Source organism: Prosopis cineraria, unplaced genomic scaffold (genome assembly GCF_029017545.1).
Source record: "Prosopis cineraria cultivar Desert tree isolate PC_DT_omini unplaced genomic scaffold, ASM2901754v1 PC10, whole genome shotgun sequence".
NCBI classification, from domain to species: Eukaryota; Viridiplantae; Streptophyta; class Magnoliopsida; order Fabales; family Fabaceae; genus Prosopis; species Prosopis cineraria.
This window is the reverse complement of record NW_026555341.1, coordinates 31,182,852-31,254,940: the sequence shown is the minus strand read 5'-3', so window position 1 is coordinate 31,254,940 and position 72,089 is coordinate 31,182,852. Positions and strand designations below refer to the sequence as shown.

Here is a 72,089-nt window from a genome sequence, read left to right as displayed (position 1 = left end):
TATCTAAGTTGGGGGATATTTCATGAACCAAACTAACAACTCATATAACTATAGACGAAATTGATAATTTACTTTTAAGGCTATTAAAGTATAAAGAACTTACAGCATTTGCCTCCATGATATGACGAAAATCTTCATAATTCCATATCCTACTCCGCTTTCCAGGTTCGGGAGATTCATCAAGAACAATTAGTTTTGCTAACTGTTCTAGGAGACGATGTATTTTTATTCTTTGACTTGATATGCTCATCAGTGACTTTTCAATAAGACTTTCGATTATCATCTCATAAAAAAATCGAAAAAGATATTGACAAAATAAAATTCCCTTGATATAATCAATCTTTTGTCCTGCAAAACAACATGCAATATCCAAGAAAGCATTCTTTTGCCAATCTGTGAGCCCATCAAAACTTTTCTTAAGCACTGTGAGTACTGAAGGGTCAGGAACTGTTTGAAGTTTGGTCAACACACTTTTCCACTCTGAGACACTTAGATCAACAAGCGATGAACCTACTGATTTAACAGCTAATGGAAGGCCATCAGCATATTTAAGTGCTTCGAGGGTCAGCTCCTCATAACCTGTCATTGGTTTATCACTTTTGAAAACAATTTTGCAAAAAAGTCGAAGAGCTTCATTTTGATTCAATAGTTCCACCTTGTGAATCTCATCTACTCCAAGATGTCTAAGGAGTCCCTCATCTCTGCTTGTTATGATAATTCTACTTCCTCCTCCAAACAACCGTCTAATCCATCCTCCATCAAAATGTTTCGAGTACTCAACAAGCATCCTCTGGAGTCTTGGGCTTTTTAAATATGAAGGTTGAAATTCTTTTGGCAAAGCTATCTGAAGAAAGGCCTCCTTTAATATGGATTGACTTGGAGGATAATCTTGAGTGGTAGTTGGAGTGGAGATGAAATAGGCAGAATCAAGAAGGTAGGAGATTATTTCAAAGACATCTTCCGCAAGAGCTGACTTCCCTACTCCCCCCATCCCACTAATCCCTACAACTCGCACATCATAATTTGAGCCTAAGTCCATGAGCTCAACTAATTTTTCTACACGATGATATCCTATCCCAACTGTAGCTATTTCTCTTGATTTATCTATTTCCCTTGCATATGCTTCAATGTCATGTCCAAATGATATCCTGTAGAAGAGAAGAAGAACAAAAGTAATTTAGCAGTTATTGTTTCATATATGTATGAGTGCGGACAAGATTTCAATTAATTCGTAATTTTGTTACATAAGTTTTCAAATCTTATTTCTCTATCCGCATACACACATAAGAAAGGACTTGATCAATTAGATACAGCCAAGTATATGTAGAGAAAGAACCATGAGGAACTAAAATAATGTTACTTACCGAGCACGCTCACACAAAATTTTGGTAGATTTCTCAACAATATTACGCATAACCCGCGACTGGTCTCTCCTGAATAAGATGAAAGAAAAGAAAATTAGCGCCACCAATGAAGTGAACAGATGTCAATTATTGATGGAGAAGATTGTCAAGAAAATGAAATTGACTGCACACTAATCTACGAATCAATTGCCTAAATTTATATAAAATGAACCATTCCAGAAATTGAGTAATTAACTAAGGAAAGAAGACAAAGATGAAATGATAATTGAATCATAATATATTTCTTTTCTCTACCTCACTTTGTCTCTTTAAAATGCTCTGAAAGGAAGAAATTTTAAAATACGCACAGAACAATTAGAGAAGAAGGTCGTACTTATCTTGAACCACCAAATCTTGTATAGGAAGTGAACATGGCCCCAACTTTTGTTCAAGCAGTTTATGAAAACCACTATGTACTTGAAAGGGATCCACCTCCAAAAAAATTGATAGAAACTGGCCTCTCCATGAGTTCAGTTCCTGCAAGTAGGGTATTTGGGCCTCATAGTTTTTTGAGACGATAAAAACACGAAGCTTGTTTGTTCAAGGGAGCTCGAGCAATAGAATCTCGAGAAGCCATAACCAGACCACATCTATATAGAGCATTGCGAAACTCCTTAACAAATGAGCAATTTTCCTCAGTTATGAAATTTAATACGAACACATCACAGCTCCATGGCCATATCTCCAGTGGTGATGCCAGGACTCTGGGCCATGGGGTGCAACATTTTTTAAATTAATAATTTAAAAATAACGTAATAATTTTAAAAACAATTGTACCCTATATGACTTCATGTTATGGAATCGTTAAACAATCATCTCATTATCGATGCTAAGAAAAATATCTTTTTTAATATAAGTCATTAGATAATTATTCATCAATGGATTTTTTATACTATTTCACAACCTATTTTTCACAAATTTTATGAAGGAAAATTCTCTTTCTACCGTTGTTGTGGCAATTGTTAATCTAATCACTAACTTTAAGAGATATAAAATTTTTTGAAACCCAAATATCTTTAAAGTTGGACTTAGGGGTGCAAAATATTTGATTCCAGAAGTGCAAAGTATTAGAACATATAAACCCTCCTTGTATATTATTTTTTTCCAAGTCCAAGGGGTGCTTTTGCCCCTGATGATTTATATGTGGCGCCGCCCATGACTGATATCTCCTTGGATGATGACCATACACTTCTCTGGACATCCATTGCGAATCTGAAACCATAGTTTTCTTAGTAACATTCAACCATTCTTGCTTCCCAGACCCTTCTGTAATATAAGTATCATTAGTACTCTCAGAAGCTTGTTGGGTAGTTTCAAAAGGTAAACAAAGAGGAAAACTCTCGCTCCTTGAATGAAAACCAAAGTGGCATATGGAAATCCGACCCCTAGCTTTGCCAAAATAGTCTTGCATTGTTAATTTTATAATTGGTCTATTTCCTTTGTTCTATTACTCTTGTTGAAAACATAAATAAGTGGTTTGATCAATTTAAGCATGAACAAAGAGTTCTTATCAGAATGATAATATCTCATGCCCCAAAAAAAAAAAATATAAACAATTAAACAGAATGTAACTCACGTCTCTTTTTCTTCAACCAGAGTTCTCTTTGCCTCCACAGCTATTTTGCCAACAACTCGTCTTTGATCTTCCCTAAGAAAATAAGAGAACAAGGATAAAAATTATGTGGAAGAAATCCGAGTCTATATTATTCCCGCATTGCAACATATCATTAAAATATTTTTAAAATAAAGAGATTTTTTTTTTGAAAAATCATATTCTTTTAAATGTCATGTCCTTATTAATTAAGGAGTTATGCCATTATAAATTAAGAAATATTCATGAAGAGTTATTTAGAGAGTTATAATCACCAATGTCATATCTCTTTAAATTTTCAATGCACATTTGGGAGATTATAAAATTAAAAGTTATTACTTGAGGAAAGGAAATGTATGTTTCAAAAAAACTCTACATTTTTAGAGGATGTTATTTTCATAAAAAGTTATTATAAATAATCATTTATTAATATTAATTATTAGACATGAGCCAACATAGGGGTGTCCATGAATTAACATAAAATTTTTGATGAACTTAATATAAGGGTAATGAATCAAAACATTGGCTATAATTTGTAAGGATAGTTTTATTATTTAAAAGGTACCATTTCGATGCCTGACGTTATATATAAATACCCCTGATTATTACTCATTTTGATCATCCAAAACTTCTAACTATTAAAACTTATTGTTTTTGCTTTTAAGTGTATCAGAAATAAAGTCAAATTATCACTTTTAAAAAATCATTGTTGTCTTGAATTTTGTAAGTATAATATATACTCAAGAATCTTCACTATATCATGAAGGAAATTTATCATTAACCCAATTTACCCGAACATTGGAATGCATTGGGGTAAATTAAGCATAAAGGAAAGTGGGATTCAGCTTCCCTCCACACCTCCCTTGAGGATGTGCATAATTTGAACCGTTGAGTTTTTAATCTGGACAATCAAAATTTAATATTTTTAATTTATTTTTTATTTAACATTTTTTAAAATAAAAAATTACATAAATTGTGAAAGATTTAATAAATTTGTTCACCAATATAAACAGATTTAATATGAATAATCCACATTTAATTTATAAAAATTTTAATATTAAACCGGCATTATCTATAATATATCTGAAAAGTTAATATATAAAAAAGTAATAACCGTGGACTATTTATATCAGATATGAACCGTCTAAATTGATGAAAAAATTTATTAATTTTTTTACAAATAAAAATAAAAAATATTAAATTTGAACGGTCCACACGGTCCAAATTATGCACGTCGGAGGTGCGGAGGAGGCTTCACTCCTCCAGGAAGGTGCTGCCCACGTCTTGGAAACATAATATACAACTTTCCTCTGCATCTCTATTTCTTTGATTGAGATCATAAAGATGAGATGAGATGAGATGTGAAGAATCGGATCCATATCCAACAACATATAAACCAACAAAACATTAATAATTACTTACCAGTTTTGTATGACCAAATCTGGGCGTTCCAGTAGTGTCTGAAATGGAGCTAGCCATGTTTTCACTTCAGACGGATCGATGTTGAAGAAAATTGACAGAAATTTGTGGCCAGGTACCTTCATGCACTCAAACATTACTGCCAGTGTGTCCAAGCAACGTGGTGATCAGTAAACATAACTTTTTGAGAAGACAGCTATATAAATCTGGGATTCTTCAATTTTTTCTAATGGGTTAACCCATCTGCCGCCGATTCTGACGAAATCTTTTGTTACTAAAGCACTCCAAAGCATTCTGTAAACCGAGTTAGTTTCCATATCATTGTATAGCCACACCATATTTCCAGACCCTCTTTGAAGAAGAAGAAACGCTGCTCTGGGGATCCATTCGTAAAGTAAAGGCCACTCTACTCACTGCGATATATCAACAATATCAGCAAAAAGTGGGAGCAAGTGATGATTGGTTAAGTAAAGGCCACTTGGTATTCACTCGGCATAGAAAATTACAAAATTAGACATATCGGGTCAAGTGATTGTCGTTCCCTGCTTCCCTGGGGTACCGTATGGCGCGAATATATGTATATTATTGCTCTTTCCGCTCTACCGAATTTTATGAAATATTTTTAAAGGTAATATGAATTTAAAAAAGATTTTAAAAATTTTAATAAATAATAAAAATATGTTTTACATTTACAAGTACATATTACCTAGCCTAATAAAGTTAAAAGTTCTGTGATGCACTATGAATGAATTTTCTGAGAATCTGTAAATTTCATTGAAGTTTTATTTTTTAAAAGAATAGATAGAAGATTTTATATTTTATAAAAAATAATAAAATATAGAAAATATCTTATGAAATTTTATGGATATCAAGTTTCGAGAATTTATTCACATAATGATACGCTTGGCTCCTAAACAATTAACAAATCTTGAGTTATTTTCTTATTATTTACTTAATGTTAACACTACTCCTTTTGTCTTGTTTTATAAGAAATTTTTACGATAAAAATTACAAATCCAATAAAATCAATTAATCAAGTAAAGTTTAGAATTTTAATTTCTCCGTGAACTTTTAAAAATACTTTTTATTTAATAAGAGAAAGAGACGGAAATATATTTAAGGGGTGAAATAATGATCTTATCAAAAGAGTAAAATATTGAGAGGTAATTTTAAAATACATTTTATTAATAAATCATTTTTAAAATATCTTATATTCTAAAATATTAACTTACTTCAAAAATCATATAAAATAGAATAGAGATAGCATAACTAATTAATAGTTCTCGTTTGTTCATTGGCAAAAATATTGGGTGTGACTTTTTGAAATTATTATAAATATTAAATTATGGTTTCCTTATCATATATTCTGCGAGTAAAATCATGCAGGATTTCTTTTTTCAGGTTCATTGGTTTTTTACTTGCTAGTCATTAATTAATTTCATTATCCTTATTTCATGCCCATGGTTTTATTCCTTGTACGCGTCAACCACGCCATTCCGTCAAGAGACACGGTGTGAGCACTTTGACTATATAAAGCAGCCCACCATTATTTTCTTTTGATCAAGAAAGCTACCCATTATTGCGCTGACTGCTGACTTCAAGTCTACCGTGCAATTGCCTTCTCAATTTCAACAACGCGACACTCGCTAGTCCCTACGTTAAGTTTTTTTTTTTTTTTAATAAATACGGGATAACATTACTCATAAACAGTGCAAATCAAGTTACCTACACGTCATCATTCATTACCTCAATATGATAAGGTGGAAACAGATCATATCAGCAAAAAAGACCAGCGCTAACAAAAGCCGCTAGCAAGTAAATGAGCACAAGAGTTAAGTTTTAAGGAGAATATCAATTACGAATCATAAATAGGACTTAATTATTAATAGATCTTGAAAAAGATTTGAAATTTCAACGGTGAAAAAACCATACCCTTCATTGTTATACAAAACCATTAGTTATTAATTTTTTTACTTCACCTGTTAATTTACTGATATGAATTGTAAATTATTTCTGTTTGTTAAACAAGTAGCAACATCAGTTATTAATTTTCTAACTTTACTAATAATTTACAACTGATATTAATAAATTAATGAATAAACTTACCAATTTAATAATTGATATTACTGTTTGTAATGACTAAGATTGACATGTCAAATAATGACAACTAATGATTCTGTATAACAAGTGAATGTCGCTTTTTTTTTTCATTTTAATTCCCCTAGATTGAATTAAAATTTCAAAATGTTTTTAGGACTCACTAATAATTAAGTCTCATCTATGATTTTAATTGAAATTCTCCCTAATTTCTAAACATAAACTCTAAGGAAAATAGAACTCTCACAAAAAAAAACAAGAACCTAGCATGATCAATGACTTCCTTGTAAGGATGATGATCCAAATCTTGTATGGTTATTAGATGAATTACTTCAACATAGTCCATATAGGCCCTTACTCTAAAAAGGCAAAAAGAAGTATATAGAGTTGTAATCTGAAGAAAATTGAATGCTACGTTTTAATCAAGTGACTTTTCTTGTTCTTACTCATGAGGCTATTTATCTCCCATACATTCAATACACGCTTCATTAATTCTATTAATGCACACAAAAACCAAAGGGACACCGTAAGTGTACGCTTCACATCGGTTGATGACTCCATCATTAATGATGACCCACCTTTTAGATCTCTGTCAACTTAAGGAGCTTCACACTGCCATCATAGGTCGATGACTCCATCATTCATTGATGATGCACCTCCCACGACCTCTCTCTCTCTCTCTCCCCCTCTCTCTCTATTGGCATTCTTAGTTTGGGCATGAATATCCAACAATGGATGTTGTACGAGCCATGTTGTCAAGCTCTTGCTTCTTGGTCAAGGTGTGAATTTGGCAGTCTATGAGGTGGACAAGGAAGATGAAGTAGGTGGGTCTTAGGGAGGGTTGTGATGCTTGGACTTGGGATTTCAACTATGCTAAGGGAGATTTTTTTAGTCAGGGATATTTTAGTCTTTTAACATATGGATATGCATATTACATAATAAATAATACAAGGATTTCATGTACAAACCAAACACACACATGTGTAATCTAATTCTATTTCAATTTTGATTTCGATTTTGATTGTATAAAAAACTCTTTCATCATACTAAACGAGGCCTAAGAGTTCTATTTTTATTGTTACTTTTCTTGTTATGACACATATTTGATTATATTATTATATGACCAAAAGTCATCTCAGTTTTTTGATCATAACTATTATGTAAAGGATAATGTTACGGTCATAATGGGTACCTAACTCTTATTCTCCCAATTTTTGAATTGCATTTTGATTATGTTGATGCTATTCTTAAATCTTGATTTGTTTAGATTATTCCAAAGCCATGTATGAAAGTCGTAAACTACCTCACTACGCAAGTTAGAGTCACATCACATTTCCAGACATAAGAATATGATTACGATGATGATAGGCCTCAGATACATGGATTGAATAGGAGAGAGATATAGATCATTTGTTGCTAATGCATGTCAGCACGATGTGAAGATCTTTGTTAATACTACATCAATGTTATAAACTATACTCATAATCGCCTATGATTTCAGATGATGTAATAAGGGAATAGTTTTAGAATTTATTAGTTTAGTTGGAAGATGTATGCGTGTGTGGGAAACAGGATTGAAGCATCCAAACGGATTGTTTTAGTTGACCGTTGACACGATTGAGTATTGTGGATTAGGAAGCTTCTTGCAAGTTTCTTAGCCTTTGCTGCGTGAACAATATCTACTATTCATGATGTTATTTTGGGTTTTGAAAGCTTCTTACAAGTTTCTTGGCCTTGGATGCGTGAAGAGAGAGACCCCCCCTAAAAAAAAATTTCACACGGTGGTCATAAGGCTATTCTCTTAAGGAATCTAAGTAATATTTAAGGGGTTATCCTTTCCCAAACAGTACTCTTTGTATACACTTTTAACCTTTAGGAATTGAACTCTGAAATGATACTTAAGGAAAGACAGAAAAAATTTTTAATCATATTTTTAAGTCATGTCATTAATTTTTTATTACAATTTTTTTTACCTTTTATTAAATGTTGATGAGAAAAAATACTCCCTCCAATCCCTATTTTAAGCTACTAAATTTGTATGAAAATATAATAAACTTCTAATTTTACCTCTAAATAAAAAAATTTAAATTTGCATTACATTATCTCCTATAGTTAATGTATTTAAATATCAGTAATGTTGGAACAACATAATTAATACCCCATAATGTGCCTCATATTAAGGACAAAAAAATTCTTCTAGAAGGTGCTCTTAGAGACTAGAGGGAGTATGTTATTAATGCATGTATATTTAATATGAGCAAAATTGAAAACTTATTAAATTTTTTGACAAAATTGATCATTTTTAAGATTTTCTTTGATTATAATGAACTACTTCCTCTGTCTTAAATTATAAAACACTTTTTAGAGAGATTTAAAATTCCAAAATATAAGATATTTTGACAAAAAATACATAAGCATGTTTCACTACAACAAAACATGATTTCGCTGCTGTAAATGAAGGTGCTCTCTATAATATTGGTGGAAAGTCACAAAAGCAACTAGTGCTAGAAAGAAATGGGATTTCACTTTAACAAAGGTTCTCTCTAGAATTTTGGGCAAAAACACAAAGACCTTTTGTTGGAGCAAAATCTCTTTTCATTGGGGCAAACATAACAGAAAATAAAAATACTCACAACCTTAGAAAAATACACAAGCAAAGCAAATAGCCATAAAGAAAATAGCCTAAACACCTCCCAATCAACTTAACCATTATATTATACCCTCTTCCACAATTCCTGACATTTAATTGACAATTTTCAATCCAATCATTCATCAACAGAAGGCATTGAGTATGTAAAAGTGCATAGAAATTATCAACAATAGAGCACAAAGAAAGGACGCTTTCCTAAAATGTCGTTGGCATATTCCTTAATTTCTAAAACATGACATTGAGTTTCTGAATTCTTCAAGAACCCTGCTACCTTTAAACACACCATATAGAAGAAGATCAAATCAAAGACAACTAATAAAAAACAAAAGCACAAGTAAAAGGAAAATAAAACTTGGGTTGCCTCTTAAAAGCACTTGGTTTATAGCCCTCAGCCAGACTCTCTCAAATCATAAAGGTGGATCAACCAAGTGGACAGTAGACTTCAATCACTCTATTTCACCTCCCTATAATGCTTGAGTCTATAATGCTTGAGTCTTTGTCCATTAACTTTGAAAGATCTTCCTATTCTTTCATCAATAAACTCAACAGTTCCATATGGTGCTCCAGAAAGCACTTTAAAAGGATCGGACTATCAAGATTTCATCTTTTCAAGGAACAACCTTAAACTTGAATTGAAGAGAAGTAGCAACCGTCTTGACTCAAAGGTCTAATACAAGATATGTTGATCATGCCATCTCTTAGTCCTCTCCTTATAAAGTCTTGCACTTTCAAAAGCATGGAGTCTAAAAACTCTTCCAACTCATTCAATTGCAATATCCTTGAAGTTCTAGCTTTCTTAGGGTCCATATTTAGTTGTTTAAGCTCCCACCAAGATTTATGCTCAATTTAATAGACAAGTGACATGCTTTCTCAAAAACCAAGCAGTATAATGACATCCTAATTGAAGTCTGGAAGGCTGTATGGTAGCCCCACAAAGCATCATTAAGCTTGTTCAATGAAAAACTCCATACTTTGATAAGAGAGCCTTAAATTTGTTGTTGTTGAAGTGAGTATTCTCATCAATAATAATGGCTCTAGGAGTATAAAATCTGGTAAAGATGTTCTTCTTAAAAATCTATTATCATCATTTGATTGACACTTATAACCTTTGCCCATTTGCTCCCACACTCTATAGCAACAAGTATGTATTGATTTCTCCTAGAAGAAGGAAATGGTCCTATAAAATATACCCCAGACATCAAATGTAATGTCTGCCTTGACATTAATAGGACAACACTCTTACACACCATTGTGATAATTAGGAATAGTCAAATTCCAAGAGGAAATTATCATAATCCAAGGGTTTAAAAGATAATTAGTTAAAATAATGGGATCCTAAAAAAACCCTTTTTAAAATAGTGTTCAAGCTTAAACCATGGTTAAAAATTAATAAAGCATAAATATGAAAACATGGAAAATCAAACCACTTCTAAGCAAGCCGAAACAAGCCATTTTTTAAAAAATTTGGCCTGTCCACCGCGGCACAAGCTGCGCCTACCGTGACAAATGGCACAGAGGGACAAGTCCCTCGAAAGCAACTACTATGCGTTGTGGCACGCACCTACTGTCATGACAGCAGATTGTTGTCATGACAGCTTTTCGAACTTCCGGAGCGCGCCGTTTCGCTATCTGACATTTGGTTTGGGTAGTTCAAGTATCCACATGAAGCTCTTCGAGCCCTTTAGCTAATGGCATCGGTCTTACACTCAAACAATCATCTGCTTAAAAGATAGAAACCTAAACCCAAAATGATTCATTTTCACCTTAAAACACATACAAAGGTGTCCAACTCACAATATCAAATGTCATTAGCCCCAGAGACACCTTGACCACCTCAAATGGACCACACACAACATAACAATTTATTCATACCACACAAGTAAACAATAACACTCAAAATAATCACCAAACCCCCATTTGACAATAATACAAAGGGGTAAATTAAATTTTAACACACATGTCAATTAATCATTTTGGCACACAAATTACTTCAAATTCTTCATTTGTAATTGTAACTTAGCCAAGCACACACATTTAATCCACAACATCATTCTTGGACCGAGATATGCACACTTATCACAAATTCATACAAGTGATATCCTAAACTAATATCATGTTCTTAAGTTGGCATTATTTAATGGCAATATGCATTACAAACCTAAAAGAGAAAAGGGAAAGAGCTATACTACAATGCTCTTCATTCTTCAATTGTCTCTTCCCTCCTTTTGCCCCTACAGGAGCCCTTACTTGTAAAATATAACCATGAGGTAAGATAAACATCTCAGTAATCAATATAGTTTATCAATATTTATTACCACAAATAATCATGATAAAGTATCAAAACTAAGGTAATTATCGAGTATATTAGATTTATGAGATAAGGGTATCTTTTCACAACAATTCCACAGAATTTCACACTAGTATGATTATCTAACCACCGAATCTCTAATGCTCCTCGACATGAAACCATAGGCTCTCCTGGATCAACCACTTGTTGACCCGAGCACACTTTTAATGGTAGAAACACTCAGCCAAAAGTAATCTAACCCACCTACAGACTATGATTTTCCCTCTTTACACACTTGGGATAGAGGTGTCGTTGACTCCTAACCATACCCTAACGTGTCTTAGGGAGTTGCCACTGCCTAGATATCCTATGGTAATAGTCCCATATAATGCTTCACCGGATGTCCCATAGTGCCAGCTCGACCATATGGATTTTTCACTCACATATCTCCACACACACATATTTTCACATATCTTGGGTGAACTCTCACCCCCTATAATCAAGCTTTTTCACATTTATCACTGCTTATCCACATTTCTATCACATTTACTTTTATATCACATATATACACACACACATATCCATTAGAATAAATGACTTTTCAAAATCCATTTCACAAACCAATGTTCATGCTAAAAATTATTTTTCAATATCAAATCATGCACAAAATTCTTAAACTATAAATTCATCACTTTGTATTTACTTCTACACAACAACAACAACAACAACAACAAGCCTTTATCCCACTAGGTGGGGTCGGCTACATGGATTGCAAGACGCCATTGTGCTCTATCATTTATTAAGCTTTTAGAAATATGTATTTACTTCTACACAGTTATAATAATTAATAAACATAATAAACTATATGGTTACCTTAACCCTTTGTCACACAAAAGGGTTACCGTGGCTCAATGTTAGGTCCACATATTCTATACATATGATATAGCTCGAGCAACGATTAATCTTCACAATCAAGTGACAATCAACAATTATCACTCTGGTTAACCCCGAATTCACTAGGTTCTAAGTATATATAACACCCAAATTCCTTGCATAACAACACCAACCATTGTCAAACACTCTAACCATCTTATTAAGCATTCTAACACACTAAAATCACTACCCAATTCCCCACATTGTCTCAAAACCTCCAGATTATGCCTAGGGTTCATCCAAACCCTTAACAAAAATTTTCAATCACCATAAAACTCATAAACTTAGGATTAAAAGCTTGATTTAACTCCCTAAGACCATAAATAATCTAATGGGTTCGGTCTAAATCTAAGGAAACCAAAATCAAATCCCCCATTATCCTAAATGTCTAGATTTTTGCATAATGAGGGAGAGGGAGAAGAAAGGAAGGCTTACCTAATGTATATAAAGCTTGAAAGGCCTCTAAAATCACATCAGAAGTAAGCCTTAGTAGCCACGAGTTTCTCTACATCACTGCTCTCGAGTTCCTTTTTCTCTCTTTTATTTTTCAGTCTGATTTGCAATCTGATAAGTGCAGATTTTATACGTGCACTGTGGCGCGTTGACACACCCGCTGCGGTGTATGACACAGAAAGTTTCAGTAAAATTTGAACTCCCTTCCCTTCCATGGTCCGCTCAAACATCGATCTAGCCCTCTTCTAAGGCTATCCAAGGATCCAAAAACTATATTAGTCTTCCAAAAACCTCATTAACAAATAATTTATATAAATTGACTAAATTACTCTTAGAAATACTAATAATTACTAATTGGAAAATTTAAGATGTTACATCAAACAACTCCACTTCTAAAATCTCTAATTGAGGCATCTCATGTCTCCTAGAAATGTTCCCTGTCCTTTGACATCTATCAAACTTGGTAACAAATTGGTGAGCATCTTTAAATAAGGAAGGCTAATAAAAACTAGACTCAAGTACTTTAGATGTAGATCTCTGTCCACCATAATGCCCCTCATTTGCATATGCATGGCATGCATTTAAGATGGCTTCTTGTTCTTTTTTGAGAACATTTTCTAACCATCAAATCAACATATCTTTTAGACAGAAATGGTTCATCCCAAATATAAAAATCAACATTATGCAAAAATTTCTTCTTCTAAAAAGGCTTCAAATTGGGAGGTAACACTCTACACACAAAATAATTCACAATATTCACATGCCATGGTAAATCATATTGATGAGGGTAATAGTGAGAAAAAAAATTAAAGCAGTGTTGATGAGGGTAATAGTGAGAAAAAATGGATTTGTTAACAATAACTCAATTCCATGGGAGTGATGATGGAATTAGATTCTAGGACTTTTGATGGAATCAAAATTCTAAAGAATCATGATTATTTCATGCCAGACTGTAACATCTCAAAATTTAACCCAAGATTAATTAAGTTAATCAAGGGCAAATGAGTAATTTTAGAGAAATATTTAAATATAAATAATTTTAGTTAGAAGATTATTATTTGGATCTAATCTAGAATAAAATTCAAATCCTAAATTCTAATTTTTTTAGAAATAGAAATAATAATAATATTATTATTATTATATAAAAAAAAGAAAAGGAGAAGGGAGATAGACGTTGGTGTGTGTGTGTTTAGTGTATATTAAATAAAAAAAATAGGAGAAGAGAGATAGACATTTGTGTGTGTGTGTGTGTGTTTTTTTTTTTTTGAAGAAAACAAAGAAGAGAGAGTGTGGTGTGATTATTATGTGGGACCTACGTGTTTTCTTCTATAATACACTTTTCTTTTTCATTTCATTTTCTCTTCCCTTTCTTCATTCCTTCTTACGCGATAGAGAGAGCGAAAACAAAGACAGCGAGCGTGACGCCTACGACAGAGCTGATTTAGAAGATGAAGCTCTATAATAGAATATTTTAGTTGAGATTTCAAATATTCTAAGACCATGTAAGTATCTCAAATATTTTTTTTAGTTAGATTTTTCCTTAAGTTTCTGATTTATAGATTTTGAGAAATCTAGGGTTTGAAAGAGGGATGAATTTTTGATGAGTAAATCTAATTATTAAGGTTGTTGGTAGTGTAATAAATATTCTAGAGTATTATTTTGTTGATAGGATTGAAATTTGATGCCTTTGAGTTTATCCCTAAATCTCTGTAGGTAGATTTTTGGTTAAATCTAAAAATATAAATTGATTTGTTGATGTTTAGATGATTATTTAGAATGAGAAATAAATTATTATGGCTATAGAATAATGATTCTAGGATTGAGATCAAGTTTACAACTTTTGGGTATTTTTAGGTGCAAATTTTTGGAATAAAAAGGGAAATTTGATATTAGAAAATTATTTGAATGATAATTTTAGCCAAACTTCAATGAAATTATTGTGAAGAAGGCTATTGAACCAAGTAAATAGGTTCAAATATATGAAATTGAATTTTAGGACTCAAGAGGCTAAGACTAAAGTCTTAAAAAAATAAAATGAAATAACATAAATATTTCAGTGTTGGAATATGAGTGAAAATTATATTAATAATATTCTTGACATATGGTGATATGATTTAAATGTAGATTAATTGTTATTTAGTACCAATTAAATTTTGAAAATTTTTGAAAGTGTTGTAATTTGAGGGGTAACCTTTGACCTCTCAAAGGTTGAAGTAATTGGGAGAAATATATTTTATACATTTGTGTGTTAATTAATTAATTATATTGGTGAAACAAAAGAATATATATATATATATATATATCTAAATTTTGAAATAGTTGTTTGTAATGCATATGTGGCTTTGTTGAGACCTTATGATTTGTGACCAAGTTAATTGTGACTTGGTGTGAGTAATGAGATTGATGGTTGATGATGATGTGCACACTCTTGATTATAAATTGTGGATTATGCATAGTGATAAATTGTATATGAGTATGTTGAGTTTTATATGATGTTAATGTGGTTTTGTGTGGTAATATAAAATTGATGCAAGAGACATGATTGAAATATGATGATTCTTAATACTTGTTGAGCAAGAAAGTTAATGAGCATGTGGGATAATTGTGAATTATATATATGAGGTTTTGAAATGCATTTTTTCATGAGCATAATCATATGGTGGGAGTTCGCCTTAGTGAAGGAGCTAGCGGTTGTGCAAAATCCATATGGTACTTAGCTATTAACTGATAATCTTAAGGGTTATAGCTGTTACTTTGCCTTATAAGGTACTGTAATATTGTTCCTATTAAGGGACTTGACCCTACTGGCCTACCTGGAGTTTTGGGTAAAGCTAGTTTTGGGTATGACACCCTATAGTGTGTGATTTGAGAAAAATTGTGTTCATAAGTGAGTAAGGTAACTTTGGCTTTGTAGCCCCTCACAATATGATTAAGGCCTTGTGTAATCTCACCACATGGACGATCCCTTCCAGTTGTTGGCCCACGAATTTTATGTCAGAGGAAATAAAGGGGGGATATAAGAAACAGATTGATAATGCATATTATTATTATTATTATGCTATTTGAGTGATTGATGGCTATATTTGAGAATATAATTGTAATTATAGAAATGAGAATATGTGGTAAATATGTGAATAATGTATATGTGGCCATTTATGCCAAGTTTGTATGAATATTCAATACTTGTGGGTAATCTTGCTAATTATGTACTTGACTTTATTTTTAAGATTATTCACATGAGATAAATGTTAATGTGTTTAATGTGTTCTTGATATGATTGTTTACATGGTCACCTTAATGAATTTATTAGCCACTTGCATTCATGATTAATTATCATGCATTTATATAACTTAAATGTACCTTGGTTATTGAGTGATTGTACTCACTCCTCTTTTTTAACATATTACAAGAGCAAGCTCATTTGGGCAAAATAGAAGAAAGGAATATTAGGCCAAGTGATAATAATCACTTCTATAGGCCTTTCTCTTTTTATTTTGATATGTGTATTTAGTTTATGATATTACCAACTAGGATAATATATTCTTGATAGGGTTATTCACAAGACGGGATGGGATCGGGACACCCCCGTCTAATGTCCCGTCCCAAAAAAAAGATCGAGACTGAATTTTAATCTTATATCTCGTCCTGTCCCGAAAGTCGTCTTGTCTCATTATGAGTTAGGATGGGACCGGGACAAGATTGGGACGTCTCGCCTGTAATGACCCAAAATTTTAAATTTAATAAAATATTTCTCCCAATGGATATTTTATTTAAATAATTTTTATAACAAATAGAGAAAATAGTAGTTTAGTGGAATTTGTGCTAGTTAATATTTATGAAGAGTAAGAGTTTAAATTCTACCAAGTAAAAGCTAGATTTTATTTATTTTTAAGCTAAAAAATTTTGGGCCTTCTTTTATAATTTTTTGTGCTCTCTCTTTTAATTTTCTTATGCTATTTCTTGTAATTTTCCCCAATCTTCTTAATCTTCAGATTTTTATATCCTTCTTCTCGATCATTCGAGCATCAGAACAGAGCTGCAAGAGAGAGAGAGAGTGTGTGTGTGTGTGTGTGTGCGCGTGCGCGTGTCTCCGAATCCTTCCTTCCATCTCACCGTCGGTTTGCACCTCTGGACCTCGCCGTCGTTCTTCAATCTCCCTTCACCGCCGACAACTTGGCTTCTTTCCTTTTCTTCTCTTGTTCATCTGCGCTAAGGTGAGTGGTTTATCTCTTTCTGTTCTTCTCTTTTGTTTCCTTTGTTCGCTCGTTCAGTGGGGCTGTGGTTGAAGCTCTTCCTTTGTCGCCCTTCCCTTCTACTCTTGTTGTGACTTGTTCGGTACTTCTCCACTGAAGATCTGTTGAGAATGGGTGCTGATTCTCGTCCCCTATTTCTGGTTGCTGTCATATTGTGTTCCATGGCTAGTGTGGGGTGAATGTGTACTTGGTTGTTGTCTCTACTTCCTCCTTAGCTGCTGGAAGTGGCACGAGTGTTTATGGTAGAAGTGATTCTCTCTTTTGCTGTCAACGGTTCTTGCTCTCTTCTAAGTGGTGGCTGTCATAATTGTTAGAAAGGGTGATTAAAATTTTATTTAAGTGTTCCAGGTGGGTTTTGTTGAAAAAAAATATAAATTAATTTCTTTAATGGGTAAATTGGTGAGGGAAGAAGTTTGTCGAATGAATATGCATGTATGTGTGTTAGAATTGCTAGTTGAAGTTCCCAAATGTGGTTGCTGCCAAGTATAACTTAAATGGTTGATTTGGGATTTAATTTGAGATATTTTGTGTTCTTGATGATACTTAAGGATTGTATGGAAGTTTGATTTAGGAATTAAATGGTGAGGATAAGAGGTTGGGATGGATGGAAATTGATTATGTGATGAGCAAATAGGATGCTGCATAGATATTTATTTGCATGCTTAAAATAATGTAAGGTTAAATAATTGATATGGTTAAATTTGAGCGTATTGATAGGAAAGGAGAAATTTATGTTTTGGGGTTGAGAGCTTATATTGTTGATGAGGAGGCTTTAAGAAATTATATTTGAATGGAATGGTGTGAAAGTTAGTTTTAAATTAAGATGTTCATTCTTAGATTCGGCTTGGAAATTACTTGGTAAGTGACTTTAGGATTATGATTTATTTGTCAGGAAATTAAGGGCATCGTTAGGATTAAGTGAAGTTGAGAGAAGTAAGTTTAAAATGTTTGGGAATCTCTCAGGTGCGTGAGTGCATCCCAATTATTTTAATTTTTTTAAATATCTTTATTTAATACTTTGTTTAAGTATTTGCTATTATTCTCTATATAATTTATATAGTTCTCTCTATTTATCTTATTTTTATTCAATTGGGATTTTATTGAAATTATTCTATTTTATCAAAAAGTTATGCTATTATATCTAATATGTAATAAATTGGTTATTTATTCAAATTAATTCTATTGTTCAAATGTTATATTTGATTTAAAATCTGTTTTAAGGTGACTCGTGCATGGAAAAAAATGTTAAAAAGGAAAGTTGATAGTTGAATCTTACATTTTGAAAAGAATGATTTCAAAGTGAATTTTTAGATCCATGCACGCTTGATTTTGATCAAGGAAACTAAGTTCAAAATGTTAGTTGCTAACGGCAGTTCTGTTAGCCTTTGACGCACCATGGTACACCTAACTAGTAGGGTGCTTGTAGGAGGTGCTAGCTCTGTGCGTAGGCTAACGCATGTGGAATGGAGGGATGGATATTCGTGAACATCGTACTCACGCTTGTTTCGTGGGCTTCATGCCTGTGCTTATTTCACAATTTCTAACCGTGCTTGATTATTTCATGGCTTTAAGCCGCACTTGTTGGTTATTTACCCTCATGGACTGTGTGACCGCGTTTGTTAATTGTTCTGATTAAGTTCCGTTAAAGAAGGAATTTTAAAATTGGTTTTCTTTAAATTTGATCTCTAAAAGCAAATTGCTATTTTTACTTTATATAAATTTTATATTGAATGATATATCCCAAAGAAGTTTAAGTATGTGTAGAAATTTATAAAAAAAATAGAAGGAAATGAAATTTAAACTTTTAATAAGTTTTATTTCAATTTATATGTTCACGGGTCATGCATTTACCTAGTTATTGATTTATTGATATACTTTCATTGTTTCCTTCAACTATAAATTGGGGCGTTACTAACCGAAAAAATTTGGTCTCAGATATTATAATTGACCCTACACCTCCGACTAAACATTGAGGGGCTATATTACCTTAAATGTAAATATATTTTGTATTAGGAAAATTTTAGTTTAGCGCTCCACGTATACTATAGTTAGGTCCTAATTTTATTTTATTGATATATAATTTGTTGGTGTGGGGCTAGTCTCCTTTTCTGGATTGGCTGACAGGTTTTGCTACTGTGAAAATTTTGGAAGGTCCAAATTATAGAAAAAACTCTATCGAAATTTCTATAAGATATTTTAGCTTAATATTTTGGTAGTCAAGGCTTATGGAATGAGTTTATCTAATATTTCATGCCATTCATGCTCTTAGTACTGGGGTGTGACACCACCGTCCCTATAAATGGGATAATATTGAAGAAAGATCTGGATAATAACGTTCATTAAAATTTTAAGTCATATAATTTATTAAGTTTAAAATCAAAACAAGACAAGTACATAAATCATAATAATTTAAAGTCAATTATTGAATTATATTAATCACAACTACACATTATAATAGCAGATACAAGTGATCTTTATGCTATAAGAGTAGCAACAACAGACAAGTCAAGCACAATATCAAATTATTGTTCTTTTACTTTAATGAGATGTATTAAGCTAATTGCTCTTCTGAAAATAAAGCAAAAAATACATTATAATAAAATTTATTAATAGATAGATATAAGAATAAATTATATTAATATAATTAATATATTATAAAGAAAGATATAGTCATGTTTACTTCATGTTATTAAATTATCAATATAAAAAAATTTAGTTTTAAATAAGAATTGCAAGTATTGAAATTATAATTGGTATAATTAATATAAGTATAAATTATATTAATATAATTAATATATTTAAAATAAAAAATAATATATATAATATTCGGGACAAGACGGGACGTCCCGATGGTAAGCTCGTGTCTCATCCCGAACCCCTTTCCTGTCTCGTTCTGTAAAGTCCCGTCCTGATTATTTTCAAGTCGAGACAAGACCTGTCCGAATATGATAGAGATGATACCGGGTCAATCAGGATGCGTCCAAGCTGAATAGCCCTAACTCTTAATCCACTTGTATTATGGGTTTTGTGTTGGGTGAAAATGTATTTGGACTCTTAGGAATGTGGTTTGATGCTTGTATTTATATTAATGGGCTAAAATATTTGTGCAAGTGAAATTAGTTATTATTTACTTAATTTAAGAACTTAAATGTTGTTATAGTCTCCCCTTATATTTTTGATGTCCAAGGGTGAGTAGTTGACATTAATTATATGTGAATGAAAAAGGAAATTCATGCATATGATGGATTATTGATGAATAGATGATATATAGAATACGATTATTAGGTAATAGTTATCGTGATAAATGTGATTGAGACCTTGGCCCCTCGTTGCCAATTATGGAAGGGTTTGAGTGGTCTAGTATTATGTTGCTATATATATATATATGATGTGGAGTAAGGCACAGAGAGAAAATAAAGGGGGAGTTTTTCTCCGATGTTGAGATGTGTTTCTTTAATCATGCTTTCGCATATGTTTAATTGAATGATATGAGTAATTAAAATATTTTAAAGACTTAGGATTCCTTTATTTTGAATCGTTTGTGAAAATACATGTTAAGAATTTGTTTAGGTTAATCTCTTATAAGATAATCCTTTTAGGTCAGTCATTGATTAACTATGGTTAGTGTGATGATTTTAGTTCTAATTTAGGACACCCTTTACACAAACACACTCTCAAATAGATTCCTTGTTTGATTCCATTTCCAATGTTAGTATTCCCAGATACCAATCATGGCCTTAAATGAAAGGTATTTCTTAAAATTTATAAAAAAGAATTAAAGTTTTTAAAATGAATTTAATTTATTTAATTGATATTAATAATTTTAGGAAAAAATCGTATAAAATGGAAATTTTAAGAAAGAGAATAAGGAATTTTTAAAAATCTTATAATTAATTTTACTTTAAAATATTTTTATAATTTAATAAATAAAAATATACTATATATTTTTTATAAACAAGATGCTGGAGTATTTTACTTTTTTATTTTTCTTAACCTAAATTCGAATTCCTATTTTTGAATTAATAACAAAGTTTAACAATGAAAGGAAAGTTAGAAAGTTAATAAGAACATTTTAATAAGAGTAAAATTAGAAAATTTAACAATGCTGAAATATTTTACTTTAAAATTATGTGTATTTAACAAGAGTAAAGTTAAAAGGTTAAGATTTTCTGTGTTTTCAGAAAAACATACTTTTGAGTTTGAGTGACTTATAAATAGAATTGAAAGAATTACCCATCAACCAATGAGCAACGTATAAATTCGGATGATGTAATAAGGGAATAGTGTCAAAATTTACTATTAGTTTAGTTGGAAGGTTCATATGTGGTGGTGGGAAACAGGATTGAAGCATCCAAAAGGATTGTTTAGTTAACAGTTGACAATCGATTATTAATTAGGGAAGGAAGCTTCTTGTAGGTTTCTTTGTCGGTGCTGCTTGAATAATGAATAGACTATTGTTTGTAATTCCAAAGCTTCTTATAAGTTTCTTGGCAATTCCATGCGTGAATAATGGTAGACTTCTTTCGTGTCCATAACGAGCTCAAGCCAAAAAGAAATCCCACCTTAAAAGATTAGTATACTAAATGTGAGAGTCCCTCACATTTATAAACTTTACGCCACTTGTGAGGTTTATTAATGTGAGACTCTTGACAATGACACCCCATCAAGAGTCTACATCCTTGATGGCTCCACTTCATGGCACTTCACTCGGCTTCCTTCGGGGCAAAATCCTCCATATATAATCCTTTAAGTTTTGTGGCAATGGCCTCTCAATAAAAACATCAATTTAAAAAACATAAGTTTAAAGGGAGAGTTCATATTAGAAGATTAGTTTGTTGGTTGGGAGAATCCCTAACACTTATAAGCTTCATACTACTTGGGAGACTCTTCAATATGAGACTCGTGGTAGTGTCCTATGTATAACATGGAGAAAAAAAATTGTTCTTATTGTCATTAATTTTTTATTACAAGTTTTTCATTTTATTTTTTTGTTAAATGTTATTAAAATATATATATTTAATAGGAACAAAATTTAAATTTATTAAATTTTTAGAGAAAATTAATGAGAGATTTAATAGTTTGTTAACATAACAAGTATAAAAAAGATATTTTCTTGCACGGTATTTTGAACGATATCAACAAACATAATACAAATCTCCATATCTGTTTGATAATTTTAGACTTACTGACAAAAGACATTAATTGTTGATGTTGGGTTGAGTCAAGACAATCGAAAATTACAGAAATGGACATGGTATCAAAGATTTTGTGTGACTGTCCACACTAGGGCAACTACAAACGTTGCAAGATGTAAGTGGATAGTGCTTAAATTTTTAGTTTAATAAAGCTTAATTATATTGTTACGAAGATGCACACACACACATATACACACACACACACACACGTACGTGCATGGTAAGGGTGTGTATATTTTTATATACAAAACAGAGATTTGATGGCGATCGGTTCCAAATAAGTTGAAGTAGCTAACAACTTAAATAAATAAATATTCACTACCAAAAAAAAAATAATAATAATAATTGAGTTTGTCATCAAACTTATCGCCCATTTCAGCTAATAAATTAGGCCTGCTTGTACAACCCATCCTTTTCACATCCATTGTATGAGGCTCATTTCCCCCTTCTTTCTAAGAAAAATTATACTAAAATCCTAAAATAAAAAATTATAAAGGTTGACTGAGACATTTACAAACAGGAATCTTATTACAAATTGATAGTTATATTTAATATTTAAATGTCTTATTTGTAATTAAAAGTCTCAAATTTAAAATTATTTAAATCAATATTTGTAATTTATATTTTTTAAAAAATATTAACTTAAAATATACATATCCTACTTCCCCATTTATTTGGAGGAAAAGCCTGTATTGTGGTGATCATAGATACAAAAAGCAAACAAAAAAGATGAAAAAATGGGATGCAAAATATGAAGTGGGTGATATATTAAGGTAGTAGATAACGAATTATTGTTGCGTGTAAAAGGTGGGAACAGAGAAATTCTTGGTTTCTGAAACTCATAAGTTTCTTGGCAGTTCCATGGGGCAATAATGGTATAATTCCTTGGTGTCCTATGTATAACATGGAAAGAATGTTATTAAAATACGTGTATTTAATATGAACAAATTTAAAATTTATTAAATTTTAAAAAAATTAACGAGAGATTTAATAGTTTGTTGACATTGCAAATATAAAGATGATCAATTCTTGCACTGTATTATGAATGATATCAATATATAAAAGAATTTTTTTCTATTTGTTTGATAACTTTATACTTACTAACAGATGACATTAACTCTTGAGCTTGAGTAGATTTGAGAATATGGACCAATCCAAATTATGTAAGTTGGCGCATATTGATTGAAAAAATATGAGTTGAGTTGAATTTGAGTCATTTTCTTATGGATTAGAAAATTCCTAACTCAACTTAATTCTCCTGGGTTGGTAATCCACCAACTCATATAGGGTTGCTTTAAAAAAGTGAGCTAATTAATTTATTTTGCCTAACCTGCTTATTTTGCCGGGTTAACAAGCAAGCTTAATTCCTAACTTCAGTTTGTTATAACCAAATACATTGTATTTTCTGTCTTTCTCTCACACATATTAATTACAACTTCAATACCTATTTATAAAAAATAAATATTAGGTAAAATAAATATAAAAACATATAATGATAATTTATTTATTATAAATATACTTTTAGATCATCTTAATTAATGTTAAAGCAAAAAAAAAGTTTAAGAACAGAGTTAAATTAATTTATAATAAGTTTTATTGGAAAAAGATTGAAAATATATAAACATATTTAATTATTTAACATAAAGTGATAAAATAATGATACTTTAATTTCAATCAATTATAAAACAATCATACCATTGAATATATAAATCTTTTATTTTTCTGACGCAGAATTGAGAAAGTAAATGTAAATACAATCAAATAGACCACTTAAGCTCCTAATTAAATACCTCAAAGAAAAGCCTATGACACAGAATATATACCTGCTTTGAAGGAATAACGAACACTGCACTGAATAATCGATATCCCAACTGATGACACAATATTTGTTCATCCGATGAAAATTAGGCACAAGGTACTGATCGCGTAATATGTTGTAATGGACGAGCATAATATTAGGCTAATAGAGTTGAATGCAAAGAAAGAGATGCGTCCATATAATGAATACATGATTAAAGCCACATAAAGTCTAACAAAAGACCAACTTACTATTACTCTCTTGAATCTCAAACATTCGGCAAATTTGGAGCAGCCAGCTAGATTTAAAAACTCAAGAGATCTTTTGCCAAATAATTCATTAGGGATGCTCACAAGATTTGCGCAGTTTCTCAAATTAAAAAACTTAACATTTGGAAGAGACGCAATAGAAGGATGAAGCTGCGCTATAATGAAGTACATCCTTCCAAGTCTAACCTCTCAAGGAGTGGAAGCAATCTAAAATGAGATATCTTCATCAAATCTTTAGAGCCACGGAGGTTCAAGTTCTCCAGGCACCACATCTTTATCTGGATAGCAGATTAGACAATCATCAAATTCAGAGACAAGAATTTTAGTCGAAGCATCCAAAAGAATTTTTCACATTCATTAGTGTCACTGCCAAAAGTGCTATAATTACACTTTTGTCATGGGAATATCCCAATGACAGTGAGACTTCAACACCTCTTAATGAGAGAAATATTGAATAAGAAATATTCTTTGAAGTTAGGGATGTTTTGTTTCTGTTTTTATTTTTTATTTTTAAAAACTATTTTTAATATAATTTTTAAAAATTTTTCAAAATAAAATAATAATTGATCAAGATGACTGTATTTTTCAATAATCAAATATAATATATTTTAAAAATAATAAAAGATGAAAACAACTTTGAAATGTTTATATTTTTTTAAAAAATGAGGATAGTTTTTTTAAAAAAAATTAAATTGAAAATACCTATTCAAACAAATTTTTAATTTTTTTATTTTAAAAACAGACCCTAAAATTGTGAAATATAAAATTCTGGTTTGTTCAACAAATTAAAAGCAGCATTTAACTTTAATTAATTTAGTTTTGATTGATATAAATGAACATATGTTATCAATACCTCTTCATCTCTCCATAGTTGTGTTATGCTGCTGTCTGGCATGATCAATTCCACAAGACTTTTTGGCTTAAAATTTGATGGCAAATAATTAAATGGATATTTATTCCAGAAAATATATCTTAAGTTGTTCGAAAGATTATAGAGATTTCCTGAAAATTTCACATGACAAAATATAAGGATTCTTAGTGCCGGTCAATTTTGATAAACTTTCTATGTTTAATGTTGTTCCTTGTGGATATTTTTCGTCATTTGACAGTACTATGACTTGAACACAAAAAGTTCCCTAGATATAAATGTATTGCATAAGTAAATAAAAAAAGTCAAAATTAATTATCAACTCTAATTTTATAAATATAAACACAATTAATAAGCTAAGATTCTAATTCCTAAAATATAAATCTTTTATCTATATAATCTATAAAAAATAATTAAAGTCAAATCAATATAAAGGCTTTGTTGAAATCATAAATTGGGTCATTTGTTAATATAGTTAATTAAGGTGAACATAGTTTTTCTTAATTATGTCCATGCTGTCTAAAATGTCATTACTTTCTGTTCACAAGCATCTAGATGGGTTTTTAGCTATTTCTATCAACTCCTAACATGTAAAGATGTGTTTCACATTCAATTAAAACTCTTTCAATTAAGGACGCGTGGAAGGAACAAGCTAAGCATGGTCTTTTGCAATATATTTTATCTAAGTTGGGAGACATTTCATGAACTAAACTAACGACAACATACATAACTAAAGACTAAATTGATAATTTACTTTTAAGGCTATTAAAGTACAAAGAATTGAGAAATTCTTAGATAGACTGGATGCATTACATATCAATTGTGGGATTTGTCTAATAAAAATGCCCTTAGTTATCTAAATAAAAACTTATGTAACATTATTTTAATTGATTTTATTCTTATAACAGAATGCATATTTAATTTCTTGATTTTTTTTCCTTTTAATACTATCTTTAATGTCAAAATAAATTTATATTTAATGTTATCTAAATGTCATATTTTTATTGAAAAGACCACAAATAATGTATTGCATGCACACAGTCTATCTCAAGATTTTTCCAAAAAACTTAGTGTTTGTCTCCATGACATGATGAAAATCTTCATAATTTCATATTCTACTCCGCTCTCCAAGCTTAGAAGATTCATACTGAACAATTACCTTTTCCAATTGTTGTAGGATATGATGTATTTTTATTCTTTGATTTGATATGTTCATCAGTTACTTATCTATAAAGACTTCTGATTATCTCATCATAAGAATGAACAAGAAAATATCGAGCACTTAAAATTCCCTTGAAATATTCAATCTTTTGTCCTGCAAAACAACATGCAATATCCAAGAAAGCATCCTGTTGCCAATATGTGAGTCTATCAAAACTTTCCTTAAGCATTATGAGTACTGAAAAGTCAGGAACTGTTTGTAGTTTGGTCAACACACTTTTCCACTCCGAGATACTTAGACCGACCAGCGATGAACCTACTGATTCAATAGCTAACGGAAGGCCATTGACATATCTAAGTGCATCAAGGGTCAGCTCCTCATAACCTGTCATTGGTCGGAGAGCTTCATTTTGATTCAATAGTTCCACCTTGTGAATTTCATCTACTCCAAGCTCTCTAAGGATTTGCTCATCTCTGCTTGTTATGATAATTCTACTTCCTCCTCCTAGCAACCCTCTAATCCATCCTTCATCAAAAAATTCCGGATGCTCTACATCATCAAAAACAAGAAGCATCCTATAGAGTCTTAGGCTTTCAGAATATTGAGGTTCAAATTCTTCTGGCAAAGCTATCCGAAGAAATGCCGCTTTTAACATGTAATTTTTACTTGGAATGGAGATGAAATAGGCGGAATCAAAACGTAGGGAGATTTTTTTAAAGACATCTCTGGCAAGAGCTGACTTCCCTACTCCCCCCATCCCACTAATCCCTACAACTCGCACATCATCCTTTGACCCTAAGTCCAGAAGCCCAATTAATTTTTCTACACGATGATATCCTATCCCAACTGGAGCTATTTGTCCTGATTTATCTATTTCTTTTGCAATTGGTTCGATATAGTTCAGCCTTGATATCCTGTGAGAAGAAGAAAAGTAATTTAGCAGTTATTGTTTCATATAGGTATGAGTGCGTACAAGATTTCAAATCTTGTTTCTCTGTCCACACACACAAGAAAGGACTGATCAATTTACTCACAATTTTGTTAAATAATGTCATTTACCGCGCACGCTTTTCACGCAAAATGTTGTCAATATGTTTCTCAAGAATATTACAAATAACCCGAGGCTGATCTCTCCTGAATAAGATGAAAGAAGAGAAAATTAGTTCTGCTAACGAAGTGAACAGATGTCAATTGGATTAAGACGATTGCTAAGAACATGAAATTGGGTGCACACTAAATTTATACAAAATGAACTTTTTCCAGAAATAATAACTTACTAGGATAAATGCTTAATTTTGTGAAAGTAAAAAATTTCTATGCTAAAGAACGAGTTGATAATTTGACCCACGAAAGTCGAGAACAAATGTATTTCCAAGTTAGGAGAAATTAAAAGAAAGAAGACAAAGATCAAATGAAAATTAAATCAATCATAGTTTATTCCCTTTCTCAAAAAATTGGTAGAAATTTTACACATCCCTTTAAGTTTTCCTCCAAGTAGCGTGTTTGGGCCTCACAATTTTTTGAGATGACGAAAACACAAAGCTCGTATTTGTCCATTGAAGCTTGAGCAATAGAATCTCGTGAAGCCATAACTACACCATTTCTACGTAGAGCATTGGGAAGGTCTTCAACAAATGAGCGATTGTCCTCAGTTATGAAATTCAATACAAACACATCACAGCTCCATGACCATATCTCCCTGGACGACGACCCTACAAGTCTCTGGACATGCATTGCGAATCTGAAACCATAGTTTCTCAGTAATTAACATTCAACCACACTTGCTCCTAACCTTTGTGTGATGTAAGGATTATGTCACGCCCCAAAAGTAAAAAGTGACCGGTACGGGTGCGATCTACTTTGCACATTCCCATAAGCCTAAAAATAAAAATCCATTTCTGTCTTTCAAAAATAGAATTAGATAGTATGAAATTTCTAACAATTTTGATATTGATTGTCATAACAAAATTTTAACCTTTTTGTAGAAATTTTGACAGAACCTCCCCTGTAAATAAGATTTCCTAAAAATTCTACAATAAAATTTTTACAATATCAGTCAGGAGCATAGCTCCTTCGAACCAGCAAACAGTACAAATATCATAATAAAGTCCTAACAACAATCTATGTGGAGTAACTAATCTTTCTTCTAAATCAAAATACATAAGACTTAAAGACTTACATCAAAAAGTAATAGTACCAAACGAGATTTCCACCCAATATAGTTGTATTGCCCTTCAAAGGTCGATAGTGGGATTAGCGTCGACTAATAGACCTGAGACTAAAATAAATTTTTTCAATGAATAGCATTCCCAAAGTAGAATTTAAAAGAATTAAATTAATAAACTCAAATAATAGTGTGAACTAATTGAAAAGATAATAATTCAATGTAATAGACTTGTAAATCTGTAAATTATAATCATGACCGTAAAAATGATAGAAAATTTGAAAGCAATTTTGTTTATCATGCTTAGAGAAAACAATTTATTCCCACATAAATCAAAATGATATACTTGCTGTCCAAAACCATTGAAATATCAAAAACACATGTTAATAAAAATTTAGAATTACGAGAACTCAACAGAACAGGTAACAAACGTAGACACACAATTCATAAGAGTAAATAACTAAACGTGGCTCATGGTCATGAAAACAAACATAGACACACAGTCCACGAGGGTAAATAACCAAACACGGCTCATGGCCATGAAATCAAACGCGAGTACAAAGTCACGAATAACAAATGTGAGAACAAAGCCCACAAGACAAACTAGTTAGTTTTTAACCATAGTGCTGTGGGCTAACAGAATTTCCGTTAGCAGTAGTGTTCTGTTTAGAGTCCTCTTAAAAATTATGCTTCAAACATGCGAGGAAAATAATCACTTCTGAAATACAATTTACATTTTCAATACCCAACTCATATGAATCATTTTCAATATAATACTTGTAAAAAAATAATATGTCATAGATATTGTTCAAGCTTGTGTTAATTGGATAACCAAACATTTCCAGAGTTTAATAAATAAAATAATTTCATAAATCTTCAAAATATATTTCTTGAGGAAATAAATGCACATATCATCATCTAATTATCCATTATCAATATTCCATAATTTTCAAAACTAATGTAATTCATAAGAGTAAAATATTTCGATAAAATTCTATTAAAAATAAAAATACATTAAAGGAGATGCAATTCACTTACTTGTCAGAGTTCCAATTCTTAAAGATATTCTTTTTTTAATTTCTGTCAGGGTCCTACTCTTCTGCACATCCTATAAAAATAAAAATAAATACAATTTTAATAAATTTTTAATTTATTACACAATCTCAACCACCCACCATCATTTACAAATTCCACAACCAAAATTCATGCTTTAGAGTTAGTCCAAGTACCATTTATATTACTAGTCTACTCCAACTTATTTTAACCATGCCAATCCATTATTATTATTTTTCTTTCTTGAGACACAATCTTCTCTTAATCTTTGCACCAAATACCTTAGGTGCATTATTTCTACCTCTTCATTTTAAAACATCCAACAATTTACCAACAATCAAACAAACTCCAAGTCTTCAAATAACTACCTGTAAGCTCATAATCAAATTTCTTTAAAAGTCTACAAACCCATTCATAATTCAATTGCTCTCAAACTAACATACTTCTCCTACTAATCATTTTTTTGAATAATTTATGGGCATAACTACCAAGCTAAGATTAATTTTTCTTTCTAGATTTCAGCATTCCTTAACCCTTAGAATATGAATAATCCAATTATTTTCAAGTAGAACTCCAAGCTACAACATCATCTTCTTCCTTATACACCCTCAACAACTATTTAAATTAAAATTCCCTTTCCTCCACATGCACGTATAGTCACAGTAACAGGGGAGCCAAATATTTTTTGCAACTTGAATAATCAAACCACACATATACTAACCAAGAGAAAGCAAGTCTTAAAGCTCCCTAACTTCTAGTAACCGGCAACGCACATAGAGGAAAGAGAAAAGGAAAACTTACAACTAAACAAGGGAGAGGAAGAACTGATTATGACACACAAGCAAGGAAGAAAATCATGTCAGCAGTAGCAGACCCAGCTCTCGACAGCTCTAACAACAACAACTCTGGCAACTTGGTTTATTCCCCACAACCCAAACACGATGATGTGGATAGAGACAGAGCAAAAAACTGAGAGGCAAGTGAAACAGGGAGTACGAACCAGTGAAGCAAACCACGAAGCTTATGGTTGAGCTGGGAAAGGAAGGACTTGTGAGTAAAACCCTCTAGCTCCAATGACCTGGTCCTTTACTCCAACCATAACTCAAATGTGAATAACGCAGGGAAAACAATAGACCGAGAAGGAAGGAAAAAAACAGAGTTGAAAGATATAAGGGTGTACCTGAACGACACTAAGCAGTAGCGAGCCTCCTCTGATGCTAGCGACAATAAGGAACAAAGAAGGAAGAGACGATCGGTGATGATAGAGGATTGGAGAGCAGTATTGAGCACTCTCAAATTCTCTCTCTCTCTCTCTCTCAGTGTGCCGACTGAACAAGGAAGAGAAAGGATAAATTTAAGAGAAAATGACAATTAAGGACCCCTTAAGGACATTAATTGAAGTTAGGGATCCTAAAATATAGAAATCTCAATTAAAGACCATGGGATAAAAAACAAAGTTGACTATACAAAATTGACCCCTTACTAAACATTGAAAGGTAATAGAACAAAACTCGTCTCGTGTGCTCTGTTTTCTTATTTTTCAGTGGGAAAAATTCTAATCGGATGTGCTCTCGTCCATTGAAAATGTTTGGAAAAAATTAGTGGAGTGCATAATTGTCTTCTAATTCGTAATTACATGCATTGCTTCTTTTACATTTTGTCCTCCGTCATGCACGCAAGAGAAATCTGCATCTTCTTCCATTGCTCTATTTTCTTCTTTTACACACGTCCTCTGTCATGCATGTACACAAAGAATGTTTTAGTCTTTTGCAGATGTTGTCTTGCAACATTTTTATTTCTTTTATACCTAAGGAAAAAAGTAATCTTCTTAATGATTAATAGACTATATATATAGACATACACAATAAATTATTTTTAAGAACAACACAGTTGAAAAAGTTCACGAGTGAAAAACAAGAAAGATGTAACATAGATGTTGAATTTTTCTGATGTGTGTTGAAAAGTGCGTTAATGTTGAAAAATGCAACATGGATGCTAAATTTCTGTAGTCGTGGTTGGGATTATGAAATGGATAGTTGTGAAATAATAAATTTACATGTTGCTTGTAGTTGTTCCAGGTTTATTTCCCATATGACAAGTACTTCAGCAAAAAAAGTATTTTGTTATCTTCATGTTGATGGACATTTTGTAAAAGATTCATAAGGGAAGATGACCTATGAAGGTGGGAGATTAATTTCTAAATTGATTAGAGAAGACATAAATCATGAAGAGCTGTTGAGGATGGTGTCATCAGTGACAGGAGTTAAAAGTGGTGCAGCTGACTTGAAATTTATAGTGAAGTTTAGTGAAAACACATACATAGATCTGTTAGATGATGAGGGAGTACAACATTTGATAAAGTATAATGATGATTCAGCACATATGTATGTTGAGGCAAATGATAATGAAATACATGGAGTAATGGATTATTCAATAGAGTAAATTGTTGTTCTTAGTTATTTGTGTTTTAATTAGTTTAATCACTATTTATATTGACCTGTGAGTAATTGTGAATGTAGGATGGAGGATTTATTACCATGATCACTGGCAAGATCTCCCTATAGGCAAGAGCTTGAAAGTATATCATCCTCTTTGCCATGTTCAACACAAAATGCAATTGTATTCAAAAAAGCACTATATAAATACAACCTTGCTCATAGGTTTGGTTACATATTTATGAGAAACAACCTTAAGAAGATTATTGTCAAATGCAATATTGATGGTTGTAAATAAAAGATATTAGCTTATGCTCTTGAGAAGATAACCTCTATATTGTGTGTGAAAAAATTCCATAGCAAACACATGCATTCTGCTCAAGACAACTCCTATTAAAGCAAAAGGCTAGCTCAAGATTGACATCATCAATCATCATTGATGATGTAAGGGGGAATGTGGAGGAAACTTCAAATGAGATTAGACAAGACCTCTACAAAGAGTATAGGTTAAATCTCACATATCAACAAGCTTTGAGGGCAAAAGATAGAGCATTGGAGGAAATACATGAGCTTCCATAATAATCATACATGTTGATCCCATGGCTTTATGAGAAATTGAAGGAGACAGACCCAAACGTAGTTGCAAAGTAGGTTACCTTGACAAATTGCAGATTTGGTAGACTTTTTATTTTATATAGATGCTGCATCATAGGGTTTCTCCAAGGTGCTCATCCAATTTTTTTTATTGATGGAAGTTATTTAAGTGGTCTATATAAGGGGATTTTACTAGCAGCTTCTGTAATTGATCCAAATAATGACTTATTCCCTTTGGCTTATGCAATAGTGGGTAGAGAAACATATGATAATTGGGCTTAGTTTCTTGAAAATGTGAGAGAGATCACACATCAAGTTCAATCGACCATAGTGTTAGACAGGCATAATGCTATTATTGGTATAGTGCGTGCAATATTTGATGGCAATCGACATGCTTTTTGTCATTGTTATATCAAAGAAAATTATAGCTCTAAATTTACAAAAATTAATAGAGGCATGCGAAGGATTGATGGGATAACCAAGGAAGATGCATTTAAGTTGTTGGATAATATTGCATATGCAAGGTTGGAAATAGAATTTCATGTTGCTATGGGTCACTTAATGGTTTTCTCTCCACAGTTAGCAAGATGGTTAAAAATAAATGGGGATATAGATTGTTGGGCCTTAGCAAGATTTTCATACAAAAGATGGGACAACATAACAACAAATCATGTTGAATCTTTCAATGCTTGGCTAGTAAAAGAAAGAAAACATCATATATGTGCATTGATAAATAAGCACCGAGCAAAATTAACGAGGAAGCTATACAATAACAAGAAAGAAATGGCAAATTGATCAAATGAAGTTGGATCTCATGTTGAAGCGAAGTTGAGGGAGAATGTATTCAGAGCTAAAATTATGGTGGCTGAACATTATAGCGTGAATATGATACTAGTGAAGGTAGGAAATAATGACTTGATAGTAAATCTAACATTGTGAGAATGTTTTTGTCAAGAATGGAAGATGGTAGGAATTCCTTGTGCACATGCATGTGCAGCAATAAAATTAGTTCATGGTAATATGTATTCATATGTTGAAAAATGTTACACTATTCATGCACATGAAAAAATTTACAGCTCCACAATGATTCCAATGAAAACCATTGACATGCCTCAATTGACGAAGCTATATTATGAAGATTATGAAAACAATACCTTTCTTGAACCACCACTAACTACACGTCCCCCAGGGTGACCACCTACCAAGCGAAGAGAGTCACAGTTTCAGAACAAAAAGGTGTATCATTGTTTAAGATGTAATCAAGTTAGACATACCAATAATAGATGTACGAATTCTAATCTAATATAGGGGGTGAAAGCCATATACATATTAGTTGGATTGAAATTGAAATGCATATGATTTTTATTTATTTTGTGCATTTAGCTGTTGAATGACCTTTTGTACAGACACCCACCTCATATTTTTTTGTACTTGTGGAGGTGATAAGTTATGTAAATAGGATTGTAGTCTATGTTATTTTTTAGTAAGTAGATTGCATAGGTAACATTTAGGTAGATAGAATTTTTTTGTGTTAAAAGGGATGCAAATATGGTGTACATGTATTGAAATCACTGAAACATAATGCTAATAAAAATTTCAGGTTTAAATATGTGCAAGTGTAAATGATGTCATGACATAAGACTGTTGAATTCACCAATGTAGCATGGGGATATTGCTAATGTAATTATTGACAACATAAAACCTCACTTGGGATTAAATTTTTCCATAGTATTTCAGATATTTAAGAGACTTATCAGATAATGGGATCTAATAATGTTAGTTAGGAATTTCATATCTGAAGTAAGAGAAATTCCTACTGTATGTTATGAAATGAATAACCCTACTTGGGCATCATTGTTTATCAGAAGATACCTATCAGAAATTGTGATACAGCAACCTTACCTGAGAATTTCCTAACCTGAGTTGGAAAAGTAACTAATGTATAATGAAAAATCTCCTAGCATGACTTGGGAACTCTTTATTTAAGGGTAAGTCATGCCATAAATTGGGTTCCAGGAACCTTATTTGGAAATTTCCTAACCTACCTTAGAAAAGTGACTAACGTATGTTGTGAACATGCCTAAAGTGACTTGGGAATTCATTGTTTAAGGATAAGTCTTGCCACAAGTTGGGTTCTAGCAAAGTCACTTGGAAATGTCCTAGCCTAACTTGGGAAAACATTGAACGTAGGTTTTGAAAGAGTCTAACATGACTTGAGAATTCACTATGTAAGGATAAGCCATTTGGCACATGTTCTAGCAACCTCACTTAGGAATTTGGTAACTTAAGTTGGGAAAGTAACCAACATATGTTGTGAAAGTTCTGAACGTGACTTAAGAATTTATTATTTGATGAAAACTGATGTGACACAAGTTGGGTTCTAGTAAGGTCACTTGAAAATGTCCCAACCTAACTTGGGAAAAAGCTGAACGTATGTTTTGAAAGAGCCCAACGTGACTTGGAAATTCACTGTGTAAGGATAAGTCATTTGGCACAAGTTGTGTTCCAGCAACCTCACTTAAGAATTTGGTAACATAAGTTAGGAAAGTAACTAACATATGCTGTGAAAGTTTCTAATGTGACTTGAGAATTTATTATTTAATGAAAACTAATGTGGCATAAGTTAGGTTCCAGTAAAGTCACTTGGGAATGTCCTAACCTAAGTTAGGAAAAAGCTGAATGTATGTTTTGAAAGAGCCTAACGTGAATTGGGAATTCATTGAATAAGGATAAGTCACTAGGCACAATTTGTGTTCCAACAACCTCACTTGGGAATTCTGTAACATATCTTGTGAAAAAACTAAATGTTGGTTTTGAAATTAATGTGAGTCAATAAAAATCAGGAACGGTTTGTCAAATTTCTTGTACATGTAGCCAAAGTTTTTTTTGAATTAATTGCTTTATTATATATATGAAGCCACAAAAAAATACTTAATTACATAAAGATGTAATTTACATATCATAATTGTTTATACTATGATTTCAATCTTTTCGATCCTGCATGCCCAGCATTTGAAATGGATGTCATGACTTGAGAGCCCACTCTATTGTGTGGATGAGTCACCAGCTAATACAATACCTCACTCCTCATTTCACTCAATTGTTCCTACACAATCAGATAAAGTTAACTCACAAGACACAAAATTATCACACATAGGAATTATATCTTAACTTTAACATTTGTTCTTACCATTGTTAATGAAGGCATAATAAGGTCGCCCCATTCCTCTCATGCAATATTATTCCACTGTCTAAGGCAAAAGATGACATACATTTCACAATCAAATCTACGAAAAATATAAAATCTGTCAGCACTTAGTTGGGAAATATACACATAATTATATGTACACAATTTTAGCTGTTTTACTCACGTCGTCAGTTGCTGTTCCATAGGCACAACTTTCAATTCTAAGTCATAAGTGTCATCAACAAGTTCAAGTTTTAGTTTCATTAATATTTCTACATACTTGTTTTTCTAAAAATAATAACAAAGTGAATGAGAAGTTTTTACCAATAAAATTTTATATAACATTATATGGGAAAAGGCATACCATGAAATATGCCATTTTTCCTTCTCTTTTAGTGACAGAGCTTCCTTTGCTTTCTTTATATTCTTCTTTTTCTTCTTTGATTCTTTATCAGATGGTAGCATCGAGTCCAACATATACATTGCGGCTATTTTTGGCTCTACAACATAACAAAACCAGTGCAATGCAAACACTATAGGGAAAAAAATAAAATCACAATCTCCTATGTTATACCCGATGTTAGTTGGCATAAAATCCTTCAAATGGCTATCCAAGTCCCATCTTTTTTATTGTAAATTATGGTTTCCTGTAATAAAAAATTTAATACTTATAACTTATAAGCACCTAATAAAATAAAGGAATTAAACTGTAAGACAAACTATAAAATCTGCATCAAAAATGTGTCTCCACACAATGTGATCCTTTTCGTTTTGTTCATTGACCAAAAATCTTGCAATTAATGTTACAGCTTGCTTAAAAAAACAATTACATTAAAATTTTACTATAACTTGATCTATCTTAAGTAGCACACTTTCTCACTGAACTACTGGTCCGTTATCTAGGACTTGGACACTTGCATTCATATCTTGTCAGATAATACTGTTCAATCTCTACAATTTTCCTATTAAAGAAAATAAAATTATATCAACCAATCGCTTACAACCATATCAACTAGTAAGGTTGAATATCATACTCATGTCCTTCATTTGGTGGGATAGACTTTATGCAGTATTGATAAACCTCTTTCTTTGTGCATTGTCCTCTTTCTTCACATCCTCTTTTTGTCTTCCCTCTATCATCCAAAAAGGGTAAACAAATAGTGCTGACTATTTATCTTTGTGACTTTCTTAGTGTCATTTCACCCTTAGAATCTTGTTTTCTAATTTTCTTTTCCTTTTTGTCTTGTGCACCTGATTCTCCCTCCTCTTCATTTCCATCTCCTTCTACTTGTCCTTCCTCTTCTTCTTTTTCATCTTTTCTGGATCCCCCTTCCTCTTCATTTTCATCTTTGTCTACTTGTCCTTCCTTTTCTTCCTTCTCATCTTCTTCGGATTCTCCCTCCTCTTCATTTTCATCTCTTGTGTCTTCTCCTCCTTCTTCTTTGTTGTCATGTTCCAACTCTTCCTCCTCTTCCTCTTCACCATCATGCTTTTGAACAACTTCCTTTCCTCTTTTTTTACCTTGGTACTTGAGGAGTCTTTGTGTAATTTCATATGTAAAGGTCACAACATCTCTATATACCTCTTTTATGTCATGCACCATTTAAATATCATATGTTTAAAATTACATAAAACATAACTTTACTAATTGACAACTATAATTTTGCCCTTACCAAATCATAAAATGAATTTATTTTTGGAAGCTCTACTGAGAAGCTATCATGTCCTCGAGAAGGGTGATATAAAATGCCATGATCACTTGCCTTCTCAAGTTAAACTCGTGCTGTCACTCTTTCCTCTGTCCAATGTTCCAGAGTATCTTCTTGTGATGGCACCTCAATTGGCTCCAATGGAAATATTTGAAAGTAGAAAATCTGCATATTTACATCTATATCATATAACCCACAGAATTTTGTTCAAAATAATTAACTTATAACAAATTATATTTTAATGCATCCACATACCACAAGAAGAAATAAGCATCCTCCAACAATTTTTTTATGCTCACCCTTCTTCTCCCATGCTTTATATTCAGTTACCTCCTTTCCAAGCTTAGATAGTATAAAGGATGACCAATCATAACATACAGTTCCCAAATTTAATCCAGACATGACTTTCAATAGTTTATCACTTATCTTAGAACTCAAACTTGGATAAAGAAAATTCCCTAAGCAATATAGAATAAAGAGAAACTCAAATGTATCATTTTCTTTCCCCGAGAGTATCCTGTCCTTTATTACATTATGGGATACTCTTTTAAAGTCCTTGTTTAAGGCCTTTAACTTATTCTTATCCCCATTCATATCAACCATCTTCCCATCATTAGGCAAGCCAAGTAAGGCATGAATTACTTTGCCATTGATGACTTTTCTTTGACCTTTAATGAAAAAGGGATGATGTAGGAAGATCAAATGTCTTTATCACTTCATTACATAAATCTTTGGGCAACTTGTGACATTTAATAATTAAAAACTTACCAAAACCAATTCTATTAATCTTATCCCTCAAGAATTTTTTCTTTTTGATATAATCCAAAACTTCCTTCATCTTTATCGGAGAACTTGTCTAAAATGGAATTTGTCTAAAAAAAACAAGTCAGCACCATTACTTGAATTCATCACATTTTTCATGCTTGAGTTCAAAAACAATGTACCTCGTAAGCTTTTACACTAGTGTTTTCCTCCTTAGCTAGACACTTATAGTGATCTTGTTCTTTTGATAACAACTTTTTTCATGTTGCAATTGCTTTTGCGTTGAGTTTCTTCAAATCATTTCCTTAGGTTGTATACTTGCCATGACACGTCTCTTTAAACTTGCTTAAGTCAGAACAACTTTTTTGCCTTAAAGAATTTCCTTTTGTTTTAGCCATTATCCTGTACACAAACAATAAGGGTAAAAAACAAACTACTATTGAATGTATCTAACGTCACTAATGAATACACATAATAACACTATTGAATTTACCAAACATCAAATTTGAATTTTCTCTATAGAAAAGGGGAGGGTCAGGGAAAGTCATAATCACAGCCTCCCTAACCTCTACCTCCATAAATAGTACAAAGAATTTAAATAAACCATAGCTCAGTTGACATCACTAAAACAATGTTTATTTCCAATAGGATCCAAAAAGGATTAGTTGAAATATATCAATCTCAATTATATCATCCATCAATTCAACATCAATAATTGTTGTAAAAATAAATCAATTCAGGTCAGAGCAACTCAAGCATCAAAAGAATGTTTAAGCTAGGCAAAATAAAAAATCAATATTTTACATATGTGAACGATTTAAAATTTATGGTCTAAAAGACGAAGAAGTGCCATTAGGGGAGTGGAGGAGAGGTAAATGTCATTGTCTTCAAACAAATAGAGCAATAGTATAAAGAGAAAGAGAACTATAGTCAATAATTTTCAAATGGCTTAGTCACGTAATAAAATTTAGATAGCTCCAAGTTGTTCTTTTTCCCTCAAAAGATAGCATGACAAGTGGATGTAGGTTATGTTGCACAAGAACATAACATCCAGTGCATAAACAGATATCATAAGTAGGTAATTATCTATCCTAGCTCATCATACTTCATCAAGAAAGAGTTGCAACTTCTATTGCATAAACAGAATATCTGAGCTCAACATGCAGTATTTGAGCTCATATATGAGCTCAAAACAATGTTAAACATTTACAGCAAAACAAGAGGAACCAAATGATGCAATAAGATAGACACAGAGCACTAAGAGGAACTAAGATACGAGCTCTGTAATGACTCTAAATTTTAAATTAAATAAATTTCCTTCCAATTGATAATTAATTAATTTTACTTTTATGATAAAGAAAGAGCAATGGTATATTAGAATTTATACTGGATATTTATATAAAGGTCTAGATTCCAAATTTTACTTTAGCCAAATGTTAGTTTATTTTTATGGAAAAGTACTAAAGAGTCCTTACCTTTTATTATAGAAATATTATAATAACAAAAATTGATAGGGTCTTTTTTTGAAATTTCCTCAATAAACTTCATGTCTTGTTTTGTAAATTTCCCCATGAGATATTATTTGACTTCCTTTAGACCTTCTAAGTTAGTGAAGCAGGCAGAAGAGAGAGGGAGAGCTCGCGATTTTTTTTTTCTATTTTCCTCGCCTCTTTCGGATGATGTTCGAGGATGAGAGGAGTCTAGAAAACTCTCCCCATTTCTTTCATCTTCTCCTTCTCCCCTTCCATCTCCAACTGCTTGAGGTGAGAGAGAGAGAGAGAGAGAGAGTTCCGGCCATAACGCATGGGCTTCGAGTACTGTCCATCATCCTTCTCTTTCTTCAATCACATTTTAAGTTGCAGAGAGGACCGAGATCGAAACCCTAGACTTTCCATCACGTGTTATCTGACTCCATCTCTCTCTCTGTTATCCTACCCTCACCGCCGGCGAAATGGGAGCTCGTCACTCCCGAATGAAGCCAGGTCCTCAGTCGTACTTCCTGTCTCTGTTTTTCTCGTTTGCTGCTATCTTCACCACCTTTGTTCACGTCACTGATGGGTAAGAGAAATCAAGCCGTTGGTGATGCTAGTGCTGATCGTGAGATTTTCCTACTTGATCTGGTACGGTTGAAGTCGTTTCTTTCCTCCCCTATCTACTGTGCTAGATGACTCCCTTATTTCGAGTCACAGCTGGTTCAGCTTCGTAAGGTGCTCAACTTGTGTGTTTATTATTTACGCTACTGGAATCTTTGTTTCTTTGCACCTAGTAGGAGCTTGGCAAAGTCGCAAACTCTTTTTGTTTCCTGTGAAGTGTCATTGTTGGACATTTGCTTCCCCTGTTCAGCGTCCAAGTTTCCTTTTCTTCTCTTTTGTGATGATGGTGATTTAAGGTAAGAAGCTTTGACCATTAACTCCCTCGTGTTGTGCGTATATGGCTAGATCAGAATTGTGAATTGTTCCCCATTTTTCTGTTATGCATGAGTAATGAGATATTGGGATTTGATTTCTTTGAGTAATAAATTTGATTTTTGTTGGACTAAAAATTGAAAGGCAAGCTGAGTTATCTCAAATATGAATGTGATATTATTTGGGAAATAAAATTTATAGAAAAGGAAGTGGGATTTTAGTTAGAGGATTCACGCATGATAGATGTTTGATAAAATGTCCATTAGTAGAGATTGTTTGTTTTAGTATCTAATAGTGATATTTTCTTAAGGAAGATGATTTGGCCTAGATATTAGTATCTATATATCTCAATTAGGCTTTAACAAGGGATGTATTTAAGAAGCTGTCAAAATTTTATTTGAAGTTTTAAATTATTAAGAGTTAAATAGTTGATGATTTATAAGGTATATTATCATTTTATTAATTCTAGTTGAGTGGACTCTCTTAAAATAAGACTTGTTAATTCAAAAAGCAAGGTTCATGAAGATTTTATTATATATTATAGGGTAATCGTAAGCAGGGTAGCTTGATTGGAGCTGAAAGAAAAGAGTTTTGAGGTTGAAAGTGTTACAGGTAAGTGGATAGCGTTCCAACTGATTTTTTTTAATCAAAAATTTCCTTTACTAAAATATTATATTTTTTTGGAAATCATTTTTTATAGCATTAATGCGATTATTGAATATTTGTTGATTAACATTATACTTTATATTGAGAAATTAGTTTTATCAAATTTGAAATGTTATTTGATCAATTAAATCAAGTTTGAACTTTGATTGTGAGATTTTTATTCTATCAAATATTGGATAGATATAGAGAATAATTCATGCGAGTTTGAAGTTGAAATTCTTTTTATTTATTCAATAAATACAAGCATGAGTATTAGATATGAAATTTGATTCTGGAAAGTTTTAATGCTTAAAAGTATTCATGCGGTTTGATTTTGAGAATGAAAACTGTATCTTGAAAGTGATGATTTTCTCACATGTTTGAAAATGATTTTAAAAAGGGACTTTATATAGAACACTGGTTGCTAACGGCAGTTTCGTTAGCCCTTGGCATGCCATGGTACACCTAGCTAGCAGGGTGTTTATAAGAGGTGCTAGCCCCATGCGATGGCCAACACACGTGGAACGGAGGGATGGTTATTTGTGGGCTTTGTACTCACATTTGATTTTGTGGCTTCAAGCCGCGTTTGGTTAGCATGATCCTCATAAACTGTGTGTCTATGTTTGTTTCGTGGCTTCGGCCGCGTTTGATTACAAATTCTCGTGAACTGTGTGTCCACATTTTTTTTCGTGACATAAGCCACGTTTGGTTAGTTACCCTCGTGGATTGTGTGTCCACGTTTGTAAATTGTTCTGATAAGTCCCTATAATTATGAATCCAATTATTTGAGGATTTTATATTCCATTAATGTTATTCAGTAATTTGTTTATAAATATTTATTTTATTTATGTGTTTTCTTGGAATCAAGTCCTATTAACATTTGCCATGATAGTTCAATGATTTGAGACTAAATTTTAAAATTTTATAGAGCTACTCTATTTTAAAGTTTATTACATTTTTATGAAAGCTGTTGTCTCTTTGACTCACATAATTATTTTAAACTTTCCTTTTTATTCAAGCTCTATTATTTATTGTTGGGACGTTATTCATTAAAAATTATTATTTTGGTCTCAGATACGTTAGCTGAGGTTATGCCTTCCGTAAATCCTTAAGAGGCTATAATATTTAGTTGAGAGGAAAAGCTGAAATCAAACTTCTTTAAAGTAAATTTCTTATATCAGGTGCTCCACATAAGCTATAGTTAGGGTCCTCATCCTTATGATGCATACTTTGTTATTTGCTGATTGGAAAAGAGTTCATTGCTACTACTATTGTTTTGTAAAATATTTGTAGATTTGTTTTTGGGAGATTTATTTTAAGGGGAGATTCAATCAAATTTTTTTAATATTAAATCTTTTGTTCGTATGGTTTGTATTGAGGATGGCTTAATTTATTATCAAATATTTTTATGGTTTATAAATTAGAGTTTTCATGCATAAAGACTATTGGGATATGGGTATTATCCCTATATTATGTGCCGAACATGTCCTATTTTTGGAGCATGACAAGCTCAGCCAACAAAAGAGCAACCCAGAGGAACCAAGTGAACCAAATGTTACAAATTTCTAGTTCATTGCCAGTATATGTGCTCAGCCAGCAAAAGAACAAAGGTAAATAAATTGATTTTAAAATATAAAAAGACTATTATGCCTTGATGAAAAAAAGGCTTCTCAGTGTTTCTTCTCAAATTCATGGAAAAATCATAGAATAGAATAATCAAATTCAAATATCACAAAAATATAAAGAAATCTGGAACCATTTTGGGATCACGAATGAACATAAAAATTCATTTACTGTAGTTTGAACACTATTGCAAATGGCCTGCTGGAATGACACTAGAAAAAAAATGCAGAATGAACAAAATTCACAAAATCAGTCTTGCCTCCACTAAAGAACAAAGGGAAGGAGGGAGGGGGGGAGAGAGAGAGAGGCACCAACCCTAGAAGAAGAGAAGAGATGGGCAATGCCTACAGAGCACACACACCGGACCACCTCTGACAAAAATGGGAGCAACACTAGAGGACCTATCACAGGTGATTGCACACCCTTGGAGTTGATATGGAGAACTTGATGAACGACAAAGAAGACGGCTAAACCATGATAAGAAGTAGCAGCTGAGGAAGACGCCAAAACAGAGCACAAATGGGGCTCTCTGGTGTACGCGGGTACATTTGTTTCGAGCTTAGGGGCATTTTCAACAATTCAGATTGTTTTTTTTATCCCAATTAAGGACCATTGGGATTTCTAAATTTTACGGTCCCCAACTGGAATTAATGTCCTTAGGGGGTCCTTAATTGTCATTTTTCCTAAATTTAATTTGATGAGGGAGAGGGTAGAATGGTAATTGTATAAGGCTAAAATTACAAAAACAAACCCGTTCCATTTGCTTCAGCAAGTTCGAACCTTAAAACCCCTTAAATGAGTAGTTTACACACTTCCACTACACCAGCTTCACTTCTTAATATGTTTGTCTAAATCTTAATATAACTACCATTAAAACACCAACTTATATATTTACTTATTATTAATTTTTTTTTGGGCTATTACAGATTAGTACTGGAACAAGATGTTTGGGTAGTATAAACAAGAGGAAAACTCTCGCTCCTTCAAAGAAAACCCAAATGAGATATGGAAAACTTACCCCTAGCTAACTTTGCCAAACAGTCTTGCTAATTAAATACAATTTGTCTGTTTCCTTTGTTTTATATATTACCCTTCTTGAAAATGTAAATAAGAGGCTGATTGATTTAAGATTGAATAAGGACAGAAGTTTATCAGAACAGTAATATTTCACACCCAACAAACTATAAAGAACTTAACAGAATGTAACTTACGCCTTTTCGACCAAAAGTTTCTTTGCCTCGGCAACTATTTTGCCAATAACTCGTCTTTGATGTTCCCTAGAGAAAATAAGAGAAAAATAACACAATAAAAAATACTATTACGCAAAACGCAAGCAAGATAAATGATATAGAGGTTAAGTGTGTCCATTTCAATTCAATGTACTTGGGCTCAAACGGTGTTTTTCTATAATGTAAGCATCCCTAAATCATACCAAGTATATAATGGTACTCTTGTCAACCGACAGGAAAATTGAAAGAGGGTATATTGTGATTCACTTGGGTAAATTTTGTCCAGAATTATTTGAAGAAAAAATTATAGTTCCTTGATAAAAACTACTTTGGGATAAGGCTTGTTGTTGTTGATAAAAAATACTGGGGATATAAAACTTTTACGTTCTATCAAGCATATAAGAATGAGTATCATCAATATAAAATAAAAAAACTTATGACTACTCATTATTAATAAGTCATAAATAGTGGGTAACAATATCGAGTGTGGAATAAATTTTTCTTCTCAAAATCTCTCCCAGGAAAGAAAACTCTCATCCAAACATAGCAAAACTTGTTTTTCCTCTTATTTTCTCTCCCAGTTTTCTCGTTTGTCATGATTTCTCTCGTCCAAATAGAGCGCAAGTATCTTAACGAACTTTTCTTTCGAGCAGCAATCTAAAAAACTATAACGTATTTTGAGTTTTAAAGGTATAAAGAATACTCTGTTCAGTCCAAAAGATAAGTCTTCTCTTTTAGTATAAGCAACTTAGTAGTTGTAAATTTTTTTTCCATTTTACCCATTGTATTTATTAACCAGCTGGATTCTTGTATGAATTTATGATATTCTTTTCATTCATCATTGATATTTGAGACTATGGTTAAAAAAGGAGAATAAAGATTTTACTGGTATATACGGATTATTGTTGAGAACTGCTTATATTTTTTTTTTTGAAAAAATGTTCTTAACTAAGGGTAATTGTTGGTAAAAAAAAAAAACTAAGGGTGTAATTAGTATAATTTTTAATTGAGATATCCTATTAAATAAAAATAAATATGAAAAGAGTGTGTAACTTTAAAAATAATTAACTAACTTATTGAAGATATACATAATTCAATGAAAAGTATATTTTACTATTAACAAATAAAGAACTTGATTAGTTAAAAAAATGGGAAAATTTACGGTTGAGTCCCATAGAAGTGCTTAGTTGTAAATGAGTTTTTATGTATGATGTCCATAATGCCCTCTAATTTCAAAGTAACAAATTTGAAGGAAAAAGCTACCTCCCTTCACAACAATTCATGAAGAGTAACCCATTCTCATTCGTGAGCGTATTCTTCTCCCACTACTATCAATTTGAAGTTCATTTTTCTTGGCTTTTATTCATCTTCAAATATAGCTAAAGAAAGATCATTTTCCATCTCATGTGTCTTCCTCGTTCAAAAGCACAAATCTCGCTTTGCTAGTTCGGCATGTGAATCTCGTTTTGTTGTAATTGAGTTCGGTCTATGCGACTATAATGCGACTATAGGATTTCATCAAGAAAAAGGAAAATCTTCATCTCCTTAAGCTTAATGCAACAGTGACCACGTTGAACTAGGTAAATGATGAGCTTGTATTGCATCTATTCCTTGTTAATAATTTAATTTGGGATTTCAGTGTCTGTAAGTTGAATAACAAGGCGTGGCTTTTTCTATGAACTCTTTCTGTGGATCATGTTGTGGGTGTTCATTAGTTTTGTATAGCAAATGGATATAGAGGAATCTGGTGCAAGATTAATGTGTTGAAAAATTTCTGTTATAAAATAACATCATATGTTGCCAATAGCTTATATGTGCATTGTTAATATGCTACGCATAGTTGTTAAATTTATTTGATTAAACATCAAAACTTATTCACAACTGAGTCATTTAAGACTTCAGAGTCATTTTTCCATTTCATGGAACCCTTGAATAATTAAATTTCTTTTATGTAACTCAACATTTTCTATCAACTAATTTTTGTCCAAAATATAATTTACTTTGTGAAAAGCCAGTAATATTTAATTCTTTTTCTACAAATACTTTTATTAATCATATTGTAGAGAAATATTACATCCTCTATCTCAATTTATAAAACACTTTTAGATAACATTACATACATCGATAAAGTTCATTAAATATATTTTATGGCCTTACTTTTTAAAAACAAAAATATAAATTTTTAAAAATATCTTTCATTTAATACTTCATTTGTGAAAGAATAATAAAGAGATAATATATGAAAAGAATAATATTAAAAAAAGTATTATTAATAAAATCTTATTTTGTAAAAGTATTTTATATTTTAGAAAGCCGAATCTTCTTCAAAAGTTTCTTTCTTAATTATTATATTAACCTTTAAATGGAAAAATATAGAAGGGAAAAAAGAAAGGTAAAAATATACTGAGTTTATTTGTTAATGTACAAGTTGGAGGATCCTACAAATTGTGCAACAACACTCCTAGTTTTACATGTAAAACTAGTATTTACTCGCTTCTATACCTTTCTCAGGCTAATATTTCAATTTGTTGTGCAGCATCATGATAATACCCCATCTAGCAATCAAGCAATACCACATTTTAGAGATGCAGCAAACGGAGAAGATACAGATCAAGCTCATAAGAGACTGAAAACGTAGAGAATTATTTAGGAGCCTCCATCATCATCTAGAACCTCTACCTTTGCTTCTTCCCTCTGAAATGGGAAATTTATCGAGGTCACTGTACATCCTTTCCTTTGGGCTTCTAGATTTTCACCCATTCATGAAGGTCATTTTAGAACTATAAGTCTTAGTACTCATTGTTATTTGTGGAGATATTGACGTTTCCTAATGTTCCAGGCATGTCATATATTTTCAGATTGATTGGTACATATTATTTACTCAACACTGTTATTGAGCTTTTGGGGGTGGCAGTTTTATCAAATCTTTTAGGATGATGCTCCTTGTGAAGAAGGGAGACTCCTTGTAATGCAGTCTTTCATGATCTCTCCACTGAAAGCAGAGGAAGTTAATTGAATTTCAGAGAATGTCAATTCGGTAATTTTTTTGACGTACTTCAGTTTTAAAGTGAAGTAGTTGCAACTTAATTGAGTTTTCATTCAATTCCATTGGCTTGAAGATGTACCGCCACAATAAAATTTGCCTTGGGTAGATGATTTTGTGCTCATAGTTTCATTAAATGGATAAAACCATTCCTCAATACAAGAAACACTTAAAAAGTCAAATTTGAGGTACATTCAAGCTCAAATTTAAAATACTGTAAGTTGGACATTTAACAGAAAAACTAACTATTGTATTAGTGAGACAGGAGGCAATGTTTTCAATTGTTATCACAGGCATCTTGCAATTGTGAGCAACCAGCTAGATTTGGTAATTCTAGAGAGATCCTTTTTCTTGGCCAACGAAATTGAAGAGTGGTTTGGTCAAATAATTCATTTGAAATACCAATCATCAGACTTGTGCAGTTTCTGAAATTTAATTGGAGGGAGGTGGGTTCAAGTGCAACATGTCTCAATAATCTGATATTTGTTTCTTATTAAGGTTAGGATGAGCTATAATGCTGGTGCATTCAATGCAGTATATATATATATATATATATATTACCAACAGTTAATTTATTTCAGTTTTTTAAAATTTCCAAATAATACTTCTTAATTATATATTCACTCTTTTATTTTTAAATTTATTTTAAATTTTAATACTATTTTTCTTTAAAGATATAAAATGAAACACAAATATGTATAATAAAATTTATATCCTTTTCAGTCATTATACATCTAGATCTTTTTTTGAATTACATAATATAAACATAATTCAATTTGTTAAACCAAGTTTTAAGAAAAAATATCTACATAAACTGTAACATGGGACTAAATGACATAATATCTGCCCCATCAGCTCTAAATCTAGTGTGTTTGCCAAATATATGTGGTTGACTATCTCATTGTAAAATGATGTGTCAAAATTTGAGACACCATAAATAATGTATGATTGGATATAATTATAAAATAAAAATGTTCCATGACAGACGCAAATAGACACAAATATTACACATTAATGTTGTAGCAGACGGGAATATTGATAGAGCTGAATGCAAAGAAAGAGATGTGTTCATATAATGAATACATGATTAAAGCCACATAAGTCTAACATATGACCAACTTAATGTTACTCCCTTGAACCTCAAACTTTGGGCAAATTTGGAACAGCCAGCTAGATTTAGAAATTCAAGAGACCTTTTGCCAAATAATTCATTTGGAATACTCACTAGATTTGTGCAGTTTCTCAAATTCAAAAACTTGATATTTGGAAGAGACGCAATAGAAGGATGAAGCTGCACTAATGAAGTACATCCTTCCAAGTCTAACCTCTCAAGACGTGGAAGCCTTCTAAAATCAGGTATCTTCTTCATATCTTTAGAGCCGCGGAGGTCCAAGCTCCTTAACAGCGGAATATATTTCTGGATAGCAGATCAAGCATTCATCAGAACTTGTTCAAAGACAAAATTTTTAATTGAAACATACAAAAGAATTTTTCACAATCACTAATGTCAATGCAAGTAAGTGTCATAACGACGCTTTGTCATGGGAATATCCTAGTGACAGTGAGACTTTAACACCTCTTGATGAGAAAAATATTGAACAAGAAATATTCTTTGAAAAATTGAAATGAGATATTTAGGGCCTGTTTGTTTCTATTTTATTTTTTGTTTTTAAAAATTGTCTTGCAATATAATTTTTAAAACTGCTTTTTAAAACAATAAAAAAAGAAAAGTATGGTTAATGGTAGTAGCTTATGATAGCAGTTGGTCAAGATGACTGTATTTTTCAATAATCAAACATAATGTATTTTGAAAACAATAAAAATAAAACAAAACAAATTTAAGATATTTCTATATTTCTGTTTTTTAAAACAAAAAATGACAACATTTTTTAAAAACAATTAAATTGAAAACACTTATCCAAACAATTTTTAAATTTTTTTTTGTTTTTTAAAAACAAAAATCAAACAGACCCTTAAATTGTGAAATATAAAATTCTGGTTCACTCAACGAATTAAAAGCAGCATATAACTTTATTGATCACAATCAATTTAGTTTTGATTGATATGAGTGCACAAAAATTATCAATACCTCTTCATCTCTCCACAGTTGTGTTATGCTGCTGTCTGGCATGATCAATTTCACAAGCCATTTTGGCTTAAACTTTGATGGCAAATAATTAAGTGGATACTTATGCCAGGAAAGATATCTCAAGTTGTTAGAAAGATCATCAAGATTTCCTGAAAATTTCACATTGTGGAGTATAAGGATTTTGAGTCTCCTCAATTTTGATAAACCTTCTATGTTCAATGTTGTCCTATGTGGATGCTCTTCATCATTTGAGAGTACTATGATTCGAATACGATTAGTTCCCTGAATAAATATGGATGTATTGCATAAGTAAATATAAAAAGTCGAAACTATCAACTCTAAATATATATATATATATATAAACACAATAAGATAAGATTCTAATTTCTAAAATATAAATATTTTATCTATATAATCTATAAAAAATAATTAAAATCAAATCAATGCAAAGGCTTTGTTGTTATCATAAATTGGGCCATTTGCTAATATAGTTAATTATGTCTACGCTGTCTAAAATGTCATTACTTTCTGTTCACAAGCATCTAGATGGTTTTTTTAAAAAAAAAACAAAATAGAAATGAAATCATTCATAAAGATGATAAGCCAATTATAACATCCTATCAGGGATACAGATTATTCATCAATTGCCTCCTTCATCAATCCAAGGAGGGTTGGTCAAAGATATAATAATGACCCTCTTCTAGATGGGTTTTTAACCATCTCTATCAACTCCTAAATTTAAGGACGGAAGCAATAAGCATGGTCTTTTGCAATAATTTTATCTAAGTTGGGGGATATTTCATGAACTAAACTAACAACTTATATTACTATAGGCGAAATTGATAATTTACTTTTAAGGCTATTAAAGTATGAAGAACTTACAGTATTTGTCTCCATGATATGACGAAAATCTTCATAATTCCATATCCTACTCCGCTTTCCAGGTTCAGGGGATTCATGTTGAACAATTAATTTTGCTAATTGTTGTAGAATACGATGTATTTTTATTCTTTGACTTGATATGTTTATTAGTGACTTTCCTATGAGACTTTCGATTATCATATCACGATAATATCTAGAAAGACATCGACAAAATAAAATTCCCTTGATATAATCAATCTTTTGTCCTGCAAAACAACATGCAATATCCAAGAAAGCATTCTTTTGCCAATCTGTGAGCCCATCAAAACTTTTCTTAAGTACTGCGAGTACTGAAGGGTCAGGAACTGTTTAAAGTTTGGTCAACACACTTTTCCACTCTGAGACACTTAGATCAACAAGCGATGAACCTACTGATTGAATAGCTAATGGAAGGCCATCAGCATATTTAAGTGCTTCCAGGGTCAGCTCCTCATAGCCTGTCATTGGTTTATTACTTTTGAAAACAATTTTGCAGAAAAGTCGAAGAGCTTCATTTTGATTCAAAAGTTCCACCTTGTGAATCTCATCTACTCCAAGATGTCTAAGGAGTCCCTCATCTCTGCTTGTTATGATAATTCTACTTCCTCCTCCAAACAACCATCTAATCCATCCTCCATCATCAAAAGGTTTCGAGTACTCAACATCATCAAAAACAACAAGCATCCTGTGGAGTCTTGGGCTTTTTAAATATTCAAGTTGAAATTCTTTTGGCAAAGCTATCCGAAGAAATGCCTCCTTTAATATGGATTGACTTGGAAGATAAACTTGAGCGGTAGTTGGAGGGGAGATGAAATAGGCAGAATCAAAACGGTGGGAGATTTTGTTAAAGACATCTCCGGCAAGAGCCGTCTTCCCTACTCCCCCCATCCCACTAATCCCTACAACTCGCACATCATCCTTTGAGCCTAAGTCCATGAGCTCAATTAATTTTTCTACACGATGATATCCTATCCCTACTGTAGCTATTTCTCCTGATTTATCTATTTCCCTTGCATGTGCTTCGATGTCATATAGCCTTAGTATCCTGCAGAAGAGAAGAAGAACAAAAGTAATTTAGCAGTTAATTTTTCCTAAGTCCATGAGCTCAATTAATTTTTCTACACGATGATTTCAAATCTTGTTTCTCTGTCCACACACACAAGAAAGGACTGATCAATTTACTCGCAATTTTGTTAAATAATGTTACTTACCGAGCACGCTTTTCACGCAAAATGTTGTCAATATGTTTCTCAAGAATATCACGAATAACCTGAGGCTGATCGCTCCTGAATAAGATGGAAGAAAAGAGAATTAGTCCTACTAACAGAGTGAAAAGATGTCAATTGGATGAAGACGATTGCTAACATGAAATTGAGTGCACATTAAATTTATATAAAATTAACTTATTCCTGCAGAAATAATAACTTTGCTTACTAGGATAAATGTTTAATTTTGTTAAATTAAAAAAATTTCTATGCCAAAGGACGAGTGGATAATTTGGCAGACGAAAGTCAAGAACAAATATATTTCCAAGCTAGGAGCTATTAACAGAAAGAGGACGAAGATCAAATGATAATTAAATCAATCATAGTTTATTCCTTTCTCTACTTCAATTTATCCTTAAAAAGCCTTTCAAAGGAAGAAACTTAAAAAAAAAAAGAAGAAGAGGAAAGAACAGAACAATTAGATAAGAAGGTCTTACTTATCTCGAACCGCCAAAGTTGTTGTTGAACGTCGTAGCACCCAGTTTCCCAAATAACTGCCCCAATATACTTGAAAGAAGTCCGTCTCCAAAAAAAATTGGCAGAAAATTTACACATCCCTTTAAGTTTTCCTCCAAGTAGCGTGCTTGGGCCTCACAATTTTTTGAGAAGATAAAAACATGAAGCTTGTATTTGTTCATGGGAGCTTGAGCAATAGAATCTCGTGAAGCCATAACTACACCATCTGTATGTAGAGCATTGCGAACGTCTTCAACAAATGAGCGATTGTCCTCAGTTATGAAATTCAATACAAACACATCGCAGCTCCATGGCCATATCTCCTTGGACGACGACCCTGCACGTCTCTGGACATCCATTGCGAATCTGAAACCGTAGTTTCTTAGTAATTAACATTCAACCACACTTGCTTCCCAAACCTTTGTGTGATGTAAGGATTAGCACTCGAAGAAGATGTTTGGGTAGTCTAAACATGAGGAAAACCCTCTCTCCTTGAAAGAAAACCTCAATGAGGTATGGAAATCTAACCCCTAGCTAACCTTGCCAAGCAGTCTTTCTAATTAATTATAATGTGTCTGTTTCCTTTGTTCTATTATCCTTTCTTGAAAATGTAAATAAGAGGTTGATTGATTTAAGATTAAAACAAACACAGAAGTTGATCAGAACAGTAATATTTCATACCCAACAAACTATAAAGAACTTAACAGAATGTAACTTACGTCTCTTCGACCAAAAATTTCTTTGCCTCTGCAACTATTTTGCCAATAACTCGTCTTTGATCTTCCCTGGAGAAAACAAGAGAAAAATAACACAAAATAAAAAAAATACTATTACGCAAAACGTAAGCAACTATAATTAACTCCTGATAAATAACATAGAGGTTCAGTAAGTCTATTTCAAATCAATGTACTTGCGCTCAAACGGTACTTTCCTATAAGGTAAGCATCCCTGAATCATATCAAGTACAAGCAAGAATATAATGGTACTCTTGTCAACCGATAGGAAAATTGAAAGAGGGTATATTATGATTCGCTTGGGTAAATTTTGTCCAGAATTATATGAAGAAAAACTATAGTTCCTTGATTAAAAAAAAACTTGGGGATATAAAAACTTATGTTCTATCAAGCATAAGAATGAGTATCATCAATATAAAATATAAAACTTATGATTACTCATATTATTAATAAGTCATTAATAGTGGGTAACAATTCAAATTCCTTACGTTTTTTGTTTGAGTTATGCATCTAGCTCAGAGTTTTTTTTTTTTTTAATGTTAATACAGTATCAAAAAGTCCCTTGATAATTTACAATTGTGTTTTAACCTTGATCTTGAGGTTACATGCTTTTCAAAACGTTCTGAATAGCTAGAAAACGACAACAATGATAAAAAGAGTAAATGGTCGTATATAAAATTAGAATTTCATTGAAATAGAAGAGATGTGAGTAAACATGTAATTAACAGAAAGGTTTTAATATATTGCTTCTTCCCTCTGTGTCTATTACTCCCAGATCCAAAAATATATTGTGAAGGATTTAATCAGTTGGTTGAACATGGATTAGAAGATGAAAAAGATAAAGAGATGTGAACAATCAGATCCATATCCAACAACATATAAACGAACAGAGCATCAATTATTACTTACGAGTTTTGTATGACCAAATTTGGGCGTTGATCCAGCAGTGTCTGAAATGGAGCTAGCCATGTTTTCACTGTAGACGGATCGACGTTGAAGAAAATTGGCAGAAATTGGTGGCCTGGTGCCATCATACACTCAAACATTACTGCTAGTTTGTCCAAGCAACTTGGGGAGAAAGCATATCTAGGTGAGAAGACAACTATATAAATATGCGACTCTTCAATTATTTCAAATGGCTTAGGCAATAAGCTCCTGCCGATTCTAAAACCTTCTTTTGCTAAAGCATTCCAAAGAATTTTATAAAACCAGTGAGCTTCCATATTATTGTAACTTATGGCCACATCATATTTCCAGATCCTCTTTGAAGAAGAAGAAGTAGAAGAAGAAACTCTGCTCTGGTAATCCATTGGTAAAGGCCACACGGAATTCACTGCGACATAAATAATCAATAAATATCAACAAAAAGTGGGAGCCAGGCAATAGCATTAAAAATTACAAAATTAGACATATCGGGTCCAGTGACTGTTGTTCCCCCCTTCGTCCCTGGGGTTCTGTATGGTGTGAACGCATTGACTCTGACTTCAATTTATGAAATAATTTTAAAGGTACTTTGAATTAAAAAAAGATTTTAAAAATTTTAATAAATAATAAAAATATATATTATACTACCTAGCCTAATAAAGTTAAAAGTTCTGTGATGCAGTATGAATGAATTTTCTGAGAATCTGTAAATTTTATTGCAGTTTTATTCTTTTAAAGAATAGATAGAAGATATTATATTTTATAAAAAATAATAAAATATAGAAAATATCTTATGAAATTATATCGATATCAACTTCCGGGAATTTGTTCCCGTGATGATACGCTTGGCCCTTAAATATTAACAAGTCTTGAGTTATTTTCCTATTATTTCCTTAATGTTAACACCTTTTGTCCTGCTTTACAAGGCATTTTTATAACAAAATTTGTAAATACCAATAAAATCAATTAATGAAGTAAAGTTTAGAATTTTAATTTCTCCGTGAACTTCTGAAAATACTTTTTATTTAACAAGAGAAAGAGACGAAAATACATTTAAGGGGTGAAATAAAGATCAAATCAAAAGGAGTAAAATCATGAGAGATAATTTTAAAATAAATTTTATTAATAAATTATTTTAAATATCTTATATTCTAAAATATTAAATTACTTCAAAAACTTATAAAACAGAATAGCGATAGCATAGCTAATTAATAGTTCTTGTTTGTTCATTGGCAAAATTATTGGGTGTGACTTTTTAAAATTATGGTTTCCTTATCATATGCTGCGAGTAAAATCATGCAGGCTTTCTTTTTGGAGGTTCATTGGTTTTTGCTTGCTAGTCATTAATTAATTCCATTATCCTTATTTCATGCCCATGATTTATGGCTGCATAAAGGACTGACTCAATAGGACTTTGGTCTAACCCGAAGTTTGATCCTATTCATGAAAAGGCTTGAGTGAAGAAACTTGAGATCTAATTTGATCCTAGTATAACCAGTAGGACTAGGAGACTGGTCCTAATCTTGTCCAACATCTCACTTTTTTTTAATCTATGAGTGGTAGCAATTTATTTCAATATAATAAACTCAATTAACATAATTAAGTTATTTATAATTGCATAAAATTTATCACAACAACAACAATAATAAATCCACAATAATCTTCAACAATAACAAAAAGTATTTCAGTTACAACACAAATTATTCAAATTAAACAACCTTCAATAACATTAAACAACCTTTAACATGTCTAAAGTCCATCACACTAAGTTAACAACAAATTCCACCAATAAATTTCACTAATAAAAGGAGAAGATTGGGGTTGGTCAATGCTAGAATATTGTTCAATATTTATGACTTCACAAATATAAAACACAAAAAATACTAATTATTATTATAAATTAACTTATTGTTATAATAATTAATAAATTAATTATAATTATATTAAATAAATTTATGGGACTAGACCAATTGGTCCAAATGCTCAGCCTTTTGTCCAGTCCAACCCAAAGAAAAAGTTTGGTATTTTTTGTCTTTTTAGTCCTAAAAGACTAATTTTTATCTAGACTAGACATGAATGAGTTTGTCTCGAATTGAATTGGATTGGATCGAATTGAAAGACTTTTGTATAGCCCTACCATGATTTATTTCTCGTACGCGTCAACTATGCCATTCCGCTAAAGCAGCCCATTATTTTAATTTTGATCACTAAAACATCCTGTTATTGATGCTAAGTGCTGACTTCAAGTCTACCATGCAATTGCCTTCTCAATTTCAACTAGTCCCCACATTAAGGCTTCTTTTTTTTTTAAAAAAAAATACTGGATAACATTACTCAAAAGGAGTACAAATCAGGTCTCAAGAGCTGCACGTTTCTCATCATCATTCACCACCTCAATATAATAAGGTGGGGGTTGATCATATAAGCAAAAAAGACCAATACTCTGACCGTATCTACACTGAAAGTCACCCTTATTTTGACACTATCAAGAAGATCAGAGATCTTGTTATGAAAGATTGGATAGTCACCTTTGATCATGTTCATAGAGAAGCTAACAGATGTGTTGATCTCTTAGCTCACCAGCCTCCGTATGATACCTTTAATATTATGATTTTTGATGAACCACCACATGATTGTAGAAACCTCATGGTTTTAGATATGACTACATCTTAGTTTTTTGCACAATTTTACCGTGACCTTGTAATCCAAAAAAAAAAAATCAATACTAACAAAAGCCTGGCTAGCAAGTAAATGAGCACAGGAGTTAATTTATTTCCAAACATAAACTCTAAGGAAAACAAAACTATCACTAAATAACAGGAACCTAGTATAATTAATCACTTCCTTGTAGGGATGATAATCCAGATCTTGTCTGGTTATCAGATGAATTGCTTCAACATAGTCCATATGGACCCTCCCTCTAAAAAGGCCCATAGAAGTATAGAGTTGTAATCGAAAGAAAATTGAATGCTAAGTTTTTATTAAGTGACTTTATCTTGTTCTTACTCACAAGGGTATTTATCTCCCACATATTCAATTCACGCTTCATTAATTATGTCACAAGGTATTGTGTTTTCGTACTTAAATCTAATGGTTTGGTCAATTAAGTCATTATTATTCATTTATATTTTTTGAACATTAACGGATTCAATGTTGATAAATTTTAAAGAATGAGAGGTAGAAGGTAGTTTCTTTCCCATTAACTTGCTCTTATTATTACACGAAGAAGTTGATTTGACTAGTTGTATGATGAAGTCTTCTTTAACTCGTTGTGTTGCATGCATGAGAGTGAAAGAGAGAGAGAGAGAGGGGGGGAGAGGGAGAGGGCGGGAGGGAGGTACTTTGAAGAAGCCTTATCCATTCAATCCAAGTATATATAAGAGTTCCATTTTGATTGTTACTTTTCTTGTTATATCACATATTTGATTAAATTATCATATGGCCAAAAGCCATCTTAGTTTTGATCATAACTACTATGTAATGGATAATTTTACTGTTATAATGGTTACAGTAATTAATTCATTCATTTCGAATCTAACTGTCATTCTCCCAATTTTGAGATGCATTTTGATTATATTGACGTTATTCTTAAACATTGATTTGTTTAGATTATTCCAAAGCCATGTATGAAAGTCATAAGCTACCTCACTACGTAAGTTAGAGTCACATCACATTTCCAGATCGAAGAAAAGATGATTATGATGATAGGCCTCAGTTACATGGATGGAGTAGGAGAGGGATATAGATCATTTGTTGCTAATGCATGTCAACACAATGTGAAGATCTTTGTTAATACTAAATCAATGTTATAAACTATACTCATAATCCAGTGGCCTATAAATTCGGATGATGAAATAAGGGAATAGTTTTAGAATTTATTAGTTTAGTTGGAAGATGTATGCGTGTGTGGGAAACAAGATTGAAGCATCCAAACGGATTGTTTTAGTTGACCGTTGACACGATTGACTATTATGGATTAGGAAGCTTCTTACAGGTTTCTTAGCCTTTGCTGCGTGAATAATATCAACTATTCATGATGTTATTTTGGGATTTGAAAGCTTCTTAAAAGTTTCTTGCCTTGGATGCTTGAAGAGAGAGATTTTTCCCCCAACAAAATATCTCCATACAGTAGCAATGAGACTAATCTTTCAAGGAATCTAAGTGGTATTTAAGGGGTTGTCCTTTCTCAAACAATACTCTCTGTATACACTTCTAACCTTTAGGAATTGAACTTTGAAATGATGCTTAAGGAAAAATAGAGAAAAGATTTTAAATCTCCCTCCAATCCCTATCATAAGCTATTAAATTTGCATGAAAAAATATAAACTTCTAATTTTACCTTTATTTAAATAAAAAAATTTTAAATTTACATTACATTATCTCCCATAGTTAATGAAATTAAAAATGAGTAATGTTGGAAAAACATAACTAATACCCCATAATATGCCTTATACTAATGACTAAAAATGCTTCTAGAAGATGCCCTTAGAGACCAAAGGGAGTATGTTATTAATGCACATATATTTAATATGAGAAAAATTAAAAACTCATTAAACTTTTAGATAAAATTGATCATTTTTAAGATTTTCTTTGATTATAATGAACTACTTTCTCTATCCTAAATTATAAGATATTTTTAAAGAAAATTCAACATCTCAAAATGTAATACATTTTGACAAAAACACATAAGCATATTTCATTGGGGTAAAACATGATTTTGTTGTGGTGAATGTGCACTCTATAATTTTATTGGAAAGTCACAAAACAACGAGTGCTAGAGACAAATGGGATTTCACTTGAGCGAAGGTACTCTTTAGAATTTTGGAAGAAAATACAGAGAGACCTTTGTTGGAGCATAATATCCTTTCACTGGGACGAACATAACAGAAAACAAAAGGGAGAATGACAGTTAAGTCCTAAAAGAGAAAATTAATGACAATTAGGTACCCAATAAATTTTTTGAAAAATCAGTTGTAAATATTGATTCAAACAGTTGTAAGAATAGAAGATCTAATTGCAAATATGACATTTAAATTTTGAATATAACAATTTGTTTGTAATTCTAATTCCTATTTATAACTATTTAAATTAATATTTACAATTTATTTCATAGAAAGTTTTGTCGGGGACTTAACTATCATTAATTCATATTTTTGGGACTTTATTATCATTCTTCCAAAACAAAAACACTCACAACCTTAGAAAAATACACAAGAAAACCAAATACCCAAATAGAAAATAGCTTAAACACCTTTCAATCAACATAACCATTATATTATACCCTCTTCCATACCTCTTAATATATTATACCCTCTTCCACACCTCTTAACATTTAATTGACAGCTTTCAATCCAATCACCCATCAACATAAGGCATTGAGTATGTAAAAGTGCATAGAAATTATCAACAATAGAGCATAAAGGAAGGACACTTTCCCAAAATGTTGTTAGCATGCTCCTTAATTTCTAAAACTTGACTTTGAGCTTCCAAATTCTTCAAGAACCTTGCAACCTTCAAACGCATCAAATAAAGAAGATCAAATCAAAGACAACTAAAACCAAAAAAAAAAAGCCCAAAAGCACAAGTAAAATGAACATAAAGCTTAGGTTGCCTCCTAAAAAGTACTTGGTTTATAGTCCTCAACCAGCCTCTCTCAAATCATAAAGATGGATCAACCAACTAGACAATAAACTTAAATCACTCTATTTCACCTCTGCTATAGTGCTTGGTCTTTATTCATTAAATTTGAAAGATCTACCTATTCTTTCATCGATAACCTCAATTGTTCCATATGGTGCTACAAAAAGCACTTTAAAAGGACAGGACCATTAAGATTTCATCTTTTCAAGAAACAACTTTAAACTTCAATTGAAGAGAAGTACCAACTGTCTTGACTCAAATTAAAAGTCTGATGCAAGATATGTTGATCATGCCATCTTAGTCCTCTCCTTATAAAGTCTTATACTTTTAAAAGCATGGAGTCTAAACTATTCCAACTCATTCAATTGCAATATCCTTGAAGTTTCTCAGGGTCCATATTCAGTTGTTTAATCACCCACCAAGATTTATGCTCTAATTTAATAGGCAAGTGGCATGCCTTCCAAAAAACCAAACAGTATGATGACATCCTAATTGAAGTCCAAAAGGCTATGCGGTAGGCCTATAAAGCATTATCAAGCTTGTTCGACTAATCTTTTCTAGTAGGACCCATCGTCTTCTTAAGCATCTACTTGATCTCTCTATTAGTCAACTCACAAAGACCATTGGTTTGCGAGTGATAAGTAAGGGACAGTTGATGGAGGACTCCATACTTTGACAAAGATCTTTAAATTGCTTGTTGTTGAAATGAGCACCCTCATAAGTGATAATGGCTCTAGGAGTATCGAATTTGGTAAAGATGTTCTTCTTAAAAAACTATATCATAGTATTACCATCCTTTGATTGGCATAACTATAGCCTCTGCCCACTTGCTCCTATACTCTACAGCAACAAGTATTTATTGATTTCCTCTAGAAGAAGGAAATGGTCCCATGAAATCCATACCCTAGATATCAAGCAACTCCACTTCTAAAATTCTTGATTGAGGCATTTCATGTCTCCTAGAAATGTTCCTTGTCGTTTGACATCTATCAAACTTGATAACAAATTCGTGAGCATTTTTAAATAAAGAAAGCAAATAAAAACTAAACTCAAGTACTTTAAGTACAGTTCTTTATCCCTTATTTACATATATAATGCATGCATTTAATATGGCTTCTTACTCTATTTCAAGAACACATTTTCTAATGATCAAATGAACACATCTTTCAAACAGAAATGGTTCATCCTAAATATAAAAGTCAAAATTATGGAAAAATTTCTTCTTTTAAAAAAGCTTTAAATTAGGAGGTAATACTTTATACACAATATAATTCATAATATCCACATGCCATGGTAAATCATATTGATGAGGGTAATAGTGAGAAAAAAATTAAAGTAGTATTGATGAGGGTAAAAGTGAGGGAAAAAATGGATTTGTAAACAATAACTCAATTCCATGGGAGTGATGTAACGTCATCCTCAACATTACCAAACACATACAACATCAAACACGAGACACTGTTATAACAACCGAGATTAATCAAGAGCCATAAAATGGTCATTACAGGGTTATAAAAAGGTTTAAAAAATCTAGATCTCAAGAAAACCCTTTTCAAGTCTTTTGAGCTCAAACTATAGTCTACAACAAATTAAACAAGATAACGGAAGCATGAAAATCAAAATAATACTTAAAAACAATATAAACATAATATGAAAAAATTTTTGAAAAAAAAGGTCCTTAATTCACTTGATTTCATAATATGAAATCAAAACAATACTCCCTCTTTATGTCTCGTTTTGTGGTGCGCTTGTCAATGTGTCATGGAGCACACTTGCTGTCATGACAGCAGATAGCTGGCGACATTGCTGTCCGACATCCAATTTGAGCAATTCAATTTTTCACATGTAGCTCTTCAAGCCACTTAGCTATTAGCATTAGTCTTACACCCAAATACTAAACCAAATAAAATTTGGATGCCTGAACCTAAAATGATACCTTTTCTTTCTAAAACCACAATCAAGGTATCCAAACTCACATAGTAAGTGTCAACAACCATGGAACCGCTTGACTCAACTCAAATGGACCACAAACAACTTGCTCATACAATCAAACTACAACAACAACTTTCAGACACAAATTGGCCATTTAAACCACAATTTAGCATAAATCTAAAAAGTGGTAACAAACATTCAATATCTATTCAATTGGCCAATCAAACATATGAATCAACACAAAATAACACTTGCAATAGTATCTCAACTTCTTATAGCTATTTCATCACAAATACAACATTTCAAGCTGAGATACCTATAATTTACAACATAATCTATGCAAGTACTCTCCAAATGACTTATGTTTTCCTAAGAAGGCATATACATGTGCAATTCATTACAAAACCATGATAAATGTAAAGGACTATACAATTACTGGCTAGTCCCTACGACGCTCGATCGCACCTTCCTTTCCTTTGCCTCTATCAGAGCCTTCACCTATAAAATAAAACGACGAGGTGAATCAATGACTTAATAACCAAATAGTCTAATCAAACTACTCGTGTGTGAGAACAGATAGTGTGTATGTGAAGTCACATTTAAAACACATAACAAGTTATACATCCATGCATATGGCTATAGAATGATATGCATGATCAACACACCACCTTATACCTACCTTATATCTTTAGATTGAATTTGTAGGCTGACAACTTAATAGGACCAAATTCATGTGATTGGATTAACCCAAACTCACCATTAGTAGGAGGTAGCCCTGGCCAAGAATGCCTTCACCCATTATAGACCACAGATTCCCCTTATCCACGAATACTATGAGTATCGATGCCTAATTTATCTCACAAAGTACTATGACTTTTAAAAAATTTTGAATAGTGCACTGGGGCTTTCACGATGCTAGTGTACAATATAGATTTCCAAATAATATTCTCAATACCACACTAGGGTGAACTCCTATCCTCTCACAATGATCATGCCAAACATATGCTCGATGAGTCCACACATAATCATAACATATTATTTTCACTAAAATGATTATTTTCACATAAATCATAGAATTTCTCAAATACTTATACTTGAATATAAGATTTAGCCATCAACATTGCAAGATTTAAAACATGATTTCTCATTCCACTTCACATAAAGTTTTTTAAATCATAATCATTTCATAATCATACAATACTAATATAAATCAAGAGTAATAGCTTTAAAAATGTTCCATAACAGACGCAAATAGACATAAATATTACATATTAATGTTGTAGCAGATGAAAATATTGATAGAGCTGAATGCAAAGAAAGAGATGTATTCATATAATGAATGCATGATTAAAGGCACGTAACTCTAACATAAGACCAACTTAATGTTACTCTCTTGAACCTCAAACTTTGGGCAAATTTAGAGTAGCCAGACAGATTTAGAAATTCAAGAGAGATTTTGCCAAATAATTCATTTGGAATACTTTCTAGATTTGTGCAGTTTCTCAAATTTAAAAACTTAAGCCTTCTCAGATACGCAATAGAAGGATGAAGCTGCACTAATAAAGGACATTCTTCCAAGTCTAACATCTCAAGACTTGGAAGCAATCTAAAATTGTAATAGCCCATAATAATAATAACAATAATAAGTATATATTTATAAGTTGGTATGTAATAGTAGTTATATTAATTTGGGAACATGTTTGGTAAGGAGAAGTGTTGGTAGAGTGGAAGCATGCATGTTAGAGTTATTGAAGGTCCCAAGTTCAAATTCCCGGTGTAAGAAATGAGATTTTTATTTTGTTTAGCTCCTCTAAAATTACCAGAATACCCTTGCTCCATTAGATATATTTTCTTTATTCTCTCTCTTATCCAAGTCGGTTTTACAGAGTATAAGAAAGAGGTAGAGAAATCTGGAAGCTTATACCGATTCTTACTCTTCATTCTGCAGTGGTCACTGACTAATCTTCTCCTTCGTATTCTCAGTGGTCGTCGGCCAGAGTGGAGCTTGGGCTGTGCTGGGTTGATCTACCCGTGCTTCTTGTCTCTATTTTCCTCTTCTTTTTCTACTCTGTTTCTTCAAGTGGCTGCTAGGACAAGAGAGAGAGCTGCAAAACTGCATCGAGCCTATGCTCTATTACCATCAAATCACTGTCTTCTTCTTTCTCAACCAAGAGTTGTGCAGCCGTTTATGCCAGTTACCACTGCTAGAGCGTCGTAGCTGTGTCGTTTGCTACTGTCGTGAGTTTCTCCCTGTTTAGCCATTTTTCTTCTCTGCTTGTTTTCATAGATACAAGCTAAAATGCTTCTTGTTATTCTTACTCTTGATGTGGCGATCTAAGTCTATCCATGGGAAGAAAAACACGTGAAATTGGGCTTGCTAGTTGAGGGTCAATCACCAAGCTTCATCTCCTCTGTTAAGCGTTCCAGATTTTCTTTTCCTTCTCTTTGGTTGTCTGCCACTGTACAGCTTAATTGGGTTGAGGTTTGGAGCTTCAATCCTTTTATTATTGACTTAGCTATGCTTGTGAGTGTAGTTATCTGCTGCTGCTGCTGCGTGTGCATGAGATTTCAGAAGGTCAGTGTGTTCTGGTTTTGTCACTGCCGTGCTGTGTAGTGAGAAAATGAATAAATTAAGTTAAATAAGCTTGAAACCCATCTGAACTTGGTAATGATATATGTATATACGTGATTTGAGGATTGAAGTTTAGGAAAAAAAATCAATCATCTCCCCTGTTAACCATACATGCTTGTGTGAGGAAGGAGATGTTATTGTAGCCTAGAGTGCTATTTCGAAATAATCAGATTATCAATGTTGTGAGGGTTTAAGGATGTTGAAATCTAGAAAGAAAGACTAATCTCGGCTTGGTAATTATGCTCATAAGTATTCAATATCATGATTGGTGGGAGTAATATGTTAATATGGGAGCTATTGCATTATGAATGGAATGTTTTGACTAAAACAAATTGGTAGACATTAGGGATATTAATGATAAAGATTGGATCAACTCTAAAAATGATATTGGCTTTGGAATTTCAAATGATAATGGTTGATTTTGAATCATGTTGAAAAAAAATTATTTAATTATATCCTTATGGGGTGTGAGGAAGAACGAGACCCTGACCAGAATTAAAGGCAAGGATATCTTTGAGAAATTGAAGCTCTAACGAGTAAGTGAATATTATTCCATTTAATTTATTTTTATTTTGATAGCCTTTTTCTTGAAATATTTTATTCTTATGAATTATATTAATTTTGAAAATTATGAAATATCAATGAAGAACAAATGAGTTATGATATGTGCATTTATTGATTCTTGAAAATATATTTCCAAGATGGATGAAAGCATTTTTGTATGGTTGTTAAACTTTGAAATTTATTGGATACTTAATTAATGCAAGTTTATGATTTTGACAAATATTAAGATTTGAAATAGTTCATGCGAGTTTGGTAGTAAGAATGATAATTTATTTTAATGATAATTGTCTTCTCGCATGTTTGAGGCGTGATTTTAAGAGAACTCAAAACAGAACATTGTTGCTAACGGTAATTCCGTTAGCCCGTAGCGCTGTGGTTAAATATTAGCTAGTTTGTTTCGTGAGTTTTATTCTCATGTTTGGTATTCGTGGGCTTAGTACCCGCGTTTGATTTTGTGGCCTGAGCCGCATTTGGTTATTTATCCTCATGAATTGTGTGTCCACGTTTGTTTCATAGCTTCGACTGCGTTTGGGTACTTACCCTTGTGGACTGGTGTGTCCACATTTGTTTTCGTGGTATAAGCCGCGTTTGGTTATTTACCCTCGTGAACTGTGTGTTCACGTTTGTAACCTATTCTGTTGAGTTCTCAAAATTCTAAATGTTGATTAAAGTGTTTTTAAAATTTATATGATTTTGGCTAACAATTTTACCATTTTGAGGAATATGTGAGAAAATTATTTTCTTTAAGCATGATAACATAAATTGTTTTCAATATACTCTTATTTTACAATTATGGATATTACTTATAGGCTTACAAATCTTTGTGGAATCATTTTTAATTAATTGACACCATTATTGGAGTTTATTGATTTAAATTCTAAGAATTTTACCATGGGAATGCTATTCACTGGAAAAATTATTTTGGTCTCAGACTTGTTAGCTGACGCTAATCCTACCATCGACCTCAAAAGGGCAACTAGTTACAGTGGGTGGACATTTTGATTGGTATTGTTTCTTTAATGTAAATATATAATTTGTATGTCTTTTTGATTTGAAAGAAAGAGTAGATGCTCCACATAGGTTGTTGATAAACCTTATTTTTGGTCTGTATATTGGTTGTTGGCTGGAAGGAGCTACGCTCCTGATTTATACTATTATTTGTAAAAAAAATTTTGTTGTAGAATTTTCGGGAGATCCTAGTTACAGGGGAGGTTCTGCCGAAATTTCTACAAAAACATCGAAACTTTCTTATAATAATGAGTTTAAAAGAGTTATTTTAATTCTCATGTAATTTGATTAAATTTTGTTTTTTTCTTTTGTAAAATGGAATAAATGTTCATTTTGAGGCTTATAGGAATGTGTGAGTGGTTTACACCTGTGCCGGTCACCCTCTATTTTTGGGGCGTGACAAAAATGAGGTATCTTCATCAAATCTTTAGAGCCATGGAGGTTCAAGTTCTTCAGGTACTGCATCTCTTTCTGGATAGCAGATTAGACAAGCATCAAATTCAAAGACAAGACTTTTAATTGAAGCATCCAAAACAATTTTTCATCTTCATTAGTGTCAATGCCAAAAGTGATATAATTACACTTTTGTCATGGGAACATCGCAATGACAATGAGAGTTCAACACCTCTTAATGAGAGAAATCTTTAATATGAAATATTCTTTGAAGATTTAAAATAAGATATTTAGGGCTTTTTCGTTTTTGTTTTAAAAAACTATTTTTTAATATAATTTTTAAAAATGTTTTTCAAAACAAAATAAAAAGAAAATATCTATTTGGTTGTGTTAACTTAAAAATAAGTTTTATAATTAAAAATCTAGTCGCTAATCATTAACAATAATGGCTTATGATAGTAATTGATCAAGATGACTATATTTTTTAACAAATCAAATATAATATATTTTGTAAACAATTAAAATAAAATGAAAACAACTTTAAAATGTTTCTATTTTTTAAAAAAAGGAGAATATTTTAAATACAATTAAATTGAAAATACTTATTCAAATAAATTTTTTTATTTTTAAAAACAGAAACTAGACAAGCCTGAAATTGTTAAATATAGAATTCTAGTTTGTTCAACTAATTAAAAGCAGCATATAACTTTATTGATCATCATCAATTTAGTTTTGATTGACATACCTCTTCATCTCTCCATAGTTGTGTTATGCTGCTGTCTGGCATGATCAATTCCACAAGCCCGTTTGGCTCAAAATTTAATGGCAAATAATTAAGTGGTTACTTATGCCAGGAAAGATATCTCAAGCTGTTAGAAAGATCATAGATATTTCCTGAAAATTTCACATTGTGGAATATAAGGATTTTGAGTTTCCTTAATTTTGATAAACCTTCTATGTTCAATGTTGTCCCCTCTGGATGCTCTTCATCATTTGAGAGTGCTATGATTAGAACACGATTAGTTCCCTGAATTAATATGGATGTATTGCATAAGTAAATATAAAAAGTCAAAACTATCAACTCTAAATATATATATATATATATATATATAAACACAATAAGATAAGATTCTAATTTCTAAAATATAAATATTTTATCTATATAATCTATAAAAAATAATTAAAATCAAATCAATACAAAGGCTTTGTTGAAATCATAAATTGGGCCATTTGCTAATATAGTTAATTATGTCTACGCTGTCTAAAATGTCATTACTTTCTGTTCACAAGCATCTAGATGATTTTTTTTTTTTAAAAAAAGAAATGAAATCATTCATAAAAATGATAAGCCAATTACAACATCCTATCAGGGATACAGATTATTCATCCATTGCCTCCTTCATCAATCCAAGGAGGGGGTTGATCAAAGATGTAATAATAAGCATGGTCTTTTGCAATAATTTTATCTAAGTTGGGGGATATTTCATGGACTAAACTAACAACTTAACTATAGGCGAAATTGATAATTTGCTTTAAGGCTATTAAAGTATAAAGGACTTATAGTATTTGTCTCCATGATATGATGAAAATCTTCATAATTCCATATCCTACTCCGCTTTCCAGGTTCAGGAGATTCATGTTGAACAATTAATTTTGCTAACTGTTGTAGGATACGATGTATTTTTATTCTTTGACTTGATATGTTCATCAGTGACTTTTCTATAAGACTTTCGATTATCATATCACGAAAATATCTAAAAAGATATCGACAAAATAAAATTCCCTTGATATAATCAAACTGTTGTCCTGCAAAACAACATGCAATATCCAAGAAAGCATTCTTTTGCCAACTTGTGAGGCCATCAAAACTTTTCTTAAGCACTGCGAGTACTGAAGGGTTAGGAACTGTTTGAAATTTGGTCAACACACTTTTCCACTCTGAGACACTTAGATCAACAAGAGATGAACCTACTGATTGAATAGCTAATGGAAGGCCATCAGCATATTTAAGTGCTTCGAGGGTCAGCTCCTCATAACCTGTCATTGGTTTATCACTTTTGAAAACAACTTTGCAGAAAAGTCGAAGAGCTTCATTTTGATTCAATAGTTCCACCTTGTGAATCTCATCTACTCCAAGATGTCTAAGGAATCCCTCATCTCTGCTTGTTATGATAATTCTACTTCCTCCTCCAAACAACCCTCTAATCCATCATTCATCTAAAGGTTTCCAGTACTCAACATCATCAAAAACAACAAGCATCCTCTGGAGTCTTATGCTTTTTAAACATTCACGTTGAAATTCTTTTGGCAAAGCTATCCGAAGAAAAGCCTCCTTTAATAAGGATTGACTTGGAAGATAAAATTGAATGGTTGGAGGGGAGATGAAATAGGTAGAATAAAAAAGGTGGGAGATTTTGTTGAAGACATCTCCGGCAAGAGCTGTCTTCCCTAATCCCCCCATCCCACTAATCCCTACAACTCGCACATCATCCTTTGAGCCTAAGTCCGTGAGCTCAATTAATTTTTCTACACGACGATATCCTATCCCTACTGTAGCTATTTCTCCTGATTTATCTATTTCCCTTGCATATGCTTCGATGTCATATAGCCATGATATCCTGTAGAAGAGAAGAACAAAAGTAATTTAGCAGTTATTTTTTCATATATGTATGAGTGCGGACAAGATTTCAATTAACTCATAATTTTGTTACATAAGATTTCAAATCTTATTTCTTTCCGCGCATACACACATGAGAAAGGACTTGATCAATTTGATACAGCCAAGTATATGTAGAGAAAGAACCATAAAGAACTAAAATTATGTCACTTACAAAGCACGCTTATTACCCAAAATTTTGGTAGATGTCTTAACAATATTATGAATAACCCGCGACTGATCACTCCTGAATAAGATGAAAGAAAAGAAAATTAGTGCTACCAATGAAGTGAACAGATGTCAATTCTTGATGAAGAAGATTGCTAAGAAAATGAAATTGACTGCACACTAATCTATGAATCAATTGCCTAATTTATGTAAAATGAACTGTTCGAGAAATTGAGTAATTAAATAAGGAAAGAAGATAAAGATTAAATGATAATTAAATCATAATTTATTTCTTTTCTTTACCTCAGTTTGTAAGGAAGAAATTTAAAAAAATACGAGTAGAACAATTAGAGAAGAAGGTCGTACTTATCTTGAACCACCAAATCTTGTATAGGAAGTGAACATAGCTCCAGCTTTTGTTCAAGCAGTTTATGAAAACCGCTACATACTTGAAAGGGATCCACCGAAAACCGCTACATACTTGAAAGGGATCCACCTCCAAAAAATTTTTTAGAAACTCGCGTCTCTCTAAGTCCAGTGCCTGCAAGTAGTGTGTTTGGGCCTCATAGTTTTTTGAGACGAAAAAAACACGAAGCTTGTATTTGTCCGTGGGAGCTTGAGCAAAAGAATCTCGAGAAGCCGTAACCAGACCATTTCTATATAGAGCATTGCGAAGGTCTTCAACAAATAAGCAATTTTCCTCAATTATGAAATTCAATACAAACACATCACAGCTCCATGGCCATATCCCCTTGGTCGAACACCGTACACTCCTCTGGACATGCGTTGCAAATCTGAAACCGTAGTTCCTCAGTAACATTTGTTGAAAACAGCAGATGCAGAGGCGAACAACGAGCTAGTAATTGCTCGAGTCGTGTTCGAAAGAACACTGTCCTTAAAAACTATTCTGGTACACCTGGACGGTGGACCGACAGTCCCCCAGGATTAAACGAGCACTTCTTGTGGCGGAGCAAGGGAACAGAATAGCGGAGACTATAAACGAGAACAGACAAACAGAAGATCAGAGGGAGGAGAGGGCGAGAACACTTGCTCTCTGTTCTGTCCGCACCAATGTCTATTTATAGACTGAGGAATGAGACACAAACGTTGGGTTATAATTACCGGTTAATGCTTCGGTTATACACACATTAAACAACAAACGTTCATGGATTAATGCTTCAGTTACACGCCTTAAACAGCAAAAACGTGCACGTCCATAAAACGTTCAGCGTTGACGTTTGGCAGACAAAACATTAACGCACAGAATTCGGTTTCTAGAAAACTGCCAACGCCTCAAGTTGCTTGAAAACTGCTAAATCAAAGGTTTTTAATTATTTAAAAATAACCCGGTAAAAGGAACCCAATGCCTTTTGAACTCGCGCGCAGGGGGGGCGAATCGACTGATTTCAACTGCGATTGCCCTGAGTTGGCCTGTCTCATGTGCGTGAGGCCACTTCTCCTCCAAATCCATTTTACTAGCCCACTTCATTCCTTAGTATATATATACTAGGAGATTTCTTCCTTTAGTCAATGTGGGACTTTGACACACACACACTTTTGACACACATACAACAACATTTCACCACACTTGCTTCCCAAACCTTTGTGCGATATAAGTATTAATTACTAGTACTCTCAAAAGCTGGTTGGGCAGTTTCAAATGGTAAACAAAGAGGAAAACTCTCGTTCCTTGAAAGAAAACCCAAATGAGCTACGGAAATCATACCCCTAGCTTTGCCAAAACAGTCTTGCACCGTTAATTTTATAATTTATCTATTTCCTTTGTTCTATTACTATCTTCTTGAAAACATAAATAAGTGGTTTGATCAATTTAAGCATGAACAAAGACTTCTGATCAGAATGATAATATTTCATACCCAACAAAATATAAAGAATTAAACAGAATGTAACATACGTCTCTTTCTCTTCGACCAAAGTTCTCTTTGTCCCCACAACTATTTTGCCTATAACTCGTCTTTGATCTTCCCTGGAGAAAATAAGAGAACAAGGATAAAAATTACGGGGAAGAGAACAGATGGGCGATAAGAAGTGAAAGGACACCACCCCTTTGTTTAATACTTCAACGCTCAAGTTTCTTATTAAGTCTAGCTAATTTTATCTGACTCACATTTGGACGGTCTGACTACTTAACAATTCAAGAAATCTAAGTCTATGTTATCCCCACATCGCAACATATATTGTGAAAGTTGTAAGCAACTTGTCGACATGCATTGGGAGATCATAAAGATGAGACGAGATGTGAATAATTAGATCCATATCCAATGATATGTAAACTGACAGAACATTAATAATTACTTACGGGTTTTGTGTGATCAAATCTGGCCATTCCAGTAGTGTCTGTAATGGAGCTAGCCATGTTTTCACTTCAGATGGATCGATGTTGAAGAAAATTGGCAGAAATTTGTGGCTCGATACCTTCATGCACTCAAACATTACTACAAGTGAATCCAAGCAACTTGGTGAGAAAGCATATCTTTGTGAGAAGACAACTACATAAATCTGGGATTCGTCAATTATTTATAGTGGGTGAGGCCAGCTCCTGGCGATTCTGAAACCTTCTTTTTCTAAAGCATTCCAGAGCATTCTATAAAACGGGCCAGTTTCCATATCATTGTAACTTATAGCCACATCAAAATTCCAGTCCCTCTTTGATGATGATGAAGAAGTAGCAGAAGGACTGCTTTGGGAATCCATTGGTAATGATGGCCACACGATATTCACTGCGATATATCAATAAATATCAACAGAAAGTGGAAGGCAGTAGCATAGAAGATTTACAAAATTAGACATATCTATTGTTCCCTGCTTCTCTGGGCTACCGATATACCCAGAAAGAGGGAAAGAAGTATTTATAAGAAGTGAAATAATGATAATGAGAGATAATGTTAAAATAAATTTAATTAATAAATAATTTTTTTGAAACATCTTATAAAATGGAACAGAGGTAGTATAACTAATTAATAGTTTTCTATTGTTCATTGGCATAAATGTTGGGTTTGACTTTTTTTAAATTATTATAAATATTAATTTATGGTTTTTTTTTAGGTTCATTGATTTTTCACTTGCTAGTCATTAATTAATTTCATTATCCTTATTTCACGTACGCGTCAACTATGCCATTCCGTCATGACACATGGTGTGGACGCATTGACTACAAAGCAGCTCATTGTTGACTTCAAGTCTTCCATGCAATTGCCTTCTCACTTTCAACAGAATAAATAATACTCCCTCCCACCCAAAATATAAATTTTTTCTTTTAACTAATTTTTAATTCAAAATATAAATAACTTATTAATTGTAAAAAAAATTCTTTTACATTTTACCCATTGTATTTATTAACCAATCAGATTCTTGTTTGAATTTATGATAAGGACATGGTGTGTCCATTTCTCTCCTCTCCATCTCCGTCGCATCCCTCTTGCATCAAAACTTTTCAACAGTTCAGATTTAATTTTTGATAAAATTATTATTTTAATTTTA

The 72,089-nt window shown here is 32.2% G+C and overlaps 2 protein-coding genes across 4 annotated transcripts in view; both read right to left on the bottom strand.

Annotated features, from left to right (window-relative positions):
- The window catches only part of LOC129323115 (TMV resistance protein N-like), a 4,966-nt gene extending 1,915 nt beyond the window's left edge, over positions 1-3,051 (bottom strand). Inside the window, exons 1-4 of one of the 3 annotated variants that reach the window (XM_054969682.1) lie at positions 2,980-3,051; positions 1,738-2,669; positions 1,365-1,433; positions 104-1,148 (exon numbers count right to left, since the gene is read on the bottom strand). In XM_054969682.1, coding sequence (XP_054825657.1) covers positions 104-1,148; positions 1,365-1,414 — 1,095 coding nt within the window. In that variant the 5' untranslated portion in view covers positions 1,415-1,433; positions 1,738-2,669; positions 2,980-3,051. The remainder of the gene's footprint in view (positions 1-103; positions 1,149-1,364; positions 1,434-1,737; positions 2,670-2,979) is intronic. The other 2 variants (XM_054969683.1, XM_054969684.1) reach the window with 2 other exon arrangements.
- A 45,211-nt stretch (positions 3,052-48,262) lies between these two features.
- Positions 48,263-51,160, bottom strand: LOC129323119 (disease resistance protein RPP2B-like). The gene is made up of 3 exons (XM_054969690.1): positions 50,199-51,160; positions 49,317-49,598; positions 48,263-48,644 (listed from the first exon to the last, which is right to left on the bottom strand). Exons 1-3 carry the CDS (start codon positions 50,376-50,378, stop codon positions 48,315-48,317), a joined length of 792 nt encoding a protein of 263 aa, XP_054825665.1. The 5' UTR covers positions 50,379-51,160; the 3' UTR covers positions 48,263-48,314.
- Positions 51,161-72,089: the final 20,929 nt, after the last annotated feature.

Bases quoted from the DNA above. Each gene is read 5' to 3' on its own strand.
- LOC129323119 (XM_054969690.1), bottom strand. From the start codon at position 50,378: ATGATAATCGAAAGTCTCATAGGAAAGTCACTAATAAACATATCAAGT. The intron at 49,599-50,198 runs GTAAGTTCTTCA...ATATTTATTCAG, and splicing joins ATATCATGGAGACAAATACT to GGAACTAATCGTATTCGAAT. The intron at 48,645-49,316 runs GTATTGATAATT...TCTGCTATCCAG, and splicing joins AACTGTGGAGAGATGAAGAG to AAATATATTCCGCTGTTAAG.